At 42.8% G+C, this 68,219-nt stretch overlaps 1 protein-coding gene across 1 annotated transcript; it reads left to right on the plus strand.

Moving 5' to 3' along the window:
* Nucleotides 1-16,920: 16,920 nt before the first annotated feature.
* LOC115478345 (solute carrier family 22 member 4-like) lies at nt 16,921-57,116 on the plus strand. The gene is given in 3 exon segments (XM_030215649.1): nt 16,921-17,199; nt 17,202-17,335; nt 57,060-57,116. Coding segments are annotated over 3 exon segments (447 nt in total). The 5' UTR covers nt 16,921-16,943.
* Nucleotides 57,117-68,219: the final 11,103 nt, after the last annotated feature.

Here is a 68,219-nt window from a genome sequence, read left to right on the forward strand (position 1 = left end):
CGGCTGTGATAACTGTGATCTGTAAACAGTGGTTGCAAGTACATGCTAAATGACATCGTTGACAATGAAGATCCATGTGGAAACCACAACTTTTAAAACTAGCCAGACAAAATTCTTCCTTATGCAATTCTATTTTCTGTCTACAAAGATTCAAAACATTCTGAAATCAACCAAGTACAGACCCACATATACCTAAGGCAGTGGTGCCCAAACCTGTCCTGGGGGAGCCCCAGCCAGTCAGGTTTCCAAGATACCACACTGAATATTCATGAGTCAGATTTGCATGCAATGGAGGCAGTATAAATTACTATTTGTACATGTATATGGCTTTTATAAATGTCCTCATATGGAAATCCATAACCTAATGTGTAATTTTGCATAGTACACATTCACTCTATATATATATAGTTAGAAAATCCATTTAATACAAAGAAATGTCTACTATCAGTAGACAATGGAATAATAAAACATGACAAACTAACTTCATTATATGGTAGGGTTTCTTTAACAGTTGGTCTAGATTCCTTTGCATTAATGGTTCAGTTTGAGAAAAGTTAGTCTGCAAAGAAATTAGATCTAAATTCAAGAAGCAAGGTACATTTGCCATCTGAATGTCATTTTCTTTCACTTTTCAAGCTGTGTAAAGTTGTTAATAATATTTATTTTATGTGGTGTACAGGGGCTTTAAGCTCTGTATACAGTATTGCACTATTTATCATTGCTACACAGTCGTATTTCTCACTAGGACTTAGTAACATGTGTCCAATAGTCTATATTAAGTTCTTATTTAAGTAGGGGTCTGTGATTTATTATTTGCAGTTTGAGATCAGGTCCAGAGTTTAAATGTCGCTGGTTGAAAGTTTATACCATGCAGGATAGAAAATTATTCTCTATGCCTAGGTTGAAGTACATTACTTCTTTATTGAATTAATTATGATAAGGATCATAACTTTAAACTAGAGGTGAGATGCTGGCTTTCTACTAGGATTGCTTGGAGCAATTTTCATCTGAACATTTTGTAGAGTTATTAAATCTGGCAGGTCTGAACTTTCTTGCAGAGAAACTTTCTCCATAACTTAAAATAGATTGGACATTGATCAAGGCAAAGGTTTCCCATATCCCATGACATAAAAAAAAATTTGCACTCTGCACTTGACAAATAACTTTAGATCCAAACGAAACATATCTTACAGGTTTGAAAGATCGGAATGTTTTAAAAGTCCACCTTTATCAAAGTCTGACCTAATGAAAATACAAACCACACGGCAGAGATCAGAAGGAGAGTTTAGCTTTTGATTTTGCTCATACACCGGCCTGGATATACAGCATATTTCAAAATCTACTTCTCTGGCTTACATTGACTTCATCAGTTGAATAACCAGCTTATAATCGAAAGTGATCGCCGGCCATCTTTTGACACAAATCGGGAGATGGCCGGCGATTTTCTAAACGGCGAAATCGGTATAATCGAAAGTGGCATTTTTGACTGCATCACCGCTTTCCCATCGCTTCGCCGGCGAAAGTTCAAGGGGCGTATCGGTAGATAAGTGAAGGCGGGACATGGTGGGGCATGGGCGTGGCTACCAGATGGCCGGCTTTCGCCGATAATGGAAAAAAAAAGCGGCATTAAGCAATATTTCGCCGGCTTTACTTGGTCCTTTTATTTTCACGACCAAGCCTCAAAAAGGTGCCCCAACTGACCAGATGACCACTGGAGGGAATGGGGGATGACCTCCCATACTCCCCCAGTGGTCACCAATCCCCTTCCAACTAAAAAAATAAAACTAAAAACCTTTTTTGCCAGCCTATATGCCAGCCTCAAATGCCGTACCACCTCCATGACAGCAGAATGTGTTGTATCCTCCGACAGGCCTTTCTCCTGGTTGCGATGTGGCTCTTGGGTAAGTGTGACACCTTTTCTGTTAGGTGCCTGCAGAGTCACATTAGCAATGCATTGTGGTGGGTGTAGGGTACTGGGCTCTACTCCCATGGTGCTTACCCCCCCCCCCCCTGCTAACTGGGACAGAGTGTGCCCTGTTTTGTTTCCTGTTGTAGTCCATGCAGTAGTGGCCATTTTTGTAAGCCAGTTTTAGTTCCCTTTCCTGTGTTACCCACATTAGAGAACGTAGTTCTTACCTTGCATGGTGCTGAAAGAGGGCATTGTACACCTTTGTGCCAGCTCTGACCTACTGCTAATCTTAGTACCAGGGGACTCTGCCAGTGGGGCACAACCTCTGATCTGCAGTTAACTGTGAGTAAACATGGTTATTTCAAGAAAGGACTTTTTCAGAGAGATTAGTCTTCAGGTGTGAACTGGTGTGCCAAAGTTATACAGCAGCAATAAGTCCTAGAGGCTGTATGCAGGTCCCTGGAGCAATTGTAATGGGTGCAGTACATTTGTGGGTAGTGGGTTTGGGGGGGGGGTTGGGGGGCTCAGCTCTTAAAGTAAGGGAGCTATGCACTTGGGAGCTTTCTGAAGTCCACCGCAGTGACCCCTAGGGTGGCTGGTTGGTGTCCTGGCATGTCAGGGGGGGCCAGTGCACTAAAAATGCTGGCTCCTCCCACGGCCAAATGCCTTGAATTTGGCCGGGGTTTGGATGGCCGACATAACTTTCCATTTTCGCTGAAAAATAAACCCGGCCATTTCAAACCCGGCGAACTCCATGGCATTGGTCGGGCTAAACTGTATTATCGAAAAAAAGATGGCGGCTATCTTTTTCGATAATACGGTTCCGGTCAGCTGTTGCGGCGCCGCCAAAATAGATCGCCGGCAATCTATTTTGCCGGCGCCGTTCGATTATTCCCCTCTAAGTCTAACAAAATAGCAATGGAGGTAAGAGTTATCCCCCAGATTCTATATATCATGCTGAGATTTCTACAATACACATAACCTAATTGGTTAACAAGCCAATCAGCACTGATAGCTACCAATTAAGAAGCAATTCTTGACACTAATTGATATTAATTAGAATTTACGCACAGAACTGTCTAGGTGTATTCTATAATGTGCCGCGTGTGCATTTTAAGTTACGTGAAGGGGGCATGGCCATGAGGGTGGAATGGGCAAGTCATGGGCATTTCTAAAATAAATGCACTTTGTTGTAAAATATACCCAGTCTGCACCTAAATTAGGTGTCGGCATTTACACCATGTTGATACATACTTTACAGAATGCGCTTAGGTGAATATCATTTTGGCGCCAAATTTTTATATAGAGAATCTAGTCCTATATATCTAAAACTGCATGATTCAGATTTAGGTTTCAGGCAAACACAGGAGAAAACAACTACAAAAAGACCTAAGGGGGTAATGCTACAAATGGTTTACCTTGATTTAGGCACCCCAAGATTGGGTGGTAGGATAGCTTACCTTGATTTTGGCACCCCGAGGTTGAGTGATAGCAGTCTATTCTAGAATGGAATCTAGGCACCTAGGTTCTGTTATAGAATATTAGTATAACCTGGTATTGTCAGTGTAACTAACATTTAGGTGCCTGCAGTTATACCAGCCATAAAACTGCTGTTAAGTGTGGGTGCCTGAATCTAGTAGGGATCCCTGCTTATGTTCATGCCCCCTTGCAAATACAGGTTATCCCTCACTTTGAATGGACTGTAAATTAAAAGGATATTTGCAAACTAGCACTTAGGCACCCTGCTGGCACTTCCGTGCCTAGATTATAGAGTTGCCCTTCACTTTTTTTCAATGTTATATCTTTATCTGTGGCATCTAACTCCTGCAATGTTAGAAAGAAAAATCTATAGAAATAATTGTGCAATAGCATGGGCAAAATGTACTGTGAAGCATCTGAATTATTTCAAAAACTCAACAAAAGCAGAGGAGCAGTGTACTTATTACAAAAGGGGGGCTTAGAACCTGGACTGGGTTTAAGTCTCACTACAGATCCCTGTAACCCAGGGCAGATTACTTAACCCCTCCATTTTTACAGGTACAAAATTTAGATTGGGAGTCCACTAGGGACAGAGAAAGTATCTCTATGTAATATTTAAACTGCTTTGGTTGTATCACAGAAAGGCAGTGTATCAGGAATCTAATATTCCATTCAAAAGTCTTGCTTACACAACTTTCCAGTGAATTTGTTTTACTATAGGAAATCAAATTCTTAGGTTAAAAAAATATGGTACGTTTAAAACTAGCAGACTGACCTTCAAGTTGCACACTTTTGAAAATCATGGGTGGACTGACTCTAAGCAGCTTGGGAACTACAGATGTACTCTCTGGAAGAAAGAGAATTGATAAACCTCTTAAATATCTAGCAGTTTTCAATAATGTAACGGGGAAGAAGCATTTTCTGTGGAATGAAAAGTTCAAGGATAAAGGGTCATCATGTAATGCTGAAAAGAAGGAAGCCCGAAAGGAATGTGAGAAAATAGTTTTTCACTGAGAGGGTGGTGGGAATGTGAAATACATTTCCAGCAGAGTTTAAAGGAGCCAAAACGTGGCCGAATGAATGTAGTATACGTATAAGATAGACATGGAGGAGAATTTTTAAAGCTTTTTCTGTGAGTAAAGCCTGTACACATGTGTAAAATGTAGGAACATACACATATAAAAATAGACTCATGTAGGCATTCCTGTGGGCATAGAATAGGTGGAACTAGGGTAAAGATGAGATTTGTACATGTATATTTAAAAAACATATATGGAAGTACAATCTTTGGAGCAGGTGTAAATGTGTGCAAAAGCATTTGTGAATTATTTAGATCGTTCTGGGTGCCTGTTTTGACTTTATAAAACAGGTTTTAAAAGTAACGTTTTGGACCTTTTCACCTGAATGCCCTGTTATAACATCAAACCCAAAGGAGCTGTGGAGTCACATTTTAGAAAGGATGTCTAAGTCAGAATGTCATAAATGGATGTCCATCTGTCTGTTCTAAAATACTTGTGGGATGGATGTCCTTGTACTGGAAATGCCCAGCATGAACATCCATTTTACAACCTGAAACACCCAAATTAAAAACAGGGAAAACAAGGGAAATGGACATCTGTGTGGCAGCATAGGAATTTCCACCTTATAAAATGGCTACATATATCTCTATGCAGAGCAGAGGGGTAGCTCATAATTAGTTGGCTGAGAATCAGGGGACCCAGGTTCAAGTCCCACTTCAGCTGATTGTATGGTTTTGTTTTTAAATTTCTGAGCCCTCCAGGAACAGAAAAATATCTTCTGGGCTAGATTCTATATATAGCACCTGAGAAATCTGCATGGAAAAGACATATGCTTAGGCGTATTCTCTAAAGTATGCCTAAATTTTATAGAATTGGCTTAAAGTTCCACGTGGTATATAGCATATGCCAAGTGGCTCTCCATGTGACCAAATTTAGTTGCATCCATTTAGGCCATGTTTTACTTGGCGTAAATCCCGATGCCTACATTAGGCACAGAGCAGGTAATCTGTAATAATGCACACAGATCGTAGAAACACTCACACCCTACCCATGGCCAATCCCCTTTTCAGCTATGCAATTTAAATTTAGGCGGACCATGTTACAGAATACACTTAGCGAGTTGTGTGTGTAAATCTCAATTAATGCCAATTAGTGCTGATAACTGCTTGTTAACATCCAATTAGCGCTGATTAGCTTGTTAACTAATTAACTCATGCACATTGTTATAGAATACGCTTTGATTTATGCGTGAAAATCTTGGCATGATATATAGAATCTGGGGGACCATAACTGAATGTATACCATTTCTATAGCCTTCAGGCTTGTAGGTTTCTGATATATCCAGGTATAGTACGTATTTTTCTGTCCTTGGAGGGCTCACAATTTAAAAATAAATAACTAAATAAAACAGCTGAAGTGTGACTTGAATCTGAGTCCCTTGGTTCTCAATCCACTGCTCTGACCATTAGGATATACCTCAGACCTGCATGCCGTCAGCAACCACTGGGGGATTAAGGAGGTGTGATGCCTTAATACTGAAAGTGGACAGCTGCTCAATCTGAACACCTTTCTGTAATCTGGATGTGCCAAGTCATAAATAACAATGTCTATCTTTTTGGTCATGGACATCCCTTCCCCCTTCTATGATTGGCATTGGACATCTATATTTTGGGCTCTATCTAGTCCCGCCCAAAACATGCCTAGATCATTCCCCCTTGCCATATGAACATACTGCAGGGTTAGACGTCCATATTCTGGCTTTGTAAAATTGGGATTTGGACGTTCATGTAATGTGAACATCTAACTTCCAGTTTTCAGAAGTCCACAACAAGAATATGGCAATACCAGGTATACAGCTGGTGTAACTGCGTGCATGTAAATGTAAGGTATGCCAATACTGAGTTACACTAGTATTCCACAATGCAACCTGGGTGCCCAGATGCTGTTATAGAATAGGCACTCAATGTGCAGCAATAGGCCTCCTAATTAGACACACCCACATATAGAATTGGCGCGATATTGAGCTGTTTGAGAAGTTATGGAGTTCATCCCTTCATTCTTTCTTCACAATGCTTCAAGAGTAAGTAACTGTTGATTTATAAGGATCATCAAGGAGTTTGTCACCCACGAAAGGTTTTTGTTGGATTTTTCTTTACTTTATGGCTCTGTTTACTAAGCAGCGCTATAGGTGCGTTAACGTTTTTAATGTGCATTAACCATGCACGTGTGTTAACCATGTATGTGCCTACAATATCACTATAGGCGCCTACATGGTTAGCGTGCGCGCTAAGTGTAGGAACGCTAAAAACACTAACGCACCTTAGTAAACAGGGCCCTTAGTTTTTGTACCCCTTATGGTAGGTGTTTAGCCATAACATGGCCATGTTGGGTTTTTTTTTATTCTCATAGGAGTCCTTTTACTAAGTTGTGGTAAAAAGTGGCCTGCGGTAGTTTGGACGTGTGAATTTGGCACACACAGGCTTAAGGGCTATTGTAGTGGTGTACAGTTGGGTAAAGTACACTTTTTTGCTATTCCTGGAGCACTCACCATACAATATAAAGGATTATGATGTGATGCAGAACCTTATATGTGAAGTTCATTGCCGTGCCCCCTAGGATGCCCCATTGCTCTGCTGGGATGTCTGTGTGGCCAGACTACTAAGAATGCTGTCCCCCCTCATACATCTCAATGGCTTGTTTTTGTACGTTTTTTCCTTTGGATTTTTTTTTTCAAAAATGGTCACAAAAGAAAAGGCACCATATGGGAATTTGCTCCTTTTGTTTTGTGGAATGCAGTGATATATTATAAAAATGCACTTGTCTTTTTTTATAACTATTTCTTGGAGAGGTAATGAGGGAAGTGCTTCCTTCATGCAGAAGTTCAGAGAGTCAGTCTAAAATGTAGCAACATTGTCCAGTTCATAAGTTATGTTCAGTGGAAAATAAATCTGTTGGCTCAGGCTGTATGCTAATTATGTGAATATCCCACCGCTTGCTACCACCAGTATTACATATTGAGGGCATTGGCTTTAAACTTTAATTTGTTTATTCAGTGCGTGTGCATATAGTTTGGCTTTTTAAACCCAAAGATGAATCCTAAGGGTGGTTGAACAGTTAGGTATAAACTGTGTTATTTCTAACTTTACTTGTTTTGGACTGCTTTGGTCCTATCTGCTGTCTAGAATTTTGGAATATGGAAATGTGAGAATAAAAACTAAGTTTTGGATGTACTCTGAGTCTGTAGAAGTTGTTGTTTACTCTTGTAATGTTTATTTTAGTTGCTCGTTGGAATTAGATCATTTCTGTTTGCTGTGGCTGTGCTTGGAAAGACATAACAGCTCAGGCCTTTCTGGCACCTTTGTAAGTGGGGTATGGAGAGAGTATAGAGGGGAGGGGATGTTTGTGAAAGGGGAGGAGGGAGGGAAGCCTCACTGTTTGAGGCTTCTGTGGACGGGGACAGAGTCCACGGGGACGGGGACAGTGTCCACGGGGTCAAGTGGGGATGGGGACACACTTTATCCCCGCATCATTCTCTACTTGCCTTTCCCTCAATTTTGAAAATGTGATAGTGAAACTGCACCCCCCACTGGCAGGATTGTAGGTGGAATACTCCCACTCAGCTTAGAGGGAACAGTGGTGATAACAGCCTGGTGGGGGAGGGGAGAAGTTATTAATGTAGGCTACTGTTTAGTTAACCCCAGTTATTAGTAACTAGGGTTCATTGCATAATACGGGACTTTTGCTAAAATAGCAATCAATTTTGCACTAGCACATCTTAACGGTAGCTCACATTGATAACTTTCCCCTAAGTGTAGTTTGGGCTTGGCAGCAATTAAACTAATAGGTATATTCAGTGCTGCTATTAAGTGTAGTCAATGATACTGAGTATGTGTATGTTGTGAACGCTGCCACTATCCATTTACATAGTTTAGGCTTCATTTTTTAACATTTTTATTTCATTTTCACAAAAAATTGAAATGAAATGTACAATTTTATTAAACTTTCATGTTTTGTTTCAAATGGAAGCATATTCCTACTCTTGAAAGCTAGTCACTAATGTATAGTAAATAGGTATAATATTTAATTTGTCTGTTCACCTTTATTTCTAGGCAATAAAGGAGGCAATTTGCAGGAGCACTTAATAAATTAATTACAGAATAGATTGGTTGGAATTCTACAAAAATACATCAAGTATATTTGCAACATTATAAAATATTATTGCAACTGCTTGTTGCATGTAAATTAATAGAAATATAAGTCAACAAATATGTTATAGGTGTCCTACTTTGATAATAGACTAAACTGAACATCTGGGACTAGTTTTCAACAGCTTGGAATGTGAATTTGCTAGTGTGAATTTGGTTCATTATCCAGCTTATAATCGAACGAGAATAACGCCCAAGTTCCGACCTAAATCGGGAGATGGGCGTTCTTCTCACAAAAACAAATAAAGCGGTATAATCGAAAGCCGAACTTTGGACGCTTTCAACTGCACTCCGTCGCGGATGCGGACAAAGTTGACGGGGGCGTATCGAAGGCGTGTCGAAGGCGGAACTGGGGCGTGGTTATCGGGCGAACAGAGATGGGCGCCCTTCGCCGATAATGGAACAGTTTTGAGCTAGAATTTAGGACACTTTTCCTGGACCCTGTTTTTTGACGAATAAGGCCCCCAAAAGTGCCCTAAATGACCAGATGACCCCCAGAGGGAGTCGGGGATGACCTCCCCTGACTCCCCCAGTGGTCACTAACCCCCTCCCACCACAACAAATGATGTTTCACAACTTTTTACTTTCACCCTCAAATGTCATACCCTCCTCCCAAGCAGCAGTATGCAGGTCCCTGGAGCAGTTGTTAGGGGGTGCAGTGGACGTCAGGCAGGTGGACCCAGGCCCATCCCCCCCCTACCTGTTACAATGTGCTGCTTAATGCTACTAGTCGTCCAACCCCCCCAAACCCACTGTACCCACATGTAGGTGCCCCCCTTCACCTCTTAGGGCTATAGTAATGATGTAGACTTGTGGGCAGTGGGTTTTGAGGGGGATTTGGGGGGCTCAACACCCAAGGGAAGGGTGCTATGCACCTGGGAGCTCTTTTACCTTTTATTTGGTTTTTGTAAAAGTGCCCCCTAGGGTGCCCGGTTGGTGTCCTGGCATGTGAGGGGGACCAGTGCACTATGAATCCTGGCCCCTCCCACGAACAAATGCCTTGGATTTATTCGTTTTTTGAGCTGGGCGATTTCATATTCCATTATCGCTGAAAAGCAAAAAACGCCCAGCTCACACCTTGACGAATAAAACATGGGCGTCTTTTTCTTTTAAAAAATACGATCCGCCCCGCCCCTTCACGGACCCGTTCTCGGAGATAAACGCCCATGGAGATAGGCGTTTCTGTTCCATTATGCCCCTCCACGGCACCTTACAAATTTTAGTGCATGCAAAATCAATGTAATGGACATTAATCTACAAATTAACATGCATATAATTGATATCTGTGCACTGAAAAGTTCTAATGTGGGTTTTAAAAATTTATTAGCATGAATATGTTAAATGAACCCCCCAAATTAACAAATATCGGTGGACAAGGAGCCACATTTTCTGAAAATGAACACAAAATGTTTGCCTGGATATTTAAATTTCAATTTGTATATACTTTCTTAAATGCCACTTCACATCTTATGCCAGTTTCTAAGCTAATTTCTAGCCTCCTACCAAAGATTTTTGGAGATATCTATACCCAAGAGACTAAGAAACCAAGATTACATGTAGTTGATAGAATATTTTGAAGCATATTATTGAAAACAGGCTCTGTCATTTTTAACAATTCTATTCAAGGTAATAATCAGCATATATTCATGTGTGGAGAATTTGAGGGATGTGTATATTTCAGAGTGAGTAAGAGCTAAAATTATCAACAGAATATTTTAAGCAATAGTTTCTAAAGTTCAGTAATTATCTTTTGAACATATCAAAGGAACTTTATTTTTCTGGGGTCTGACAGATGAATGTACACTACTACTGCCAAAAAAATTGTATATCATCTATAGATTTAGCAAGGCAATATTTACCTCGAAATATATATTTAAGAATCTACCATACTGGCAATTGAAACAAGTTGTGTCATCAAGCTGGAATCTGACTTACTAAAAGCAGCAATACTCATTTTAAGGCACTGTATGATTATTACTGAGAACATATGGTAGTGAAGGAGTATTACTCGCATCTCAACAGCGCTTGATGATGGGAAACATCTGCCCTGTACTGAGTCCCTCTGTGAGAGCCACCCAGGATACATTCTCTGACACAGTCACTCAGAGATCCAGGTCACATCTCTCAGCAAACTCCTCACACAAAATCTAAACCTGCTGAGAATTTATTTTATTTAAAAAAAAAAAACCCAAAACCCACTATAATGTGCCCCTTGTGGAAAATATAAAAACCGATCATATAAAATGAGTATTTAAGGAGTATTCTGTGATCTAGGCATAACATATTAGCCACCCTTGTCAATTCCTATTTATACAACTGTTGCTAGATTTAACAGGGATCAGAATGGTTACAATAAACTTCTATTATAGGAATTCAAGCTATGCATTTTCTCTCTCCCTTCCTTGAAACAATATGTTTCTGTGCCATTTGAGAGGCAGGATTTTTTTTTCTTCACCAGACTTGAGTTTTTTTTGTTCATAATTGTTTATTGAAATTTTCATAAAGAAATACAATATAGAAACAATATCAAATGTAATCAGTAACAGTATGAAGTCACATTTGTAACATATGTGAACCTGTATAAAGAGATAGGAAAACCAGAATATTTATCACCCCCCCCCCCCCATTGTATTAGACAGTTAATTTTCAAAAAGGTAGTGCATAGAATTCGTCTAAAATATTTGCACTAAAGGCTCATGAGCAAAATAGTCATATAATAATTTCTATATCTTCAAACATTTACATGCAGTTCCTGTAGCTTCTACTATGTTTAGTTCATATCTATATATACTACCAGAATTGAATATGTAATAAGAAAGTGATCTTCCATGCCTTCAGAATATGTTGTAATGCTATGGCCGTTAATATCTGATGCTGTCTAGACTCATCCTCGCCTAAGGAGGCAAGTTAAGTTCAGTACTGCTATCAAACAGCATACCTACATAGGTCAGAGAGGCCATAATTCTCAGGATCTTTTGAATCAGAGTCCAGACTTGTGTCTGAAATCCTTGTACTGCTCCATATTCAAATACCATATGCTCCAGAGTGCCCAGCTTTAAAAGAAAAGACCAGCCCAAAATGGACTGAGAAGCCTGAACTCTATGTAAAGACTTCATTTTATAGTTTACAGTGGCATTGCCTTGATCCTTTTGGGTTTGCATCATAGATGTAATCAATTTAGATAATTCCTACACTTAATCAAGAGGAATATAAAACAAAATGTTACCAAATTTGAGGGCATATTTACTAAAGCAGAGTAACAGTTACCACATGGCTGTAGCACTTACTGCACACTAATTCAAGCGGTAACTGCTTGCTGCAGAAGAGGGTGTAGAAATGGGGGGGGGGGGCCTTTTACTAAGCCGTGTAGGGCGTCAATTTGGAATTACCGCCTGGCTACCGCCTGGCCTGGGTGGTAATTTCATTTTTTATGCACATCCACTAAGCGCGCCAGAAAATACTTTCCGGCGCGCGGCGCTAACCGGGCAGTAAAAGGCATTCTACATGTGTAGACCAGTTAACGTGTGAGACCTTACCGCTAAGTCAATGGGTGGTGGTAAAGTCTTCATTTTGCCGCACGTCCATTGTCGGCCAAAATAAAAAAAGGCATTTTTTTACAGGTGGGATGAAAAATGGATTTGTGTGCACCCAAACCATGCACCTACACCAGCACAGGCCATTTTTCAGCACACCTTAGTAAGAGGACCCCTGGGTGAGTTATGGTTGTGGATGGTGTTTGTAGTTAGCCCATAAAAAGTTATCATATGCCAACATCACTGCATATAGTACAAATGTACTTACTGCTTCATAAAAGGAGGTTGTACTTGCATCTGCTACACTATCCACAATGTACCTATTGTGACCTGAAATGCTTTCAGTACAACCCAGTCGCCAACAACAGCTCTTACCGAGGGATCCCTAGTGTCTAGTAGGGAGGGGAGGTGTTCGGAGTGGTCCCTGGATGCTCCTGCCTCATCACCAGCCCAGCTTCAAAGTGGCGCCTCTGACTCCTAGCAGAAGTCTCATGGTACTACTACTGGGATCAAGCTGCCAAATTAGGAATGGTTAAGGGGCTAATTGTGCTTAGCTCCCCCCCCCCCCCCCCCGTACTTTTTCTTGTTTTTAAAATGTAAAAATTTATATTTTTATGCATCACTGATTAATTGGCTGCACTTACATATATAAGCATAGCCAGTGCAAGGGGATTTGGTGCCCTAAGCAAATTTTCACCCGTGTGCCCCTTCCATCACAACCCGTCCCAGAATAATCTGGGTAAAAGAGCTATTTCAAATTGTCCTCCCTCCCTGCTGGTAAAAGTACCTTCTGTTATTTCTTTGTGTTTGTGTGGTTGTAAGGACCAACTGTTTCCCTTTGATTACAGCTGCTCATTGTCACCCCCCAGAAACAGCTGCATAAGGAGATCATCTAGTTTTGATTAATGGGTAGGCTAGCCCTCTGTATAAGCCCTAATACATATAATTGCTACCTGATATATGTGAAAGTAGTAAAAACTGTTACTTCCATGGAAAATTATCAGCATATATACATAGAAGATACCACATAATGATACTCTTTCTGGCATGTGTAACTTCACAAAATTGCCGCTCTTACTGTATGTGCTAGCAAATATAATCATTTTTGTCAGTGTTCTTATACATATTTTAGAAAGGCTCCATGTTCAGCAGAGCCTTTTGTAAAATACCAGTGAAATTATGAACATTCCAACCTTGGACATCCCAATTCCTACCACAACATCTTTTGCAAAAGGAGCCTTCACATGTACAACAGACAGATTCTATCATAGTTTTGTACCTAGAAACTTGAGCTTCAGTCCCAGAACTAAAGCACCCCTGGCATTGGAACTGTCAGCTTAATACCATGATTTTTAAATCTACATCCAAAAGTGTAATAACTGGGGGGTCTGCACCAAAATGTAGCACTAATTGACACTTGTGTACATAAAGCCCTAAGATTTAGGTGTGGTTTATAGAATATGCTTAGCCAGTTTACAGAACACGCCTAGCGGCCATGCCTGTGCCTAACTCTAGGCACTTCCATTTATACCAAGTTAAATGGAAGTGCCTAGAAATGCTATTCTATAAAAGTACGTATATGTACTATAACATGTAACAGTTAGGGGGCATACCCATGGGTGGAGCATGGGAAGGGATTGGGCTTGTCTTCATATAGGGCTGGATTTAGTATATGGCACCCAAAAAAAATCAACGCTGAACATAGCACATAGTGCCGGAATCCACACCCAACTTTGGGCGTAAGCATTTACACCAACTGAAACCAGGTATAAATCCTGGCATGCAAGTTGGGCACAGATCGCCCAAATTTTATAACACTGTGTACATTTTAAGGAAACACCCCTGACCTGCCAATGTCCCTTCCATTACTATGCCCCCTTTTCAGATCTGCACAGAAACACTTTGGCACTATTCTATAACTGGGTGTGTAAGTGTAGTTCTGCGCTGATCTTCCATTTTGGTGCCTTTCTTCCATTATAATGTTTTTCCACATCAAAAAATCAGCAGAGAAATAGCATACAGGACCAGAGTCTGTGTATGGAAACTGAAAAATCGACACCAAAAATATTTCCACCTAGGCTTATTCTGTAAACAACGTCTAGTTTAGGTGCAGTTTATAGAATATGTTTAGCCAGTTTATAGAATACGCCTAGCGGCCATGCCTGCACCTTACTCTAGGCGCTTCCATTTATATCAAGTAAAACTTGCTGTAAATACTGGCACCTAAGTTAGGCACGGAGCAGGTATATTCTATAACCGTGCACGAAGATTTTCAGAATGCCCATGGTCAGCCTATTCCACACACATGGCCACACCTCCTTTTTGGCAGCATGCATTAGAATTTATGCACACCACTTTACACAATACGCCAAGCAAATCTGTGTGCATAAATTCTAATTAATGTCAATAATTGCTTGTTAAGTGGCAATTATCAGCACTGATTGGCTTGTTAAGTAATTAAATTGTGCGTGCAAATCCAGAACACAACCGGATTTGCACACGCAATTTCATTTGCGCTATATAGAATCTGGGAGATAACGCTAGGCACCATATATAGAATCTCCTAGATAATGCACACAACATATAGAATACTATATCACTGTGGAAACCCAGGCCAAAGTATCGGCCTGCTTATCCGACATTGCTGCCTGGATGTCCAACCGCCACCTGAAACTGAACATGGCCAAGACCGAGCTCACTGTCTTTCCACCCAAACCCACTTCTCCTCTCCCTCCACTCTCTATTTCAGTCAATAACACCCTCATCCTCCCCGTCTCATCTGCCCGCAACCTCGGAGTCATCTTCAACTCCTCCCGCTCCTTCTCTGCCCATATCCAGCAGACAGCCAAGACCTGTCGCTTCTTTCTCTATAACATCAGCAAAATTTGCCCTTTCCTCTCTGAGCACACCACCTGAGCTCTCATCCACTCTCTCATTACCTCTTGCCTTGACTACTGCAACCTACTCCTCACTGGCCTCCCACTTAACCATCTATCCCCCCTTCAATCTGTTCAGAACTCTGCTGTACGTCTTATCTTCCGCCTAGACCGATATGCTCATATCACCCCTCTCCTCAAGTCACTTCACTGACTTCCGATCAGGTATCGCATACAGTTCAAGCTTCTCCTACTAACCTACAAATGCACTCAATCTGCAGCCCCTCACTACCTCTCTACCCTCATCTCCCCTTACGCTCCTACCCGTAACCTCCACTCACAGGACAAATCCCTCCTCTCAGTACCCTTCTCCACCACCGCCAACTCCAGACTCCACCCTTTCTGCCTCTCCTCACCCTATGCTTGTAATAAACTCCCTGAGCCCATACGCCAAGCCCCCTCTCTATCCATCTTCAAATCCTTGCTCAAAGCCCACCTCTTCAATGTCGCTTTCGGCACCTAACCATTGTACCTCTATCCAGGAAATCTAGACTGCCTCAATCTTGATTGACTTCACTTTTTGTCCTTTAGATTGTACGCTCCTTTGAGCAGGGACTGTCCTTCTTTGTTAATTGTACAGTGCTGCTCAACCCTGGTAGTGCTTTAGAAATGTTAAATAGTAGTAGTAGTGTTATATGATGCACCCATTTACACTTCTCGTTGACCTTGAGTATCGTGCCTAAAATTTGGCATGCCAATACAGATTTATGCTACTATTCTGTTTTGAAATTAGTGCATCCAGATGCCATTATAGAATAGGCAATCCTTGAGCAGCATCGGAGTTCTTCTGTTATAAAGTTGTCCCCAATGCTCATTGTAATCATTATCATGGAAAATTAATACTCCAAAATATCCTGGAATAGGTTGTAACCTTAAACTCAGAATAACAGTGTACTCAAAAGTCTCATATGCAATTTTGTGCTTCTTTCTTAACGTGTCTTCATTGCTGATTTTCTGCTAATAATGTTGTATCCTACTGTAACTGTTTTCTTGTCCCCTGGGTCAGCATGACTTCAAGGTTATAAGCAAAGTTTTGCTGTGTGGTAATGAGCTGAAAGAATGTATTGGGAACTGTGTCCAACAACTAAAGAGATAAAGGCCTGGCCTTCTCAGAGATTTGGCAAAACATTTTTTTAGAGAGAAAAATGCGCAGTTCGGTGAGATAACACTGTTTTATTGCTTGTTCCACAATTTTGCCTGTTACATTTTAAGTGGCAAAATGATTATTTAACTGAAAAAGCCTATGGAAGTCTATACTGTATATGGAAGAATAGCATTCCAAAGAAGGTCCAGTATTGCAAGGCAAAAAGGAAGTTTTTTTTTAAAAACTATTTATCATACATAGGCACATAAGGGGTTATTCTATTAAAAGCTGTGTAGATTTAGGCAGCAATGCATAAATATTTTAGGAGGCCTTTTGCTAAGGCGCAGTAGGCCTAATGTTGTCCTACTGTACGGTAAAGGGCACTATCCCGGGACACGCTGGCGCATCCCGTAGTTTTGCAATCAGCACGTACTACTCACAGGGACGTAGCTACGGGTGGGCCTGGGCCACCCAATTTCGGCCCAGGCCTGCCCACCCAAGTGCACACACACTGCAGCAGCAGCAGCGCATACCAGGAAGACGGCACCCGCTCGCGCTCTGGCTCAGCTCTCTCCAGGTTCTGAGGCTCGCCCACCGGTGTCTCCCATCCCATGGCCTTTTCGCTGCCTCTCAGAACAGAAGCCCGTGGGGGGTGCGGTCATACTGCCTTCGGTAGCGCAGAGTCTGTCGGCTGTTCGCCGCATTTGTCCATTACACACACACCCCTCCCCTTCCGCTAGGACGCTTGACCTCTCCAGAGACACACGCTCCTTGGGTCATGCAGGACTACGATGAGGTGACCGGCTTCCTGGGCCAGTGGGGACCCTTCCAGCAGCTCATTTTCTTCCTGCTCAGCATCAGCATCATCCCCAATGGCTTCAATGGCATGTCCGTGGTGTTCCTGGCTGCATCTCCCGAACACCGTTGCCTGGTGCCGGCCACCGCTAACCTGAGCGAGGCGTGGAGGAAGGTCAGCATTCCTAAAAAGATGGTGGACGGGGTGGCGGTGGACAGCATGTGCTGGCGGTACCGGCTAGACGGGTGCTCAATTTCTCTGCCCAGGGGCTGCTGCCAGGGCTGGACGTGAAAGTGTCCGAGATAGAGATGGAGAAATGCCTGGACGGATGGACGTACAGCACGGACGTGTATCGCTCCACCATTGTAACAGAGGTATGTGCTGGGACAGCAGGTGATTGTGTTTGTGTTGAACGCTGCACGGTGATATAATAGAAACAGCGACAACATGATGCACCAGGAAACACACACGTACATCAGATTGCCCATTACCACATTATAGCTTTGCATGTAGTTGAAATGATTGCAGTGCTGTGGGTAAAGGGCTATGTTTGAGGCTGTATATCAATCTTGGAGCTCTTTTACTAAGCTAGAGTAAGCAGCTAGTGCAGGGTTTATTTCGTGGTAGACAGTGTGGATCCATGCTAATATCTCCTGCGCTAAAAAGGCAGCCATCGTAGTAAAAATATTGCTAGCTGTCATGAGTGCTGATAGTAGTTTGTGCATCTGCCCTACTGGTAGTCTGATGTATTGATTATTTACCACTGGAGCTAGAAACTCAATTACAGAAACTTTCAAACAGTGTTTCTAGAGACTGTCATGTAGCTTTCCTTCAGTGGATACTCAATCACTCAAAACAGTGGAGAATAAAAAAAGACCTCAGCAAGTCAATAACTGCTTCTTAACTAGCAGTGCAGACATACCAGCCATGGGAGGTCAGAAAAAAAACTCCACTAATGATGCAACTGTATGGGAAGAAGAAATGCCAATAACAATTCAGAACAGAACAGTAATGTCAGCTATGCAGATGACTTCAGTTTCTCAATATTTTCAAATTATATTTTTTCAAACACTACTTATCCAGATCCTTCCAATGCGTAGCTGTTACACATCCCAAGGAATCCTCATTTCACATCTGCTGCTATAGGGGATTGATTAATTTCCCTTGACCACAGCGATCTTCAATAGGGCAGTGTATGGGAGGTGGAGATAGTGCTGGGCAGACTTATACGGTCTGTGCCAGAGCTGGTGGTTGGGAGGTGGGGATAGTGCTGGACAGGCTTTTATATAGTACCCACCCATATTAGCTCTGGGCCCACCCAAAATGTCAGGTCACCCACAGTAAAAAAAAAAAAAGTTAGGTGTGGTTTACAGAATACATGTAGTGCCTGTTCCCATGACTAAAATTTAAACCAGATACACACACACCCACATTCATCCAACCCTTACACCAAACCTATCTAATACATTGCATATGCCTACCTACAGTATTAAACCATAGCAGTAAACTCTTGTTTCAATTGAAAGTTTCTTCAAAAACTTTCCTTTTGATAGTTTCACTGGTTGTCCATATTATCAGCCCACGCTGTTATCACTGTTCTCGTTACTACTTCCGGAACGTTCTCCTCAACTCCACATTTGACTGTTCACAATTAACAGACTTCTCTTTAGTTTGGCAGGTATTCAATTGTAACGTGAGGGCCCTTAGAAACTTGCACACATAAATTCTAATTAGTGCCGATAACTGATTGTTAGTAGCCAATTATCAGCACTGATTAACTTGTTAAACAGTATGCGTATTGGCTACGCACCCTGATTTGTATGTGCAACTTTAGTTGCCATTTATAGAATCCAGGGTTAAGTGTCTTGCCCAAAGCCACAAGTTTAATCAGTGGGATTTGAACCCTAGCCTCTCTGGCTCACAGCCTACTGCTTTAACCACTTGCATACTCCTGCCAGTATGCAACTTGTTTGTATGTGCATGTGCTATTCTATAAGTATACGTCTCTGTTCGATAGTGCACACTTTGCAGGTGAGTGTGTACATGGAAAGAGTCTGGGCAGACTGCAAGGGCACACACTTATGCACATAAATTATATAACAATAACATTTACACGTGTTTCTCCCCAATTTAGGAGCAAGCATTTACACCTATGGCTGATGTCTGTGTTCGAACTTACAAATATATGCTTATGTATAACCTATAATGTTAGCATTCAATAAAGAAAAGCAGGTGCATACTTTTATTTATAGAGGTATTAACCTTATCAGCTGATAACATGACATTTTTTTACAAGAGAGGAGATGAATGAGGTTTTGATTAACAACACGTGTGAGCATATTCTCTTCGGTGTATATCTTTACACTGCAACACCAGAGATTGATCAAGACCCCTGAGGCAGGCCTTAGGGCCGAAACACAGCCATGTCGGGTTGGTTTTTAGTATTTCAAATAAAGACTTTTCTGGTATCCTCCTTGGTTTGTCCTCACTTCTTTTTTTATGTCTCACGGTTTCATGAGGTTCTTTCCACCTCCTTTTTTTTGTTTACTTTTATTTATGGAACAGGCTCCTGGCAGTCATCTTCTTGATGCCTGAAAATAAGAGTCCAACTGTCTATTTATTTATGATGCTTTCCTGCCTCCTGTCAAGGCTAAACAACATCCAAGTCGTGTCATATCTCATCAAGCGGCCTGGGAAGCGGGAAAAGAGAACATATAGCCAGATGCTATTTGCGCGGGCCCTAGTCAAAATGCCGTCTCCTTAGCAACCAGACCCCTGAGGCAGGCGTTGTTAACGCCGAAACACGGCCCATGTCGGATCATTTACTAATAAAGGACTCCTGTTGTCTCAGTCTTGAAGGCTCAGTTGTGCTTTTTGTGTTTGTACGCTTTCTTTGTATGCTGCAATACCCTCTCTATTTGCTTGGTAAATTTATAAAGAAATTTTCATGCATAAGCCCTGTTTTAAACATCATGAGGCACAACTAGCAGAGAGATTTAGAGCACATGGCTACCCAAAAAAAGCAGTTATAGAGGTATATTTAAAAGGATGGTTTACACAGAGGGAGCTGCTACTTATGGAAAAGCAACTGAATAAAGATATGGAGAAATTAATATCTGTGTTACCATTCTCTGATCAAGCTCATTTACTTGTCCAAGTTACACACAAGCATTGGCATGTTTTACAATTTTATCTTAATTTGAATGAATTTCCAGTAATTGCCTACCATAGGGGACAGACCACTGGGAACTTCTATCACGTCAGAGATACGAAGACACTTTTGAAGTGTAATGGAAGGGATATCACTCAACATGTGGGTGATGCCAGTAGTGCACGCTGGCATTCATTAGTCTCACTTGGACAGATAATCAAACAGGCAAAGTCATACAAGCTCGACACAATACAAACTGTAATAGTTCTCAAGTCGTTTATTTAATTCAATGCCCATGAAAATGAGTATACATAGGCCGAATCATCAGACCAGTAAAATTTAGGTTAAATGAACATGTCACAAATCACTACAGGTAATTTAGAAGCCCTGTTGGTTTTCCATTTGCTTGAGAAAGGACACTCAGTAAATGACAAGCAATGGTGAATGTTAGATCGGATACATGAAGGATGGGCGGGCGGTCATTATGAAGATATAATAAATTATAAAGAACAACACTGGATTTATCTTTTACAATCAGTGTCCCCTTGGGGGTTGAATGGGGAGGTTTAATGGGTGCCCCTGCTGTAATTGGGTTCTGTGATTGGTGGGACAGATCAGCTGATTACCTTTAAAACCGAGCAGTAGAAGCCGACGCCATCTTTGCTGAAAAATAGCAATTGGCAGGAGGTGTTTGGCTAAATGTAAGGTAAGGACATTCCAGAAAGTTTAGGGGGCTTCAATTATTTTGGGATATTTGGCATATAAAAAGTTTTAATATTCAAGATCTGTTTATTGTTATTTTAGGGGTTGTCCTTGAGGAAGCAGTTGTGAAACATGAGTCATATCAGACAACATGTCCCCATGCCAACAAAAATACGATAAGTGAGAGTAATTTTGAATTTAATAGAGATATAAGTTGAGTAAGATAATTCGATTTGGATAAGAGACCAATGACGACGCCCGTGCATAAGACTTGATGGTATGAATTGAATCCATTGAGTGGCACAACTGAGGTCTTTTTACTTAATTTAATCGACATTATAAAAGTTTGTCCAAAAAAAATCTAACAGTTTTCCAGTGTGATTTTGGTATAGTATACTGTTAGAGTCAAACTAGATAGCCATATTGAGAGAGTAAGCCCTGTTTTATGCACATAACAGGCCTCTTATAAAATTATCCCATTGTTTACCAGGGCCGTATTAAGGCCAACTGATACTCTAAGCACAGCCAAACAATGGTGTCCGTCAGCCCTTCCATTGCTTAACTGACAAAACATTAACACTCAGTTAGTGCTGAGAAATATCATTATTGTGTGAAATAAAACATCATCTATATTAATAATGATTAGAAAAACACTGAAATTCATGTTGGATAATAGAAGTGGCAGTGAAAGAGTTAAGGATATGATAGCTAGGGGGAAAAACTCTGTGGTGTCCCCCTTCCTTTGGTGCCCTAAGCATGTGCTTATTTTGCTTAATGGTTAATCCAGGGCTGGTGGTTACACACACAAATGTATGTGCTTTGACAAGAATGTAGATACTTGTTTGCAACCCAAGTGTAGGCACGTTCAGGGGCATAGTTTGAGCGGAGCACAGGCAGAATTATGATGTACATGAACTTTTAAAAATAAAGTATGCCTTATATACAAATAAACATACGCTTCCAACTTCTACTATGTTTGCACCAAACTCTGGAACACACTACCGAAAGACCAAAAGCTCAAGGACAATTACCTAGTCTTCCGAAAGCATCTGAAGGCCTACTTTTTCAGAAAGTTCTTTCCCACTGAACCAACTTAACCAACCAGAATACCAAATAACAACACAAGAATATAAGTACATACATAAGTACATAAGTAATACCATACTGGGAAAAGATCAAGGGTCCATCGAGCCCAGCATCCTGTCCACAACAGCAGCCAATCCAGGCCAAGGGCACTTGGCAACCTTCCCAAACGTACAAACATTCTATACATGTTATTCCTGGAATTGTGGATTTTCCCAAGTCCATTTAGTAGTGGTTTATGGACTTGTCCTTTAGGAAACCGTCTAACCTCTTTTTAAACATGACAATGGACAGAAACTGAACTAAGCTTTCGTTGCCCAACTCACCCCAAACATTCAATGTACTTACCTGAAACAAATATAAACTCATACAACCTGTCATAATCAAGACGTCTGTTAATCTCATTGGTCTATATAAATTGTAACCAAGTTCTTTACAAATTGCTGCAAATCTACTACAGACCTCATTGTTCTACATAACTTGTAACCTTGTTCTATACAATTGGTAGCCAATTTACTCCAGAAGCATGTAAGCCACATTGAACCTACCAATAGGTGGGAAAATGTGGGATACAAATGCATAAATAAACAAATAACTGTAATCCTCTTTTCTATCGGAAACATGTCGGATCTCTTTAAGTCCTACAGCCCCTACTATTGCTGCTGCTGCTGCTACTACTGCCTCGTTGAGGGTAGCCTGGAGTGTAGCAAACCCCTGCTGCATGTCTCTGTGCTGGGCAGTGACCTGCAGCAGGATCTGGCCCAGCATATCTGCCAGAGGGTGATCACTTTCAACAGGGGGCACAGCTGGTAAGGGCAGCATGGGTGCTGCCTGAGGTGGCATTTCCTCTGCCCTCTCATTCCCCTCCAGCAGGGGCATGTCCTTGCAAATGTCCACCTCCTCTTCCTCCTCCTATGGCCTAGGCCTTTGGGGTGAGGCTTTGGTACCTCCCACAGGCCAAGGTCCTCGACCACCAACTCATGCTGTATCTCCTTCTCTGTGGGGGGCTGGGGGGGGCTGGCTGGTCAGCTGCAGGTTGAGTGGTGGCTGGCTGGTGTGGAGGGGGTCTGGGAAACTGGGGCCAGGACAGCCTCCTCCTCCTTCTCCCTCTATTCCCTCCTCTCGCCCTCCTCCTCCTGTTGCTGGTGGGCTGCTGCTGAGGCACATGAGGACAAGGAGCTGAGACTCCACAGCAGAAAAATATGGCTCTCTTCCACGAGCTGCACCATGTATAGACGTATTACACATGGAGAGGATGTCCTGATATAGGCAGACTATGTATTTTCAGCACAGGACCACTTCCACATGCAGACTTTTTATAAGGGTTATTTTCCATTGGGGGATACGACTATCTGATGACAACTGTGTCAGTCTGCAGTGCATCTTTACTGTGGCCGGTTTGGGGGAGTATTTTTAAACATTGAAAAATGTCTTTCTTGACAATCCATTATACCAGTGCTTTTCTGGTCATTTTGAGATAGGCATTTACTTTTGGACGTAGACATATCGAAAATGCCCCTCTATGTGTCATTATAAAAATATCCTCAAGATTGGTGTCTATTTGGACTTCCAACCTAGGCTACCTGTTTTAAAGTTACCATCCACAAGTGAAACTCGCAATAATACACACACTACAAAGGAACAAGAAGAGAAGCCTGGATTACGAATGGAATAATGGAATCACTGCATTAATCAACTTATGTTCTGATTTGGGACTATGTTCCTCCAGGTTCAATCCATGGTTATCAGTGTTATAAATAAAGATCTATGGTATTCATTTCATAAAAGCATATTTCTCAATACAATGGGGGAAAAGATTTGTCTCATTTCAAAAATTGCTGTAGAAACCTGCCAAAAAGTTGAAATCACAACAGTAATCCACTCTAGTAGATACCACTTTAAAACATGATTCCAATGCCAAGAGCAAAATTTGTTATGAAACTTAAAGAGTAGCAATTATAGAAAGTGTTATTAATTTCAAGTGGTAAATTATAAAAGCTATGGAAAATATCTCTGATTTCCTAAGGATATAAGAATGTCTGCTTTTATTATTCTTTGTAGTCTGTTTACTAAAGTGCGGAAGACTTATGCAGTTATCGTGCATTGATTGTAAAAATTCATGCACTGTATCTGCAAAGCCTGTGTGGTAACTCAGATATTCACTACATAGAAAGGGCCAAATTCAGTAAATGGCAGCACTATTCAATAAAAGGTGATGCTGGTTGAGCGTCTTTTATTGAATAACATATAGCTCCAATTAATTCCCGTGTCCAAATTTGCATGCCAGGACTTACACCTGCTGAAAACGGATATTAATCCTGGTGCACAAGTTGGATGCACTTCCCCTAAATTCTGTAACTCTGCCCGTAACATGTTGGAACATCCCTGTCCTGCCCACGACCATCCCATAGCTGCACCCTCATAAATTGTGATTGAGAGAATTTAGGCGCTGTTATTTACAGAATCATGTCTTGGCAGTTGCATTAGCAACTCCAAACGAATGCCAATTAATGCCAATAATTGCTTGTTAGCAGCCAATTATTGCGGTTAATGACTATAAGCTGCATGCATTGCATGGTGCATTTAGGCATGTCCATTGACTCAGCATAAATGATCATGCCTCAATGTAGGTGTACAAGTTTATGCTGGCATTCTATATTGCCATCTTGGCGCACAGATGCCATTACAGAATTGGCACTCAGCGCACAGCATCAGTGTACCTAACTGGAACCATCAAGTTATAGAATTGCCCATAAGCACCTAAATGGAGTGTAAGAGTGGCTTAGTGAGCAGCCTGAGAGCCTGGGGAACTGGGTTCAATTCCCACTGTAGCTCTTTGTGACTCTGAGCAAGTCACTTAACTCTCCGTTACCCCACATATAAAATAACTACCTGTATATAATATGGAAACCACTTTGATTATAATCATAGAAAGGCAGTATATCAAGTCCCACCCCCTTTCCCTAAACATCAGTCCCACCTGTACTCCTTCCCTATAAATGCAGTTTCTGACCATTATGCTCTAAGCCATTTTAATATGTAATTATAGAATACTAATTAGGCACATTACTTCCAGCTACACAAGTGCACATTTACATGACAATGGCAGTATTCTACAAATTTAAGTGTGCAAATGGTACTTAAATATAGGCAAAGTGCTATAGAATGAGGAGGTAGGAGCATAACCTACCCTAACTTAAATCTCTTAAGGGTCCTTACTGTGGGACACGCTTAGGTGTCCCGCAGTAATTTTTGCATGTGCGTGTGCTACCCATGCCACATGGTTAGCATGTGAACCCTTACTACTTACATAATGGATGGCAGTAGGACTCTCATGCTAATGGGAAAATTAGTGTGTGGCCATTAATGGGGGAAATAGAAAAATCGACCATTTTACCCTGGCAGTAAAAATGGCCTTAGAATGCGGGAATGACCCGTGTAAGGACACGTTAAGGCCACTTTTTACTGCAGTTTGGTAAAAGGGCCCCTTAGGAAGATTTTGATTCTCTAATAAGCGGCACAGGGAAAGCTCTGCAAAATGGAAAGATAATTTCAAGTGCTTTGCAGAGCTAATAGAGTTCAATGCTCAAGGGGAAAAGAAGGTTATCATGACCTTTTTTCATCATAACTTAACTGTAGAAACTCAGCTGTTTATCTTTATTGCTGTCTGTTTAGAATGTACTTAGCAAAAAGTCTGTTACATGAGTAGGTGGACAGAAGAACGGAAGAAAATTTGAATAGGCATTGCTTTGCTACTTCAAAGACTTTCAATTCATTTTTGGATTCACCAACATTATCTTTTTATTTGTTTATTTTATTTATTTATTGCACTTGTATCCCACATTTTCCCACCTATTTGCAGGCTCAATGTGGTTTACAAAGATCTGTTATGGCCATACCAGGTTAAATAATCCAATTGGTGTTATAAAGAAGTTAATGAAGACAGGAGGATTTGTTCAAGCAGTTGTAGAAAAATAACATTCTGAGTAAAGTTGGATAGGTGTTGTGTTATAGTTAGTTAAGGGTTTTCGTGGTAGGCTTTGTTAAAGAGGTAAGTCTTCAGGGATTTGCGGAAGTTGGTTAATTCGTTGATCGTTCTCAGGTGAGTTGGAAGTGAATTCCATAGCTGCGTACTCATATAAGAAAAGCTAGTCGCGCATGTTAGTTTGTATTTTAGTCCTTTACAGCTGGGGAAGTGAAGGTTAAGAAAGGTGCGGGCCCTTTTACCAAATTACATAGGTCATTCTCACGTGCTAAGACCATTTTTGCTGCTGGGGTAAAATGGCTGATTTTTCTATTTTTCATATTATGGCCATAAGTTAATTTTGCCATTAGCGTGTGTCCATTAACTCATGAGCCCTTACATCTAGTAAACACAACCTGGATGGAACCTTAGAGCATATAGCATAATACTGAGTTAAGTGGAGGACAAAAGAGGGGAGTAAAAAGAAAAGCTAGTCTTTATGGAATGCCAATCATTTCCATTTAAACCACCATTTATCAAAGCCACTGAAAGCTCTGGTAGCAACTTGGGATGTGACAAAAACATTTTCTGCACAGAACTGACTTTTTTTTTTTTTAACTCCAAATGTGCAGTTTATTTATAAGATTTGAACATAGATGGTGCCCTTATCCAAACTATCCCCCAGATTCTACATATACTGCTACTACTAATTGCTTCTATAGTGCAACTAGATGTAGGTAGTGCTGTACACATTATGGGGCCCTTTTACTAAGCTGTGTAAAAGGGGCCTTGCACTAGTGGCAGCGGCCATTTTTATTGAGCACTGAGGCCCTTTTTACCACAGCGGGTAAAAAAGCTGAAAAAAAGAAATGGCCATGCAGTAAGATTGCACTTACCATGTGGCCATGTGGGAGAACAACCAATAATGGATTTTAATTGGCACCAATTAGGATTGCGCATATCTGTCTGTATGCTATTCTGTAATGATAAGTGCCTAAATCCCATAGTGTGCAACCCACTCAAAGTGGCTTCATTAAAACTTTGCACTATGAATCAAACATTTACCCAGCTAATGACACCTTAATGTTTTAAGAAAAATCATGGAAATGATTCTAAAAAAGTGAATCTCCAACTAAAATATATATATATATATAAAAAAAATTGTAAAACATACCTGAAAGAACATTGCCAACAACACAAAAGTACTTCAAGCTTGTCAAATACTGCAGAGGGGGGAAAAATAGCATTTATAAATCAGCTCTGCAAACAGCTTCCCCCAGATTCTATATATAGTGTCACATTTGGATGCTGAAATTTGCATGCAGATTGAAGATGCTTGGGCAAATTAATTAGTTAACTAGCAATAAATGGATGTTAATCAATTATTGGTTAATTGGCATTAATTAGATTTTGCATACATATTTCCTGCTTGCTATTCTATAATCTCACACGCCTAAATCCCCTAGAGCACAACTAAAATGGGGCGTGGCCAGGGGTGTGGTTCCAAAAATTTGCATGTAGAGTTATAGAATAGCAAGAAACACACAGCAAGGTGGAGGTAGGACTGTACCAAGTAACCAAGGCAGACCACGGGTAAAAAGTGTCCAAAGGCTTATTTGCCAATGGTAAATCTGACCCAACACCTCACTGGTACTCCCTTATCTTGTCTGCTGAGCCCTCCAAAACCCACTACCCCAACTATACACCACTACAATAGCCCTTATGGGTAAAGGGGGCACCTATATGTGGATACAATGTGTGTCTGATGAGTTTTGTAGGGGTCACAGTTTCCACTACAAGTGTGACAGGTAGAGGGAGATAGGGACCTGGGTCCCCTACTCCATAGTGTACTGCACCCACCACTAGACTACTCCAGGGACCTGCATGTTGCTTTAATGGACCTGGCTATAACATCTGAGGCTGTCATATAGGCTGGTAAGTCATATTTTTATTCACATTTTGGGGGGTGGGGGGGGGGGGGTAGGAGGGTTCAGTGACCAGTGGGGGATTATTGGGAGGTCACCCCTTATTTCCTCCAGTGGTCATCTGGTCATTTAGGGCATCTTTTTGTGCCTTATTCATTCTGAAAACAGGTCTAGACCAAAACATCTTAGTTTTAGTCCTGGACATTTTTGTTTTCTTCTATTATGGCTGTAAAACATCCAAGTGTTAGGCATGCCCTAATACCGCCTTCAAAACTCCCCTGACATGCCCCTTGTGATTTGCATGCACTGCAGACGACTTGCATAGATAAACGTCTGCATAATAGGTTTTGAAAATACTGATTTGGATGTTTTGAGAAGAAAAATGTCCAAATGGTGCTTTATGACACTTGCAAGGCATTTTTCTCTTTCAAAAATGAGCCCCAAAGTATACCACATAAGACAGTATTTAAGGATGTTTCTTGTTTGTTTAGATGTATGTTGTTTACTATAGATATTTGTAAAATTTGTATGGATTTTATTGTGATTGACCTAGTTTTTAGGTGGAATATAAATTAATACAATTAATCAACTAATTAATTATCTTCTTTTGATGGTCCCTATTATTTATATGAACAAACAGTGCTCTTTCCACCACTGATTTATTACAGAGCGGTTTTATCATATGTTTGTTCAGAACTGTGTTCTGGATATCTAGGAGATTTTCTTCCTTCATGTTCATTCATACCATTTGTAAAATAGGCTTAAAATAAATATATATTTTTAAAAAGTACCTCTTTTGTTTAGCTGTGCATACAAATTATGGTTTATGGTTTATTGAATTTGATACACCACCTTTCCTAACTAATTTAGAGGCTCTTTTAGTAAGCTGCAGTATAAATTGGCATTAGCGCCCTTGCACATGTTTTTCTCGCATGTTAAACCCATTTTTATCATAGCTAGAAATATGGTGTTTTTCCATTTTTTGTTTTAATGGCCATGCACTAATGTTGCCATTAGCGCTCGGCTATTAAAAAAAATTAACATGTGAGTACTTATTGCCACCCATTTTGTAGACGTTAAGGGCTCATGCGCTATTCCTGTGCCTATCAGTTAGGAAGCAGTAATGCAGCTGAGCTAAGTGATCAATGCAGGAATGTACACTCTCTGCCCTAGACACACTGCCTCCAAGAAAAATAAAAATAATTTTTAGCACATAGCGTGTGCAGATTTGGCTATTACTGCAGGATGCTTGAGTGCATCCTGCAGGATTCCATTTTAAGTGGTGCTAAGCATTTAGTAGCACTTAATGCAGTTTAGTAAAAGGACCCCATAGCGAGGCAATTTATGGAACAACTAGTAAAAAAGGCCCGTTTCTGAAAGAAATGAAACGGGCACTAGCAAGGTTGTCCTCTAATGGCAATTATGTTTTTAAGGGAACTGTTAGGAGAGAGTATGTGTGTGAGAGAGTGAATGAGTATGTGTCGGAGAATGAGTATGTATAAGAGAGAAAGAGTTTGTGTTAGAGAGAGAGAGTGTGTGTGATGGAAAGAGAGACAGAATGTGTGTGTCTGTCTGTGTGAGTGAAAGAGTGTGTGTCCCGTGTGCACCAATTATGCTCTCTCCCCTGCATTCATCCATTTGCAGCAAACGTCCTCTGTGCCCTGCCCCTTCATCCATCCATGTGCAGCATCTCTCCCCTGCCTCCTCCATCCATCGTGGTGCAGCAACTCTCCTCTGTCCCTTGCCCTCCCCCCCTCCTACATGTGCATCAACTCTGTATTCTCCCCTGGCCTCTCCTCCATCCACCCATATCCAGGGCTCCCCTCCCTCCATCTCTCTCCCCTCTGAGTTCCAGGCCCCCTTCCCCCTCCCCTTTGAGTTTCAGGACCCCCTCACCCCCTCCCCTTTGAGTTCCAGGACCCCCCCTCCCCTCCCCTTCGAGTTCCAGTATCCCCTCCCTCCCCTCAGAGTTCCAGGCCCCCCCCTTCGACTTGCAAGACCTCCCCTCCCTCCGAGGTCCACACCCCCCTCTCCTCTGACTTCCTCGCCCCCCTCCCTCTCTCTCTCTGCCCTCCAAGCATGACCTGTCCTCCGGTAGCCCCTCACCTTCCTAAGTGCTGGCTGTATTTTAAAAATTCTTACCTTGGGGTGCAGCGTCCACAGTGAAGGCGAGCGGTGCTTCAGACTGCCTTTGCATGTGTCTCAGCTCTGCCTGTGGTCCCGCCCTCATTTCCTGTTTCCAGAAGGGCGGGACCAGAGGCAGAGCTGAGACACATGTGAAGTCAGTTTGAAGCGCCGCTGGCCTTCACTGTGGACGCCACACCCCAAGGTAAGCATTTTTAAAATACAGCCAGCACTTAGGAAGGTGAGGGGCTTGCGGAGGACAAGTTGTGCTTGGAGGGCAGAGAGCGAGAGGGAGGGAGGCGCGGGGGCTGGCAACTATACAGAGTTCCCTCAAGGGTGGGGAAATTACGAACCCTACGAACACTACACTGCTTCACTGCCACGCTGCCACGGAGTCAGCTTCAGAATGTTGGAGATGCAAATTACTATATTAGATAATTAGGTAGAAAGGAGCATCATCTCTGTAGTAGGACAGGAGGGAAAAGAAAACAAGAAAGCTAGGTCAATAGAACAATACTTTATACGCAGAAACACTTTATTTCCAGTGGGCCACTCAAGACCATAGTGAAAAGGTGAGTTTTCAATGCTGTTTCCAAAAGGGACAACGTGGGAAGCGTATTCCAAAGCAAGGATGCAGTGCAGTAATAAGCACTGTTTTCAGTGGAGCCAAGCCTCACACAAGGGACAGGGGGAACACATAACCAACCGTCCTGCAAGTGAACACAAGGTCCTATTGGGCATAACTAAGGAAGAAAGATAAAATGGAGTGCTACTGTATAAGTCCTTATGGGCTAATTTAAGAATCTTGTACAAAACCCTGTATTTAATAGGAAGCCAATAGTGATAAACTAGGAGCAGTGTGACATGGAACCCAACACCCACTTTTCCTTCTTTCATATTCCTTTCCCTAACACTACATTACGTCTTATATTCTGCATCTACCCATGGTGCAGATCACAAGAAGCGAACAGGCAGACCCTGTGAATTTAACATCCATTGGACTAATATTAAATAATATAGAAGAACATTTAACTACACTTTCTATTATGATAAAAACAAATTTTAAAAAGAAAAGTTTTAATGCTTTCTTAAAATCAGGGAAGTTCTGAATTGTAACGGAAGTGAATTCCATAACAACTGGTAACCAGTGGAAATCCTGTAACAAAGAAGATACACTATCATATTTATGTGCAGAAAAAATGTAACGTGCAGCCGTATTCTGAATATTCTGAATCTTCCTCAAAATACCTTTTTGACAGCCTGCATAGATGACATCACTATAATCTAAGACTGATAGAAGTAGGCTTTGAACAACCAGTCTGAAGGCGTGGCTGTCAATGAAGTTACGTATTCTCCTAAGCTTTCTCATCAGCAAAAAAGATTTCTTAAGTGAATTCACCTGTGATTCCAACATCAGGGTATCTGATAATGTAACTCCAAGGATCTTAGTGTTCTCTTCAAAAGTAAAGTGTTGGCCACTTAATTTCAACACATTATCGTTGCATAGGCACTTTGGGACCCTTTTACTAAGCTGCAGCAAAAGAGGCCAGTGCTGGTGTCAGTGCATGTTTTTGACGTGCGCCGAGGCCCCCTTTTACCGCATTTGGTAAAAGGTAGGTCTTTCTTTTTTTTTAAAGAAATGGCCGTGTGGCAAGTGAAGCACTTGCTGTGTGGCCATTTTTTTTGGGGGGGGGGGGGGAGCTCTTACCACCACCTTCAGTGCTAACCTGGTGGTAACTGGGCAGCAATTACTGCTGGGTACACACCAGCGCTACAAAATAAATATATTTTTTGCATCGTTGGATATGATGGCGCACTGTTGATGTGAAGTACCACTGAGCTACTGTGGTAGCCTGGCGGAACTTCCATTTTAACAAGCGGTAAGCCCGCATTGGACTTACCGCCGCTCTGTAAAAGGGGCCCCCAAGTTTTTTCTTTGTTAAGTTTTAGGCCATGAGTTTTAATCCAAGTTTCAAGAAGATAGACACAATGTCTTATTCTGATTGCAGTATCCTCTATTGTCTGAGAGACAGGGAGTAATATGGTTATGTTATCTGCATAACTGAAAATCTTGAAACTGGCATAACTTAAAACCAGGCCTAAGGCGGACATTAATACATTAAACAATGATGATATTAAAGGAGATCCCTATGGGACACCACAGATGGCTTTTCATTACTCAGAACGGTCCCTTTGAATCTCACACTATATGCCCTGGAGAAAAGAAAACCATCTAATCAGGATAGAACATTGCCTCCAACACCAAAGCTATCTAACATACCTAATAGCAAATGGTGCTCCATCAGATCGAATGCGTATGGTAGGTAGAATTGTAATGTAATAGCCCTTAGACCTTTACCCAAGAGCAGCCAGCCCTCTGCCAGTGAAGCACAGAGTATTGTTTCTGTGCTGAAGCATTTCCAAAAACCGGACTGATCGTCATAAAGTAGATCATAAGTCTGTAAAAGATCATTTAACTGATTTATCACCAAACCCTCCATAATCTTGACAAACAAAGGAATAGATGCAACAGGTCAGTAATTAGTTACATCTATAATACCTATATTATTATTCTTAGCAATTGGAGTGAACACTATCAGACTTATTTTCGAAAGAGAAGGACGCCCAACTTTCGACACAAATGGGCGTCCTTCTCACAGGGTCGCCCAAATTGGCATAATCGAATGCCGATTTGGGCATCCATAACTGTTTTCCGTCGTGGGGATGACCAAAGTTCACGGGGGCGTGTCGGAGGCGTAGCGAAGGAGGGACTGGGGCGTGCCTAACACATGGGCGTCCTCGACCGATAATGGAAAAAAGAAGGGTGTCCCTGATGAACACTTGGACGACTTTACCTGGTCCATTTTTTCTTACAACCAAGCCACAAAAATGTGCCCTAAATGACCAGATGACCACCGGAGGGAATCGGGGATGACCTCCCCTTACTCCCCCAGTGGTCACCAACCTCCTCCCACTCTAAAAAATTTTTTTGCCAGCCACAAATGTCATACCCAGCTCCATGACAGCAGTATGCAGGTCCCTGGAGCAGTTTTAGTGGGTGCAGTGCACTTCAGGCAGGTGGACCCAGGCCCATCCCCCCTCCACCTGTTACACTTGTTGTGGTAAATGTGAGCCCTTCAGAACCCACCACAAACACACTATACCCACATATAGGTGCCCCCTTCACCCATAACGGCTATGGTAGTGGTGTACTGTTGTGGGGAGTGGGTTTGGGGGTGGGGCTTGGGGGCTCAGCACACAAGGTAAGGGAGCTATGCACCTGGGAGCAATTTGTGAAGTCCACTGCAGTGCCCCCTAGGGTGCCCGGTTGGTGTCTTGGCATGTCAGAGGGACCAGTGCACTACGAATGCTGGCTCCTCCCACGACCAAATGGCTTGGATTTGGTCATTTTTGAGATGGGCGTCCTTGATTTCCATTATCACCGAAAATTGGGGAGGACTATCTCTAAGGTTGACCTAAATGTTGAGATTTGGGCATCCCCGACCGTATTATCAAAACGAAAGATGGACTCCCATCTTGTTTCCATAATACAGGTTTCCACGCCCCTTCGCCTGGACGTCCTGCAAGGACGTCCTCAGGAAAACTCTGGCGCCCCTTTTGATTATGCCCCTCCACGTTTCCTTCACTTGTTGGAAATTTACCTGTAACCAAGTGAGCCTTAATCTAGTATAGTAAATAAGTTAGAAATGATTTTGGAGCTGTTCTTATCAATTAGGGAGGACAGGTATCCAGTGAACAATAGGAGGAGCTATCGTGGTTGAATAGAGGGAGCAGATCATCTAAACAAACAGCTTTAAAGTCTAACCAGTATCTATCAGCAGGGATGAAAGTAGTAGAAACTTGGTTAGTAGTCAAAGACAGTGCCAGTAACCTTTCAAACTAGTACCATTGTCTTTTAAGACTGTAATTGTCTTTCTGTGTAGGTTACTTCTCAATGCTATCTCAGTGTTTTGGGCTGTAACTGCCTCTTTGTACAGTTCATCCAAGTGCTTCATTGCCATCTACTTGCCTATATGGATCCTCTGTGTTTATCCTATACTTTAAAAAATTATATTACCATTTTTGTTTCCAGCATGACCACATTCTTTGAGAGGGTATTCCAGACATCCACAAGCTTTTCAGTTAAAAGATTATTTTTCAACATTGTTCCTGAATGTGGCATGCATCACGATTCATGATGTATTGTAAGCCACATTGAACCTGCAAAGAGGTGGGAAAATGTGGGATACAAATACAATAAATAAATGATCACTGACTGCCTAAAGCCATAATGGCCAATACCAGCATCAACCTACTCCTAATCAATGTAGGGCACCTTTCCTCCTGGATAATGGAGGGAGTCAGCTTTTCCTTACTTTCCAACAACCCCGATGAATAGTATAGACTGGCTCAGCCTCATCTATAAGGCAAGTAGGAGTGGAGGAGTGGCCTAATGGTTAGTGCAGCAAATTGTGGACCTGGGGAACTGGGTTTATTTCCCACTCCTGCCTGATGGTCAGCAGTAGGTTGAGATCAAGGGGAACCAGGCCCTCTGTAGCTCCATTTGACCATGGACAAGTCACTTAACTCTCCATTGCCCCTGGTACAACAGCAGTACAATATACCACTTAGATTGTGAGCCCACTAGGAACAGACCCAGTACCTGCAAAATGACATTGTAAACTGCTTAGGTCTAAGCAGTATATCAAACATATAAACGGCAAGTGACCGACTCACCTCCTGCAAATGCGCAGTAGAGACTTCCCTCTCTGTCCCGCCCCTGCGTCAAGACATGATGACGGAACAGAGAGGGAAACTGTGCTAAGGAGTGCACCACACGGAAGGGGAGGGAGGGAACCGCCGAGGTCGCTACCGCTCCCCCAGAGGTCGCCACCGCTGCCCCCCCTCCCGAGGTCGCCGCCGGCCCCCCTCCACCAGGGCCGAGCTCTCTCTTCTCCATTTAACTTACAGCGCTGAAACCGCAGCAGGCAGATCAGCTCCCATCGGCCTTCCTTCCCTGCCTGTGTCCTGCCCTCGCCGACGTTACGTCACACAGGCAGGGAAGGAAGGCCGATGGGAGGCGATCTGCCTGCTGTAGTTTCGGAGGTGAGGCGCTGTACGTTTAATGGAGAGGAGAGGGCCTGGCCCGGGTGGTGGAGGGGGGGCGGCGGCCCCGGGGGGGGGAGCCGTAGCAGCGACCTTGGGGGGAGGGAGGGGAGGGCAGGAGAAAAGCTGGACATGGGAGGTCTCAGAAGGAGGGGGGGGGCCTTGGAGCTGGGAGGGATGGACAGAGGGGGGCCTTGGAGCTGGCTGGGAGGGAGGGAGGGACGGAGGAGGGCCTTGGAGCTAGGAGGGAGGGAGGGAATGGGGCCTTGGAACTGGGAGGGAGGAGGGAGGGAGGGAATGAGGCCTTGGAACTGGGAGGGGAGGGGGGAGGGAATGGGGCCTTGGAGCTGGGAGGAGGGGGGGCCTTACAGCTGGGAGGGAGGGACAGAGGGCTTTGGAGCTGGCAGGGAGGATGCTGGACATGGGAGGTCAGAAGAAGGGGGCCTTGGAGCTGGCAGGGAGGGACAGAGGGCCTTGGAGCTGGCAGGGAAGGAGGAAGGGTGGGGGGCCTTGCAGCTGGGAGGGGAGGGGGGAGGAAATGGGGCCTTGGAGCTGGGAGGGAGGGAGGGAGTTAGACATCAAAATAGAACATACCAATACTCGCCCGTTTTAACGGGCTTAACGGCTAGTAAATCATGAAATGAATGAAATACGTTTTTTGATACCATTCCAGATATATTTATTAAAATTATGACTGTGAAAAATTCTGCCTTTCAAGCATTATCCACCTTCTCAAGACCAACACTGCCAAGGGTGAATGAACTCCTATGATAGAACCCCATTCCCAACCACTTTTTCCTTTATTTTTATTTTCACATCATCCACATATGAAAAAGATACTGGAAAAGATACTTTTAAATAAACACTAGCTTGTTCAAGTTAGTTTCTTCCAAGATTCTAGTGAGTTAGAATTCCGTGGTTGCTAACATTTACTACCATAAACCACCCCAGCTCATTATAACTTCTGCTTAGTACAGTGCTAAAAACAGCACTCCTGGATTTAGGTAGGATTATAACAAAAGCTCTTTTTGATTCAAGGCCATTACTGTATTAAATATTTATTCAACATTTTGCATAAAAACATTTGGATATATCGCAGTAAGTACTCTGCCATAAGAACCCCAGGAAGCAAGTGTGAAGATCAATTTAAATTATTCACATTTGTGTTTAAGATCATTCATGGTACTGTACCATTGTATTTATACGATCTTGTGCAGTTCTTGCATAGCAATTTAACTATTAACAGGAAAACTTGTGATCGCATGTTACTATATTTTCCAGCAGTCCGTTTAATAAGATTTAAGAAGTTGTTTAATTCATTTCTTCATTATCTTGTTGCTTCTTTATGAAATTCTTTATCTTTAGAAATGTGTATGTTTAGGAATTACCAGGTCTTTCGTAAAGTTCTGAAAACGACCTTGTTTCACGAATATCTGGGTTGATTAAATGCATTTATGATCATGTTGTTTCATTTATGATGGTACTAGTAAAAAAGGCCCGTTTCTGTAGGCAAGGAAATGGGCCTTAGGCAGGCAATTCCCCCCCCCCCCCCGTGCTACAGCCCCCTCGAACCCCCCCTTCCGCAAACCTGTCGTTCCCCCCCGTGCCAGCGAAAACTGCCGCCACCGCCGCCGCCGCTGTTGTGCTACCTTCCCTTCCCGTAGGTTCCTCAATCATCTTCTTAGAAAGTTTAACTCCGTGCATCTGACGTCAGATGCACGGAGTTAAACTTTCTAAGAAGATGATTGAGGAACCCACCCGAAGGTAGTGCACAACAGCGGCGGGAGGGGGGGTGCGGTTTTCGGCGTTCCGGGGGGGGGATCGACAGGTTCGCGGGAAGGGGTGGGTTTCGAGGGGGCCATAGCGCGGGGGGATGACAGCTGATTCCGAGGCAGTAGGAGAAGTAGGGAAACACGTTGCGCGTGTTTCCCTACTCCTCCCCTTGCCTTGGAATCAGCTGTGTTGACGTCAGTGACGTCCGTGCGTGTCTGCCTCGCAGACCACTTGCAGCCAGGGAGCCACGGTCCCAAGCATAGAACGTTGGAGGTGAGAATTATTATATAGGATGTAATTTTGAGGTTATATCTCATCACTTGATTTGTGATCCTCAATGAACTATGCATTGGTATTTGCGGATAATAAACCCTGTATAACATAACATATAATATAACAATTTAACATAGAATTAGAAATGAGATGTCCAGGTCAGAACATACTTGATTCCATCAGTATTTTATAAAAGGCTCTGCCAAATGTGGGGCCTTTTGTAAAATAAGTATAAAGATGTGCATGTGGATTTGCCAGCATGCACAGTAGAAGCAGGCATTTTGCAAATGGTGATTTCACAACTTCCAGGTGTAAGTGGCATCACTCCCACCGCTAGCCGCCCCATTTTATAAACCTATATGTATAAGAGCTGCCAATTAAGTAGGAAGGCCACAATTTTTATTTTTACTGTTCTTTTGTGGAGGCAGAAATAAATAACAGGGGATTAAGGAGAACGATTCCCTGAATCCCTTGTGTAAAGCCCTGGCCGAAAAAAGCACTTTTTAAAAATCTGTGTGTGTCTGTGAGCTGGTACAAACTCCACTGGGGAAACGTTTTCTCACAGATGTATTCCTATTGCAAAATGGGGAATATACATCTAGATATTTGATCTGCCTAAGCCACATCCAAACCATATCCCCACAACACCCCCTTGAAATGTCTGCATGCTGTGGATCTCAACAAGTAAAAAGCAGCTTTCTGAAACTGCCATTTGCACATGTATGTGATATACACCAGGGGCATGTTTGGGGGGGGCAGAGAGTAGGCATGCCCAGCACTAATCGTTAGCGCAGCTATATTGACACATGCCAACTGATTAGTGCCTATTATATAGAGGCCAGTAAGGGCTCACGCACTAATGGCCACATGCTAATTTGGAAATTAGTGCCTGGCCATTAATGGAAAAAAATGTAAATGCAGCCATTTTACAGGCTCAGTACACGATTTTCCCCATGCATTAATCATACAGCAAGGCCCCTTTTAGTGCAGCTTAGTAAAAGGGCCTCTTAGATTGTGATCTCTGGCAGGACGGAGAAGTATCTTATGTACCTGGAGCTACTACTACTGAAAATACATGAACTGAATTCATATCATCTATATGTACTCAGCACCACTATGTCCCTGATATTCAAAGGGATGTATCTGGATAATGGCTGCCATTCCCCAGATATTTCCCTTAGCTGCAGCTGTCATTGGATATTCAGTGGCACAGTTCAGACAGTATTGCTAAATATCCTTCTAGACTGAAGAAGGACTTTTGAGCACCACTGGATGCTGCCATTTGGGAGCATATACCCAAAAGGCAGCATCTAAAATTGTGCTTTGTACCTGTAGAAGTAGTTAACTGACCCTTTGTCTCTCTTCCTCCCTCCAGCCCCAGTGACCTCTGTTGCATTGCAGTGGTGTTGATTCTCTCCCTCTTCAGCACCATCACAGGCAACGCCCACCAATTCATGGTGCAGCGCAGTTCTCCCTTCTGCTCACTGGACCACACTGTTGCTGCCCATTGCTGCCAAAGCTCCAAAGGTCTACACTGCCCTCATCATTGTGCCTCTGCTGGCCCAGATGGCCCCACGCTTCACAGGCCCTGCAGAGGCATGTTGCAGACTTGGCTTCACTGGCTGCATGGTGCAGTGCATCTGACTGAATAAGAAGCAGCACTACTGCCCTGCATGAAACTAAGCATACCCGAAGGCCCACATGCTAGTGCACCCAAATGGCAGCACCCGAAAGTCACACATCCTTCCAGACTTCTGTGGCACTATCCAGATAGAGTCGCTGACTATACATGGATAGCTGTGAGTGAGGGAAATATAAAGAGCAATGTTATACAATTAGTAAAGCTATTCTGTCCATTATACAGATAAAGTTAGGACAGCAAAAAGACAATCCAGATAGCTACCTGGATAGTGGAATTGCTTGCGTTATGTCACCCATCATCCTCTGGATCAAATAACTTTCAGGTCCCTAACCTCAGGCTATTTGAAAATTGCCCGCCTTTCCTTAGAAAAAATATGTACTGATGGTTCTTTGAGTTTGTGTCGCTGTCGAGATCTATTGCTCTGCTTTGATTGCAGTTGCTCCTCTCTTCTTCCCAGAAGTTGCTACCCTTGACAGCTGCTTAGTCTTGCCTAATGGATGGGCCGGCCCCATCCAGCTTCCTTCCCAGTCTAAAAGAGAGGAAACTAACCTTCTTTTTCTCTCAACTCCAAACCCTCTTCTCTCTGAAGCATGTGGAAGCAGGATAGCAGTTTGTGATTTCTCCCTTCTACCAGCTACAAACCTTCTGACTAGAATATTATCACATTAGATTGTACCCTTTTGGCCACACCTAGAGGGAGTGACATCGTGCAGCATTTCCCAAACTGTGAGCTGCATCACCCCAGTGTGCCGCAGCAAATTCGTAGGGGTGCTGCGGGGGGAGATGGGAGTTGATTCTTATTAAAGGCACTCACCACACGCATACCACAGTTAATCCTAGGTCCCGCCACCGCCGGAGGTTGTAGCATGCAAAGGTAATGTACTGCATAGGCACGGGTAGGCCTGGGTAGGCAAGGGAAGTTCAAGATTTTCTTTTGGTGAGTGCCTGCTCAGTCTACTGCTGCTCCTGTTTCAATGGGTCCACGGCAGCAATTCACATACGCTGTCAAAGTCCAAATAACATGCAGACCCATCAAACTCTGGGGGTTGTCAGGTAACTGCAGCACAACAGTGGCAGTGATTCCCACATGCTGCCTGCCGCTTCCTGCCCCGGGGTAGGCAGACAGTGTGTGTGAATTACTGCCGTGGACCCATTGAAACAGAAAGCTTTCCTCTAGTGTGGAATTAACATTTGAAAATACATTAACATTTGAAATACTTTTCTCTGAATATAAACCAGGCTATGCGGGTGGGAAGGAGATACTCTGCATGGGTGGAGGGGAGGGCAGAATTGTTGGACATAAGGGTAGAGGGGGAGGGAGGAGGAGGGACAGGTGTTGCATGGAGAAGGGAGAGATGCTGCATGAGATTTATGGTGACAAGGAAATGTGTGGCTGGGGGGATGAGCTGAGAGAAAAAGTCTGGCAGGGGGAAGAGAGACCTGAGAGCCTGAGAGGAAAAGTGTGGCCGGGGGAGGGCTCATTGAAAAATTGCATGGACATTAAAGGCGCCATGAACCAAATAAATTTGGGAAGCACTGCCACAGTGAATGGTTTATTTTACCCATTACCCAGAAAACTACAATATTTCCTCTGTTAGCTTTAGTAAACACATTGGCCTGTAATGTGTGCAATTCACAGCCCCCCCCCCCCCCCCCCCCCAGTAAAAGGACACATACAATAAATACAATTGGAACATCAAGGCTACAGCTTTACTAATTAATTTTAACAAATTAATTTATTCATTCATTCACTTGACAAACATATTTAATGCCCTTCCAGCCCATTTATCTCATTATAAATTGTTCAACAAGATAACTAGATGGTAACATCCTAGACATATGACAACATACAATATATCACTTTTGGCCAAAATCTTTGTGATGACAATCCCAAATGCAGTCCCATGGGTGACTTCTCCAGACACTTCTGTGCCCAAAATAAACATAAGAATGATAGCAAATCCAAACCACAATTTTTCCCTCCGAAGCACTGTAATTGAAACTAACTACAAAGAAATAATTAAATAAATAAATATATTGTTTCACAACAACTCTAGTGTACATAATGCTTATAAATGGATGAGCGCCATCTTCCAATCTTTTAAATATCATCAACTGACATGCCTTGAGCAGCAGCAAATGAGGCTGCTCCTATCCTGAAAGAATGCGTTCCAAACTTTTTTGCATCAAAACTACCCATTCTCAATGCAGACTTCAAAACAGCCACAAGTGATAACAAGTTAATGGGCAGAAATCAATATGAACTAACTAGTACACACCACCCACCATCCTCAACTTTTGAAACACTTTTGCAGCATGCGCTGGACAAGTAATCAAATCTTTCACCCATTTCAAAATAGCCATGAATCCTTTTACCTGGTCTGTCTTAGACCTCCTTATTAACATAATAACTTTTCCAGAACATCTCTAACTAAAATGGTCCTCTCACTCAAATTAGTTTTGAAATTGCAACCAACTCACTAACTCTGAAAGCACCAAAAAATGCAAAAGAAAATGCCACTCAAAACAAAGCAACTTCATATTGTGAAAAACAAATATCATGGAGTAATGCAAACAATAATTGCAAAATATCATGACTAATGGGTTCAGGTCACCTAGTACAATCAGCTCTAAATATAGTAGAGCAAGCACCTCGCAACAATTTCTTCAGTAAAACAGAACTTGAAGGATACTAAAGGACAAGTCCATAGACCGCTATTAAATGGACTTGGAAAAATTCCGCATTTTTAGGTATAACTTGTCTGGAATGTTTTTACGTTTGGGGAGCGTGCCAGGTGCCCTTGACCTGGATTGGCCACTGTCGGTGACAGGATGCTGGGCTAGATGGACCTTTGGTCTTTCCCAGTATGGCACTACTTATGTACTTATGTACTTATACTTAAATCCACTACATTTACAATAAAATGAAACATTTGCCAAAGCAGCCATAACCGCTGATCTGGACCAAGGACTCTCCATTACCTTGTAAATGTGGAGGGGCATTTTCAATATGACGTCTAAGTCAGACTTTGGACAATTTGCGCTAAATGTCCAAAATCTGAATAGGAAATATGGCCATTTTTGACAAAAAAAAAAGTCTTTTTTTAAAAAATACCATTTGTAACAAGGTATTGTGCTCATTAGCATAACAGTAAAGTGGCCAAGTTCATTTTTTAATGGATATGTACTAATGTCCCCATTAGCGTCTGGCTATTACTGCCAGGAACCCTTACAGCCATCTATTTAGGAGGCGGTATGAGCACCCTGACTTCTTAATCCTTGAAGACATTAAAGAGGAAGATTCAGATGAATCCAAAGAGTCAGAAGACTCCCACATATCAACTGAATTCATATCCACAGCTCTGCACTTCCACTTTTCAGTATCTAAGCGCTTAACCACATGAAGCAGATTGCACATATATTTTTTATCCTTCAGACGCTTGCACAAACCCTTATGCCTATCCTTCTTACCAGACCTCCCTTCCACCCTCTTCGATTTCCCCCAAAAGAGACATTATCCTCACCATCAGAATAGTGAGACACAGATAATTCCTCATCTTCAGCATGAGATTCCTTGGACTGCTGCCTTGGCTGACCCTCCATCTTCCGCAGCAATATTAGATTCTTTTATCTTCTCTGAAACCTTTTTTATCTATCTCCCTTTCCCATCCACTTTCACACCTTTGCCAACATTCCTTTTTATCTTTATCTTTTCCAATAATCTGAATTCTTGGAGACTTTCTCCTCAACCTGCATAGCATTCAAATTATCCACTTACCCAGCCCTCCTTTTTTGAACCCCAGAATCCCCTTTCACTTTCCCTTCACAACTTCTCTTCTTAGGACCCATAAATGCTTCCAAATTAAACTCAAGAATTAGTCACAATCAGGACAAAATTTAACCAGCACAACAAATTACCACTGAGAAATTATTCTCCTTTCTCACCCTTTTTTTTCTCACCCTCCCTTTTTTTAATAAACACCACTAAAATCACAAGAAAACCCCCCCATAAACCACTCACCATCCAAACCTATTTCCCCCAATAGACTTCACAACACTTATATAGCACAAACCCTGAATAGAAATATGCAGCATGATTATCGCATATACCTCACAAACCCTCAACACCTCAGTCACTGCCATTCAGTCAGCCACCTCCGATGGCACCATTAAAAACTGCATTCATACACCGCTAAAACCAAGCAATTTACAGCCACCATACAATGCACAAGGCAGACCTCACCTCGTTCAAGTAGCACCCAACCAAAAAATCCCTAGCTGCTTCTTCAGTCAGTGATGCTAGAACTGTAATACCTCACAAACCACAATGCCGTATATTACCACCAATGTTATATAGCAGCCGTAAGTCACAGCTCCCTCTCTAACGCCAACAGAACTGCTTAGTCCAACTTTGGACATTTTGCTCAAAACGCCCAGAATTCGAATAGCAAATATATGCATTTTCGAAACAGTGAGACATCTATTTTTTTTTCTGAAAATGATCACTTGCTAGATGTTTTGTGCTCTGTGCATTTATCTTTCTGGTCCATTAAAAAAAAAAAGCCCTTATGAGATGTAGGAGGAGCCAGCATTCTTAGTAGCTTTGGCCACACAGACATCCCAGCAGAGCAGTGGTGCACCCTAGGGGGCACTGCAGTGGACTACACATAAAAGCTCCTAGGTGCACATCTCACCATTGCTCCATTATATTCTATAGTGAGCCCTCCAATACCCACCAAAAACCTACTGTGCCTGACTGTACACTACTACAATAGCTCTTATGGATGCAGTAGGTTTTTGGTGGGTTTTGGAGGGCTCACACTTTCTACCACAAGTGTAACAGTTAGAGTGGATTATGGGCCTGTGTCCCCTTCTCCATAGTACATTACACTGATTATACGTTACTCGAGGGACCTGCTTCCTGCTCTAATAGGACTGGCTATAACATCTGAGGCTGTCATAGAGGCTCATATGTACTATTTGGTTTACATCTTTGGGGGGGTGGGAGAGGGTCAGTGACCAGTGGGGGAGTAAGGATGGTCATCATTCCTTTATTTCTCCAGTGGTCATCTGGTTATTTAGAGCACTTTTTGTGGCTTAGTCATTATTTAAATAGGTTTAGCTCAAAATATCTATGTCCTAAACATTTTTGTTTTGTTCCATTGTGGCTGAAAAAAAAATCCAGATCTTAGGAGCACCCAAATCACACCCTTATTACCCCCCGGCATGCCTCTTTGAGATTTGGATGCACCACAGATGAACTGCACAGAAAAACGTCTGGAAAATGGGTTTTAAAAATACCGATTTGGACGTTTTGGACAGAAAAATCTCCAAATGCTGTTTTATACCACTTTTTAGAATTTTTCTCTTTTGAAAATGAGCAACAGAGTGGACTAGAGATTGCTAGACCAAGTGATCATTTACACACAAAAAGAAAGTCTATGGCACTAGAACAATTCTTAACTTATAAAAGATAAAAAAAGATACATACTTTTTTTTAATACATCAAATTTTACTGCCAGTATATTTGAAATACTTAAAGTGCTTCCCTGCAATGTCCCAGAATTCCTGATAGCAGCCAAGGTCAGAACAGTGTCACACTGACCTTACAGACAGTGGAATGTGATTGGTTCATGAAGCACTCATGTGCTTTGGGTTGGAATATGTAACATGATAGCCACAATGAACCAATAGGATCTCATGAGCACAAGGAAATGTGTGATTATTTCATCAACATGATTGTACCCAGAAATTCAGAGAAAATGCAAGTATCTTTTTTGATGTCATTTCAAGTATCTACAAACATTGCAACCCACAGTAAATTGTGGATAAATAAAACTGACTGAAGATATTTGGAAAATTCTGCTTTTTTTAGCTATTATTTTGTTAATTAATGTATGTGGTTTGTATTCTGCCTAAAAAACCTAAGCAGAGTACAATAAAAAGACATAAAAATATACAAATAAAAAGCAAACATCAAAGCAGCACATATCAAACAATTAAAAGAGCACACTAAACATATCTTGTGATACTGTGGCCATACTCTGCTTCAACCCCCCAGGATATGCCAGCAAGAACAAATGGGTATTTAAAATTTTCTTAGACCAACATGCCAAAGGTGAATAAATTCCTAGGTTATAAACCTATCCCTAATCATTTTAAATTGTATTTTCATTTTCAAATCATCCAAAGAGATACTGAAAAGATACATTTAAATAAGCAATGGCTTGTTCAAGTTACTTTCGTCCAAGTTTCCAGTGTATGAAAATACCGAGGTTTCTAGCATTTTCTACCATAAACCACCCCAGCTCACTATGAGCCCTTTTTACCAAGCCAGGCTAAGGGCGTGCTAGCCTTTTTAGCATGTGCTAATGATTAGCACACACTAAAAACACTAACACATCTTGGTAAACAGAGCCATATAACTTCTTACATAAGTACATAAGTATTGCCATACTGGGAAAGACCAATAGTCCATCAAGCCAGCATCCTGTTTCCAACAGTGGCCAATCCAGATCACAAATACCTGGCAAGATCCCAAAAAAGTACAAAACATTTTATACTGCTTATCCCAGAAATAATGGATTTTCCCCAAGTCCAGTTAATAATGGTCTATGGACTTTTCCTTTAGGAAGCCATCCAAACCTTTTTTAAACTCCGCTAAGTTAATCACATTTACCTCATTCTCTGGCAACGAATTACACGATGAGTGAAGAAACCTTTTCTCCGATTCGTTTTAAATTTACTACATTGTAGCTTCATCGCATGCCCCCTAGTACTAATATTTTTGGAAAGCGTAAACAGACGCTTCATATCTACCCGTTCCACTCCACTCATTATTTTATAGACCTCTGTCATATCTCCCCTCAGCAGCCTTTTCTCCAAGCTGAAGAGCCCTAGCCACTTTAGCCTTTCCTCATAGGGAAGTCGTCCCATCCCCTTTATCATTTTCGTCGCCCTTCTCTCCACAATATCTTTTTTGAGATGTGGCAACCAGAATTGAACACAATATTCGAGGTGCAGTCGCACCATGGAGCGATACAAAGGCATTATAACATCCTCATTTTTGTTTTCCATTCCTTTCCTAATAATACCTAACATTCTATCTGCTTTCTTAGCCGCAGCACCACACTGCGCAGAAGGTTTCAACGTATCATCAACGACGACCCCTAGATCCCTTTCTTGGTCTGTGACTCTTAACGTGGAACCTTGCAAGACGTAGCTATAATTCGGGTTCCACTTTCTCACATGCATCACTTTGCATTTGCTCACATTAAACGTCACCTGCCATTTAGATGCCCAGTCTCCCAGTCTCGTAAGGTCCTCGTAATATTTCACAATCCACTCGCGATTTAACGACTTTGAATAACTTTGTGTCATCAGCAAATTTAATTACCTCACTAGATAATCCCAACTCTAGGTCATTTATAAATATGTTAAAAAGCAGTGGTCCCAGCACAGACCCCTGGGGAACCCCACTAACTACCCCTCTCCATTGAGAATACTGACTATTTAACCCTACTCTCTGTTTTATATCTTTTAACCAGTTTTTAATCCACAATAGAACACTACCTCCTATCCCATGACTCTCCATTTTCCTCTGGAGTCTTTCATGAGGTACTTTGTCAAATGCCTTCTGGAAATCGAGATACACAATCAGGCTTATTTTCGAAAGAGAAGGGTGCCCATCTTCCGACACAAATCGGGAGATGGGCGTCCTTCGCTCAGGGTTGCCAAAATCGGCATAATCGAAAGCCGATTTTGGGTGCTCTCAACTGCTTTCCGTCACAGGGACAACCAAAGTTCCGGGGGGCGTGTCAGAGGCGTAGCAAAGGCGGGACTGGGGCGTGCCTAACAGATAGGCGTCCTCGGCCGATAATGGAAAAAAGAAGGGCGTCCCTAACGAGCACTTGGTCAACTTTACTTGGTCCATTTTTTTTCACGACCAAGCCTCAAAAAGGTGCCCGAACTGACCAGATGACCACTGGAGGGAATCGGGAATGACCTCCCCTTACTCCTCCAGTGGTCACCAACCCCCTCCCACCCGTAAAAAAAAAATTTGCCAGCCTCTATGCCAGCCTCAAATGTCATACCCAGCTCCATGACAGCAGTATGCAGGTCCTTGGAGCAGTTTCAGTGTGTGCAGTGCACTTCAGCCAGGTGGACCCAGGCCCATCCCCCCCCTACCTGTTACACTTGTGGTGGTAAATGGGAGCCCTTCAAAAACCACCTGAAACCCACTGTACCCACATGTAGGTGCCCCACTTCAACCTTTAGGGCTATGGTAGTGTTGTACAGTTGTGGGGAGTGGGCTTTTTGGGGGGGGGGGGTTGGGGGGCTCAGCACCCAAGGTAAGGGAGCTATGCACCTGGGAGCAATTTGTGAAGTCCACTGCAGTGCCCCCTAGGGTACCCGGTTGGTGTCCTGGCATGTGAGGGGGACCAGTGCACTACAAAGGCTGACTCCTCCCACGACCAAATGGCTTGGATTTGGTCGTTTCTGAGATGGGTGTCCTTGGTTTCCATTATCGCCGAAAACCGGGGACGACCATCTCTAAGGACGACCATCTCTAAGGTCGACCTAAATGTTGTGATTTGGGCGTCCCCGACTGTATTATCGAAATGAAAGATGGACGCCCATCTTTTTTCGATAATATGGGTTTCCCTGTCCCTTCGCCGGGACGTCCTTAAAGATGGGCGCCCTTAGAGATGGTCGTCCCCGTTCGATTATGCCCTTCAGTATAAACTGGCTCACCTTTATCCACATGTTTGTTCACCCCTTCAAAGAAATGTAGTAGATTGGTGAGGCAAGATTTCCCTTCACTAAATCCATGTTGACTTTGTCTCATTAATCCATGCTTTTGAATATGCTCTGTAATTTTGTTCTTAATAATAGTCTCTACCATTTTGCCTGGCACCGATGTCAGACTCACCAGTATATAATTTCCCGGATCTCCTCTGGAACCTTTTAAAAAATCAGTGTTACATTGGCCACCCTCCAATCTTCCGGTACCACACTTGATTTTAAGGATAAATTACATATTACTAACAATAGCTCCACAAGCTCATTTTTCAGTTCTATCAGTACTCTGGGATGAATACCATCTGGTCCAGGAGATTTGCTACTCTTCAGTTTGTAGAACTGCCCCATTACATCCTCCAGGTTTACAGAAAATTCATTGTTTCTCCGACTCATCAGCTTCAAATACCATTTCTGGCACCGGTATCCCACCCAAATCTTCCTCGGTGAAGAGCAAAGCAAAGAATTCACTTAATCTCTCTGCTACGGCTTTGTCTTCCCTGATTGCCCCTTTTACTCCTCGGTCATCTAGTGGTCCAACCGATTTTTTTGCCGGCTTCCTGCTTTTAATATACCTAAAAAAGATTTACTATGTGTTTTTGCCTCCAATGCAATCTTTATTTCGAAGTCCCTCTTAGCCTTCCTTATCAGCACTTTGCATTTGACTTGACATTCCTTATGCTGTTTCTTATTATTTTCAGTAGGTTCCTTGTTCCATTTTCTGAAGGATTTTCTTTTAGCTCTAATAGCTTCCTTCACCTCACTTTTTAACCACGCCGACTGTCATTTGGTCTTCTGTCCTCCTTTTTTAATATGCGGAATATATTTGGCCTGGGCTTCCAGGATGGTGTTTTTGAACAGCATCCACGCCTGATATAAATTTTTGACCCTCGCAGTCGCTCCTCTAAATTTTTTTTTCACCGTTCTTCTCATTTTATCATAGTCTCCTTTTTTAAAGTTAAATGCTAACGTATTTTTAATTTCCTATGTATACTTACTTCAAAGCTAATATCAAATCCAATCATATTATGATCACTGTTATCAAGCGGCCCCAGCACCATTACCTCCCGCACCAGATCATGCGCTCCACTAAGGACTAGGTCTTCTTCTTTATATTGTTAAAAACAATATTCCTTGATTTAAATTGGCACATGTAAAAATTATTTTGTGTTTGACTTTTTGATGCAATCTAAAAAAATTGAAAATATGATGAATAAATGGTACAATTTGGGGCAGATACAAGGCAAACATTATTGCCTATCGCACATACTTTTGAAACACTGAATAGCACTAAGGGGGTCTTTTACTAAGGTGTGTTAACATTTTTAGCTGGCGCTAAATGCTGAGACACCCATTATATTCCTATGGGTGTCTCAATATTTAGCACCAGTTGATTTTTAGCATGAGCTAAAAATGCTAGTGCACCTTAGTAAAAGGCCCCATTAGAGACAACAGAATGGTTTTCTTTCAACCTTTGCATGTGGATTTGTCAGTTAGAGTGAGCTCGCCTGCTCATCATAAACCACATATCAGGTAACTATACATCTCAACAGTCTCATATTTGATATAAATCCTGCTGACTTGCACATATGGCTTAGAATATTCAGTTGAAAAATCTTGTCATTACTGAAGCTATTGAGCAGGCTTCACAGCTGAGTAAGCAGAGCAAGTATCAACATGAGATGGAGCTGGCAATAGCAGCTGTAATTATGGCATTTTACCCAATGGACAATAAATATGCAGCTTGGTCCTGGAGTATCCCCTAGCCGGTCTGGTTTTTAGGATATCCTCAATTAATATAAATGAAATAGAATTGTACAGAAGGAAGGCACTGTACACAGATCATGTCATATATAGTCACTGTGGCTATCCAGAAAACCAGGGAAATGGAGGAGTAGCCTAATGGGTAGAGCAGTGGGCTGAGAGTCAGGGAAGCCAAGGTTCAAATCCCATTGAGGTTATGGGCAAGTCATTTAACCCTCCGTTGCCTTACTGTGAGCACATCAAAAACAGGGAAATGCCTACGGTTCCTAAATATAACTTGCCTTAAAGTATTGATGAAAAGGTGTGAGCTCAATTGAAATCTCTCCTGATTAGAGGGATTTCAAAGAAAATTGATTCCATTCATAGTTCAGTAAGAGTTCTATGCATTAAAACCTAGAGAGCCCTATTTACTAATCCGTGCTAGCATTTTAGCGTACGCATATGTTCCTATGGGCGACTTAACGTTTAGCACATGCTAATCATTAACCCTTAGCGCTGCTTAGTAAACAGGGCCCAGAGTCATTCATTGCCAATGCTAATATGCGGCATAGTAAATAATGAGGTGCATAAAAGCTGCACACTAGAAATCTGCATTCATATCTTACAGCAACCATATTAATGGTTTATCGTCTGTGCCTTAATGAATGTTCATTAACACAATTCTATAACTGGCCACCTGATTGGCTCATATTCTAGGTAGGAGACACAGATGATGGAAGAAACAAGATGTTATTAGTGGTTAAATTTAAAATGTGCCCGATACAGCTGTGTTTTGCCTTGCATGGGCTGGTTCAGGGGCAAAACAATAATGTAAGAACAAATAAAATAGCACAAATAAATTTACAGTCATAATAAAAATACATGAAAATATATTAAAACATAACATATATTTTTATTGTGACTGTAAATGTATTTATAGTATCTTATTTGTTCTACGAAATTACAGAAGAACAAACCTCTGCAGTCCAAAGACAGATATAAAAACAGCGAAGGAGAGTAAAACAATAACCAGACAATGCTCTAAAATTTTAAATATTTATTAACATTGAAGACTCGACACAGACCATGTTTCGGCTACTAAGCCTGCATCAGGAGTCTGGAAAGGATGTTTGTAAATTAATGCATTCTGTATTGCTGTGCACCATGAACATCTCCGGCAAACGAAGGATCCCGCCAAATAGTTGAAAACTACGGACCCAATGAAATGAATAGTACACAAATCTGCAACAAAAGATTCTCACTTTAGTGCAATTCAGTGATAAGCTGCATTGGAAGTGTGGAGTGAGATTTTTTGCTGGAGATTTGTGCAGTATTCATTTCATTGGGTCCATATATTTCGTGGGATCCAGTGTTTGCCACAGTTCTTCATGGTGTACAGCGCTATAGAACATACTAATTTTCAAACATCCTTTCCAGACTCCTGATGCAGGCCTAGTGACTGAAACACAGCCTGTGTCAAGTCTTGGACGTTATGAATTTTTAGAGCATCATATGGTTATTCTTATTTGTTCTTACAGTATCATTTGCTCCCAATGCAGCCCATGCAGGGTGAAACACGGCTGTGTCAGGCACATTTTTAATTTAACCACTAATATAGTCTTGTTTCTTCTATTGACTATTGGACTCATTTTCAAAACAGAAAAATGTCTAAAAAGTGGCATAAAGCAGCATGTGGACGTTTTTCTCACAAAAATGTTCAAATCAGTATTTTCAAAACCTATTTTTAGACATTTTCCTATGAAGTCCATCAGACGTGCGTCCAAATCTCAAGGGGGCGGGTCAGGGCGTGTTCAGGCCGGGACTTGGGCATTCCTAAGACTGAGATGTTTTTCAGCCATAATGGAACAAAACAAAATCGTCCAGAACTTAAAAGTTAGATGTTTTGAGCTAGACCTGTTTTTATAACAAATAAGGCACAAAAGGGTGCCCTAAATACCCAGATGACCACTGGAGGGAATCAGGGGTGACCTCCCCTTATTCTCCCAGTGGTCACTAACCCCCTCCCACCCCCCAAAAATGTGATGAAAAGCATTACTTGCCAGTCTCTATGCCAGCCTCAGATGCTATACTCAGGTCCATTAGAACAGCATGCAGGTCCCTGGAGTAGTCTAGTGGTGGATGCAGTGCACTGCAGATAGGTGGACCCAGGCTCCTACCTCCCCCTACCTGTTACACTTGTGGAGGAAACTGTAAGCCCTCCAAAACTCACCAGAAACCCACTGTACCCACATATAGGTGCCCCCTTTACCCATAAGGGCTATGGTAGCGGTGTACAGGTGGGGGTGTTGGGTTTTGGGGGGGCTCAGCAGACAAGGTAAGGGAGCAATGGTGAGATGTGTACCTGGGAGCATTTTATTAAGTCCACTGCAGTGCCCCCTAGGGTGCTCTATTGCTTTCCTGGGATGTCAGGGGGACCAGTCTACTAAAAATGCTGGCTCCTCCTACATCCCAATGGCTTGATTTTCTGCATTTTGCACTTGGATATTTTTTGTCAAAAATGGACCAAAAAACAAAACATCCAAATCACAATACCTTGTTCAAAATGGTATTTTCGAAAAAAAATAGAGAGAGACATTTTTCTTTTTTTGAAAACGGTCTTCTTTCCTATTCAGATTTTGGATGTTTTTTGCAAAACGTCCGAAGTCCGACTTAGACGTCATATCGAAAATGCCCCTCTATGTCTTCTTCAGTGATATCTGTCCTTCTGGATTTAGCAAATTGCTGTCAGTTTGTTTTCTGGCACATATTCTATACAGGAAAGTGAGAGCCTACTATCTTTCATAGAATACTAGCGTAACGGGTTATTACTAAAGCTTAGCTCGGGTGATCTGCAGCACAGCCCATAGGAATAAAATGTGCCCTGCTGCAGATAGCTCGAGCTAAGTATTAGTAAAAGGCACCCCATAGGTGCCTACATGTAGCACAGAGCTGGTGATTGAATTAGCTACAAAGTTATACGTGTAACTTTGAGACCTGTCTAAACTCTGTCCAAATGCCACCCATGTGTATGTTCACCTGCAAACTATTCACTATCAGAGGTATGTGTGTAGTTATAAAATATATTCCAGTATTTTAATGATTTGCATACTGATGTGGTGCCAAATGTAGGTACTGCCCATGCTATGGAATGAGTTTTTAATGACACCAGTGCTCATTTTTTCTTTACAGAATAGACTCCTCTTAGATGCCCAGATATAGAACTAATGTGGACTTTACTAATATCTTCTGTGTTTATAAAAAGCAGCCACTGCAGTAAAAACCCACATTAGCAAGAGAGGGCAGTAAGTACAACTGACTATTAGCATTCCATTAGCACAACTGATGGCAGGTGAAGTGCTGTGGTATTGCAGCCTTCAGCATTTCTGATCCCTCCCTGAAGTTAGATCCCCTCCAAATCCCTTTCCCAAATTCAAATTCTCCTCTCAATACCCACTGACAGCATTACCTCTCCCCCAAGAGCAAAACCCTGCCCCCTAGAGCTCTACTTCCACCATCCCATGACCCCCTAGAACCTACACAAGGGCTCCCACTGTTGCTCAAGTGGTCCCTGGCAGCAGCTATCCCCCTCCACTTCCACCCAAGTTGGCACCAGCATCAAAATGAGTGCCAGAATCTAAAATGGCACAAATAACCCCTAGGAGTAGTTTCGTGGTACTACCTCTAGGGGACATCAGCATCATTTTGGATGCTGACGCTGACCCAGGTAGCAGCAGACGGGATTGCTGTTGCCGGGGACAACTCAACTGCCAATAGAGAACTCTGGGTAGGTCCTGGGGCTTGAGGGTAGAGGAGGGTAGGACTCTGGGAAGCAGGGTTTTGCTGTCAAGGGGATCGAGAGGGGATGTGAATTCAGGGAGGGGCCCAGGAAGGAGATGTGCCTTCAGGGGGATTAGAAGTACCGAGTGAGGATTGTATTGGAGTGCCTTGAAGCGCGTGATTGGAGGATCGAGGGGTTAATGCGGGAAGGACCAGGAATGGGAGGCAATGCCCCAAGCTGCAGTCATTATGACAGTACTGGAGATGTGTGTTACATACATGAGCTGATAGCATGAAGGGTTTGTGCTTTCAGGAATGGCATATAACACGACTCCCTGTGTGGTAAATGCAAGGCAGGTACAGGGCATACTCCCTTTATTTACCTCACAGGCTTTGCACTTACCACACATTAATTTTTGCTGTTAACTTGTGGTAATGCAAATCCTACCACACTTTAGTAAAAGAACCTCAGAGCATGTAACTGAGCTGTGAAACCTGCCCCTTATAAGCAGTCTGAGAACTGCAGTCCTTTAACCAGATAAATGTACACGCAGGGATTAACAACACACAAACTTTTCCATATGGGAAAAATAGGTAGGCTCAGAGGAAAGATTAGTTTGGGGAAGGCAACACCACAGATAGTATTGTATTTTCAAAACTATGAGCACTGTTTTTATTCAGGAAATTATCCTCAGACAAGGCAGATGAAGTCTCTGTGGCTACTTTTCCCCTACGCAGTTTTCAAAGGGACTTCTCCTTGAGAACTACTACTACTACTACTATTTAGCATTTCTATAGCGCTACAAGGCGTACGCAGCACTGCACAAACATAGAAGAAAGACAGTCCCTGCTCAAAGAGCTTACAATCTCATACACAAAAAATAAAGTAAGCAAATCAAATCAATTAATGTGTACAGGAAGGAGGAGAGGAGGGTAGGTGGAGGCGAGGGGTTACAAGTGGTTACGAGTCAAAAGCAATGTTAAAGAGGGTGGCTTTCAGTCTAGATTTAAAGGTGGCCAAGGATGGGGCAAGACGTAGGGGCTCAGGAAGTTTATTCCAGGCGTAGGGTGCAGCGAGACAGAAGGCGCGAAGTCTGGAGTTGGCAGTAGTGGAGAAGGGAACAGATAAGAAGGATTTATCCATGGAGCGGAGTGCACGGGAAGGGGTGTAGGGAAGGACGAGTGTGGAGAGATACTGGGGAGCAGCAGAGTGAGTACATTTATAGGTTAGTAGAAGTTCGAACAGGATGCGAAAACAGATAGGGAGCCAGTGCAAAGTCCATAGGTAAAAATAGCCTTGGACTTTGCAACTACCCACATGTTTTGGAAAATTCTCCTTTAAATGGGGGCTTTGTTTCAGTAACTGTACAAGTTCTTATTCTTCAGTTTCTCTTCACTTTCTTCTTACTCTTTCCTGCCTTCTCTTTGAATGTGTCCTGCACGAGAGCTCTCCTAATCCATACTGCAGGGGCCTCCTTCAGAGAGAAGCCCCATATCCCGGAGCTGCCCTGCTTTTACCCTATTGCACATCTGGACTTGTAACATAACTCTTATCACACAAATTGTCCACAGATCATAACCTATCAATAACAGATATCAAATGATCAGAAGCACCTTGGACCAATCACTACAAACTGAACCTATCCCTAAATTGGCAAAAGAAGGGCTCAAATCGTTCACCAGAACAAACAACTTACACTACGAGAGGGCAAATAGATCCACAAATATTCTGGCAACAGACATATGACAACGAATGGACAACACGAACTGACTCCATAAACTATCTCAACCACTGAGAGGCTAGATGCAGAAGCGTACTAAACGAAATAGCACCCTTATAGACAAGACTATCAAAAAGACAAAACTCAATACCATGGTTTAATGATGAATTAAAAAAACTGAAAACACAATCCAGAAAACTTGAACGAGCATGGAATAAAACAAAAAACGAACATATACTCAATGCATGGAAACAAATACACAGAAAATACAAAAGGTCCTACTACAAGACTAAACTAGGACCGGCAACAAAGTTCTTATGAAACTATTTCAACTCGTAAATAAGTTACTAGACACCACCCCTGTCACTACATCCAACACAGACATCCCATCCGCAGACAAACTGGCTACCTACTTCAAGGACAAAATAACAAATTTACACTGCACTCTTCCTCATCACAACACTGACATTGAAAACTTCTTCGACGACCTAAACTTAATTCTGGGCGGATACCCAGCTGACCGTATCTGGTCTACATTCAATCTACTCACCACTGAATCAGTTACACAAGCGACTCATAGATTCACCAACACCCACTGCAAACTGGACATATGTCCCAGTCATCTACTTAAATCCGCCCCCAGCCGATTCATAGAAGACCTCACATCCCACCTAAACTTCACGCTACAACAAGGTTTCTTCCCCGAGGAATATGGTAACATCCTACTTACCCCAATACCAAAAGACACTAAGAAAAAAAACAAATGACCTCACCAACTACTGCCCAGTTGCGTCCATCCCTCTAGTAGTAAAATTGATGGAGAGCTTGGTGACCAAACAGCTTACAGAATACCTGGACAAGTACTCAATACAACACGACTCACAATCAGGATTCCGCTCCCACCATAGTACCGAAACTGTCCTAGTCACTCTCCTGGCCAAATTCAATCAGGAAATAGCCATAGGTAAAAGCATACTTCTCCTTCAATTCAACATGTCGAGCGCATTCGACATGGTAAACCATAATATACTACTAAGACTCCTTGGCCACTTCAGGATTGTTGGAAACATACTCAATTGGATCAAGGGATTTCCAACCACCAGAACATACCAAGTAAAATCAAATTCAAACATATCACCACCGTGGAAAGCAGCCTCTGGAGTACCTCAAGGATCACCATTATCACCAATACTCTTCAACATGATGATGATCCCACTGACAAAGTCCTTATCCAATTGAGGCCTTAACCCATTCATCTATGCAGATGATGTTACAATCTACATTCCCTTCAGACATGCCTTGACTGAAATAACCAATGAAATCAATGATGACCTGAACATCATGGACTCTTGGGCAAACTCATTCCAACTGAAACTGAACACTGAAAAAACATACTGCCTTATCCTCTCATCTCAATATAACAACTACAAACCCACAACCATAAACACCCCAGGACACATACTCCCTATTTCAGACAGCCTAAAAATACTTGGAGTCACAGTAGACCGCAACCTCACTCTCGAGAGCCAAGTAAAAACCATAATAAAGAAAATGTTCTACTCAATGTGGAAACTCAAACGAATAAAACCTTTCTTCCCGAGGGATACCTTTCGTAAACTAATACAATCAATGGTCCTAAGCCATGCAGATTACTGCAACGGAATCTATGCGGGATGTAAAGAACAACTCACAAAAAAACTCCTGACCACCCAAAACACAGCTGCCAGACTGATATATGGTAAAACACAATTTGAAAGCGCTAAACCCCTTCGAGAAAAGCTGCACTGGCTCCCAGTCAAAGAACGGATCATCTTCAAAATCTGAACATGGGTCCACAAAGAGGGCCATAATCGAACGGGGCTGGCCATCTATAAGGGCAGCCATCTCTAATGACAGCCCTGTAAAGCGGCATACCTGACCGTATAATCGAAACAAGATGGCCGGCCATTTTTCGTTTCAATAATATGGTCGGGGCTGGCCAAATCTCAACATTGTTGTGCGGCTAATTCAGTACATCCTTTGCCAGTTGCTCCACGCCCCTTTTGGAGAGCCTGTCTGTTGATTGGTCAGCTACTTTCAAACAGCTGTTTTTGGACCAGATGGAATTACGCATTGACGTACGAGGGGGCATGCAGTATATAAAAAACGCCGGCTTTTTGCAGCACTTTATGCAATAGCCGTGTTATTGTGTTATTGTGCCGACAGTCAGACTAACAATGTGAGACAGTGGGGATTTTTCTTTCAGTTCAGACTTTGTCGTGTGACAGGGTAATATGGTTTGTCATCTGTGATTCATGTTTTATTTTTCCTTGTAGGACTTAACGACAATCCACTGGAGCAGTGATCCTCAGTTTGGCGTCCTTATTCAATGAAGAAGCCCCTCGGCGAAACAGGTCCGTTGGGTGGGGATGCCCATTTAAGATGCTGCTATTAGCTAACATAAATAAATAAATAAATAACATGTATTAGCCAGGTAGGCTTGGGAGAACTTAGGCTTATCCCTAGAAAGATCTATGAGAGAGATTTAGGACTCCTTTTACCAAGCTGTGGTAAAAGTGCCCTCAATAGCGTTGGCGTGTGGATTTGCCGCATGCCAAGGCCCGGTTCTAGGTTAGTTCCCACTGGACAGTTCCCACTCACCAATTCCCATTTGGACAATTCCTACCTAGGACAATTCCCACTGAACCAATTCCCACCACACCAGGGAGGAGAATTCCCACCCATAACCCCCAAAATACAAAACACACAAGGCAAGTAATCTCCCTCTTTTCTCTTCCAGATCATTTGGGGAGCCAGTACCCCCTCACCCCCCCCCCCCCCACAACATTACCTTTTACACATCCCTTTCCCCTTCCAAACATGCAGTTCATGTGGGGGGGGGGGCATTGCTCCCCACATCCCCCAAACTAGGTTTCAATCTAATTCATGTTTAATCCGGGATCTAAATGTCATAAATAAATGCATACATAAATAGATAAATACAAACTGTAGTTCATGTGGGGAGCAATGCCCCCCCCCCCACACACATCCCCAAACTAGGTTTCAACCTAATTAGCCCCTCAAAATGACACACTGATTACGATTTATAGCAAATTACTACTCTACCTATGAGAAGTTATTCTATTATTATTATATGTCCTCTGTGTATATCCGTATGCTGCTCTAACCTCCTTGCTGTAGACCAGGGGCGTAGCCACGGGTGGGCCTGGACGGGCCCAGGCCCACCCACTTTCCCTCCAGGCCCGCCCATACAAATCCTTTATCGCTGTCGCTGCCTTTTCTCCCGCGGCTTCGGGGAACGGCCGCCCGGGAGGCAGCGATCAACGTTACCTGTCAGTGCCTGCCCTAAAATTGTGCTTTTCTTCTCCCCGCTCTTTTCTTTGCTTGTCGCACAGCGCTGCGCTGCTATTCAAACAGGCAGCTCCGCTCCTCTCTGCCGCGTCTATCCGGCCCTCTGATGCACTTCCTGTTAGTAGGGCCGGATGGACGCGGCAGAGAAGAGCGGAGCTGCCTGTTTGAATAGCAGCGCAGCGCTGCGCGACGAGCGAAGAAAAGAGCGGGGAGAAGAGAAGCACAATTTTAGGGCAGGCACTGACAGCTAAGGCTGATCGCTGCCTCCCGGGCGGCCGTTCCCCGAAGCCGCGGGAGAAAAGGCAGCGACAGCGATGAAGGATTTGTATGGGCGGGCCTGGAAAGTAAGTGCTGGATTTGTGGGTGGTTGGTTGGTTGGTTGGTTGGTTGGGGGGGGGAGAGGGAAGGGATACTTTTGCCAGAGACAGAGAGGCATATTTTCAAAGCACTTAGCCTTCAAAAGTTCCATAGGTTTCTATGGAACTTTGGAAGGCTAAGTGCTTTGAAAATGAGCCCCAGAGTCAGACTTGTAGGAGGAAGGGGATTCGAGGGAACTGGGAAGGAAGAGAGCTGCTGGAGATGGGAGGAAAAGGAGGAGGGGATCAGGATAGAAGGGAGAGAGCTGCTGGACATGGGAGGAAAGGGCTGGAGAGCTTCTGGACAAGGGAGGAAGAGGGAGGGAAGGGAGAGAGCTGCTGGACATGGGAGGGAGAGGAGGAAGGGGCTGGAGAGCTGCTGGACAAGCTAGGAAGAGGAAGAAGGGACTGGAGGAAAGGGGGAGAGCTCCTGGACATGGGAGGAAGAGGAGGAGGGGACTGGATGGAAGGGAGAGAGCTGCTGGACATGGGAGGGAGAGGAGGAAGGGGTTGGAGAGCTGCTGGACAAGGGAGGAAGAGGAGGAAGGGATTGGAGGGAAGGGAAAGAGCTGCTGGACATGGGAGGAAGAGAAGGAGGGGACGATGGAAGGGAGAGAGCTGCTGAAGGAAGAGGAGGAGGGGATCTGGGTGGAAGGGAGAGAGATGTGGGAGGAAGAGGAGGAGGGGATCTGGATGGAAGGGAGAGAGCTGCTGGACATGGGAGGAGAACTGGAGGGAAGGGAGAGAACTGCTGGTACAGCACAAGGAGGGAGGGAAGGGAAACAGAGATACAAGAACAAGGAGATGAAGGAAAAGGGAATATTAAACCTACAGCTTGAGGGAGGGAGGCAGGAAATCAAGCAACCAAACCAGATGCTGGAAAGAGGAGGGAGAGAAGCTGGATGGGGTAGGGTCAGAGAGGGTAGAGATATATTGGCACTGGGGACAAAGAGAGGGGAGAAGATGGACAGAGTAATATAGGGACACAGAGAAAAGGAGATACTAAACATGGAGGAAGATAGAGGTATAGAGATGGAAGGATGGCAGAGAAAGAGGGAAAACGGATGGAAGAATGGCAGAGAGAGGGAAAACAGATGGATGGGGAGAAAGACACTGGATGGAAGGATGGGGAGATGGATGAAAGGATGCAGAGAAAAAGGGGAGAGACTGGAAGGATGTGGAGAGAGAAGGGACACTGAACAGAAAAGGGTAGAGAGATAGACACTGGTTAGAAGGAGGGAGAGAGACAATAGATGGAAGGATCAGGAGAGAAGGTAGATGGGTAGAAGGATGGGGAGAGAAAGAGGGAAGACGCTGGATGGAAGGGTAGGGAGAAAGAGGTGACACGATGGAAGGATACAGAAAGAAAGAGGGGAGACTATTGGAAGGATGGGGAGAGAGAGGGGAGACACTGGAAGGATGGGGAGAGAAAGAGGAGAGCTGCTGCATGGAAAGGGGGAGTAGTGAAAAATTGGAGAATAAGAGGAAGGGGCATGGGGAGAACAAGGGTGAGAAAAAGATGAAAAGCCATAAGTAGATGAAGGAAATTAAAGAATGGATAGTAAGAATGAATTAAATCTGGACACAGAGAAAGGCAGAAAAATATTGAAGAAAGCAAAGAAAAAGGAGAGAAAAATGACAAATGGCCAGGAAACCTTGGCAGAAGAGTTAAGCGAAAACGAAGGAAAGCAGAATCTAGAGACTGGGAGCAACACAATGAGAAAAAGTAAATGGCCATACAACAAAGGTAAAGAAAATAATTGTATTTTTAATTTAGGATAAAGTAATATGGTGTTAATAAAGTTTCAGAGACCAATACTTCCTTCCTTAGGTCAGGCGAGGATACCGTAACAGCATTATACTGACCTGAGGCAGGAGGTTTTGGCCTCTGAAAGCTCACTGAAAAGGATTAGGCTATTAAATAAATTGTCTGAAATCGGATGCACTGAAAAGCAGCACTTTACCCTGTGTGACAAATGCATCTGAGTGTGACTAAATTTTGCTGGGGGGGGGGGGGGGGGTAGAGAGAAAAGTTTGTGCCCTCCCACTTTGGGTTCAGGCCCACCCAAATTTGGCAGTCTGGCTACTCCACTGCTCTAGACGCCGTTAAAAAGAAAAAAGCACCTCTAGGACTTATGGGACTCGATACAAGAAAGAAACTATGGTCGATAAAAAAAATAAAGCCTAGGGAGGGTGGGAAATAAGCGAGGGGAGGGGAAGTCCTTGTTGGGAATTGTCCCCCTTCAGTGGGAATTGTCCTAGGTGGGAAATGTCTCAGGGTGAGTTGGTGGGTGGGAACTCGCCTGGTACTCCAAGGCCACTTTTATCACAGCCAAAAAAAAGGAAATGGCTGTGTGGTAAGTAAACACTAGCCATGCGGCCATTTCCAGGGGGAGCCCTTACTGCCACCTAGTTAGGTGATGGCAAGGGCTCCTGCTCTAACCAGCGGCAGAAAAAGAAAATATTTCCAGTCATACCGGAAATGACGCATGCTGGTGGAGCACTACTGCCGGCTCCTGCGTAAATTCGGTGGTAGTGCCAGATTGGCACATGACAAAGCAGCAGTAGTTCTATCACCGCTTTGTAAAAGGGCCCCTTACTTTTTGGGATCTGTTGGAGACAGATGCTGGGTAATTCTCTAACAAGATACCCACATTAATGCACTACTGGAGCATTTAAATGTATAGAATATTATCACTTACACATGCAAGTGTGCACTTACCTGTGAAAGAGACAGCAGAGCAACTAACTGCTTTTCTGTCATGACGCATGTAAGTGGCATAGTATGTAAATGCAAGGGAGCATATACATAGGCAAAGCATGGGTGGGACATGGGTGAGACTGCCACTTACAGGCATAAATTATAGAATCGTGTCAGTTACATGCATTTCTGTGGCATTTATACAATCGTAGTTATGCCAGGTCTATGCCTGGGGTATCTACGGGTACATAAGTGTAAGGCACGCCGATACCAGGTTACACTAGTATTCTATAATGAAATCTGGACACCCAGATGCCATTATAGAATAGACTCTGGCTGTACAGCATCAGGGAGATAAATGGAAGAGTCCAGTTATAGAATTATCTCCTATTTGGATGGTGGCAGTTAGGGCAGAGTGAGGTGGAATGCCCAACCACATGTATAACAATGATAGCTGAATAGTTATGCAGTTTAATTGAGGCCTGCAGAAAAGCAGTGCTATATTTAACCACTTAGCTAAAAACAGAGAAAATGTAGGCAGATAAAGATCATATAGCCTATCCAGTCTGCCCATCCATGCCATTTACTCTACCATTCCCTTAGAGATCCTATGTACTAGTCCCAAGCTCTCTTGAATTCAGATACTGTTTTTGCCTCCACCACTTCAACCAGGAGACCGTTCCACGAATTTACCACCCTTTCCATGTAGAAGTATTTCCTCAGGTAACGTCTGTGTCTATCCCTTTCACCTTCATCTTATGCCCCTTCATTCCAGAACTTCCTTTCAGTTGAAAGAGACTCACCTCCTATGCATTTATGCTACGTAAGTATTTCAACGTCTCTATCATATCTCCTGTTTCCTGCCTTTCTTCCAAAATATACATATTGAGATCTTTAAGTCTGTCCCCATACGCTTTATGATGAAGACTGCTGACCATTTTAATAGCCGCCCTCTGGATTGACTCCGTCTTGTTTGTGTCTTTTTGAAGGTGCGGTCTCCAGAATTGTACTACTACTACTTAACATTTCTAAAGCGCAACTAGGGTTACGCAGCGCTGTACAATTTAACATGGAAGGACAGTCCCTGCTCGAAGAGCTTACAATCTAATCTGTACACAATATTCTAAATGAGGTCTTACAGAGTCTTACACAGGGGCATCGTCACCTTCTTTTTCGTACTGGCCATTCCTCTCCCTATGCACCCACGTATCCTAGCTTTTGCTGTTGCCTTTTCTATCTGTTTGGCCACCCCTTAAGATCATCACATATGATCACACCCAAATCCTGCTCCTCTTTTGTGGACAGTTGCTGAATATTACTGCCATACGTATAGCCAGTGGCAGTGACTGTTTTATTGTCCATTCAGCACTGTGTCTATCTATGTAGTGGTGCTAAATATGGATTTTTTTAAACATCAAGGCTGGCTTTTAAAAAATAGGCTCCCTACCACTGTGAAAATTGCCCTGTTAGCAACTAGGCCCTTATGCTACTTAAAATCCGTTCAATAATTTTTTAATTGATACTTAAATATTAACTTTCTGCCCGATATTCAGACCATGGGAGATAGCCAGGCTTTCTCCCGCGGTCCCCGCTAACCTACAGGCAATCCATAATATAAGGAATATAATACTAATAAAAGAAATCCTTAAAGAATCACCTTAAATTCTGTAGTCACAAGAAAAGATCTCACCTGACCAAGCCACCTAAGCTAAAACATATTGAGATATCTTGAATTCAGATTACCATTGTAGTTACTGGAATTTGAAGATGACAAGAAAATAGCAATCCTCCATTGCCTCAAGACATCACAGAGTTGCTTAAAAATATTGAACAATGTAGATAATAGTGCAAGAACACCAGTTCTTATGCCCAACAGAGGATGATGGGTCTTCAGAACAGATTCCAACTGTTACAGCTCAAAAACCAGTTAAGAATGTTGCTGAAAAATTTACACCTGCTAGTCCAAATAAAATAAAGCACCCTTTCAGACGAGGAGTTGTTCTTAAGAAATATAGATGAAAATTGATTTTCAGTGGAATTACACACTTAGGACATCTTTTACAAAGCTGTGCTAGTGACTCCCATGTAGCAAATGAGAGGAAGCCCATTCAGTTCTTGTTCCGGGAATCGCGTGGTTTAGTAAAAGAGGCCCTTAGTTTGACGTTGGTGTCACAAGATTGGACTCTAATCATAAGCTTATACTCCTTGCTGTAATAGAGCAATGACATTACAGTATGTTGAAAGGATTAAGTTTCTGCATCTTCAAATTATTTGTGAATTAACATGTTTAGGCGGAAACCCCTGAAACTATTTCCTTGGAAGCCATTGGGTGAAGATACTTTGGATCCTAACATAAAGTCCCCTGCAAACAGAACTTCTTTTTGGACATTTTCCTATTGATTGGTATATCAAGATCATCATTTTTGTATGTTTTATTTTTCATGATGCACAGTTTTCATTGTATGCTCTGAAGCAAACATTTGTTGATAAAACATGGCCATATCCTCAAACTGTTTCCTATCATTCTCTGTTTTTATATTCATTAATGTGATTTCTGTGTCTTTGGATTTATTTATGGCATTGGTCTTGATTGTTCATGAATTATCACTATGTGGTTGTCTTATAATTTATTCTATGGTGTATGTTAGAAGGTCTCTAGCATCCTACCTTGATTTTTGCTTGATTTCTACCACATTTCTCTTTGTAGTTTATCTTCTGTGGTGGTAATGCCTCTCCTTTTGTCTGTTTGATATCATGAGGGATTCCACAAGAGAAATGGTAGAAATTCTTATGGGAATGTTTATGAGGAGAAGAAATGTGCTGCTTCTTATCAGTTTGTGGTGGCATTGGTAGGTCATTACTGTACTTCCTGTGTAAAAACTTGTAATAGGCTAAAATAAAACATCAGGAATATTGTGATAGAACAGAACCTTGTCTGATAAAGACAGTGTGGGAGCTAGATGCCATTACTTTTGCTATGCCCCATTTCTCATATAGTCTAACGGTTTCTGCAAGGAGAGTAAAATGCACAAGATGACATGGAATTTATCAGTTCCTGTGAGAATAAACTTTTCAGCTTTGTTTCAGAAGAAAGGCAACCTATTAATGTATACAGATTGATGGATACAAAATTCTTCTTTTTTGTGAACACAAAACAAACAGAAACAACAGGAAGCTACAGCCCACATGTCTGCATCAATTTATAAATGACCCCAGTTATACAAGTTTGCTTAGATAAATAAATTATAAATACAAAGTTAATCTTGGAATAAAGAGCAATTTATATTTCCATATAAATTTTAAAACCTGGGATCACAAATTGTCCAAAATCTCAATACAAATCCTGTTTAGTAGTCCATTGATTAGGTTTGGATTTGTGTTACTGTTCTCCCAGACCCTTCAAGAATGGGGTCACAATTCAGATGCTACAACAATTGGGTGTGAGGGCAGCATGAGTGCACATGCGTAGGTGGATTCCAGTACAGTATTTTTATCAGGCTTCCTGCAACTTATTAGGAAGCACTGGTGGCTGCTTTGAGTGGCATGTTGTATATGGTGTCAAAATCACTTCTGGAAATCTCTACCATTGCCATTCTTCCACCTTTTGCTTTTCTTTCACCCTATGCCTTCTTGTATTTCCAAAGCAGTGGGGATGTCCCAAGCCTTGGTGCTATCTACAAGTGGTGATGGTAGCAGCCTTAGCATTATCACTTCATTCTAGGCAGAATGTCTGTGTAGGAGTAGAGGGAACCATCATGGGGACCTTCGTAGAAATGTGGTGCAGCTGTGCTTTTGATGTTACAGTTGTAACCACAGCAGTTACATTCAGGCCACCCAAGGCATTTTTGGAAGGCTAGAAGAGCCATGCTGTTTAATAGCTTGTATTCTCCTCTTTTTGGCTCTATTGCGTTCCATAAGATGAAGCAAACATTCAGCCGCCTCCCTTATTTATTCAACCTGATAACTTCCCCATCCCTACCTGTCTTGACTACTGCACTCTGTGTTTGTCCCAAGCATGCAGGAGCAGACTGACAGTGCTCATGGCCCCCGGGCAGTAAAGGACATTGGGCCCCACCCACCAGCTACCGGCCGCCACCCCACCGCTGCACTGCTGCCCTCCTCCCACACTGTCACAGTTGCTGCCACCCTCCCCAGTCCTACCTTAAAGGGCCTGGTGGTATAGTGGCTTCTTCGGGTGCAGGAAAGAACCCCACTCTTTCCTGTCTGCTATTATTACTGTGCCAGGTGGCGGCACTGCTTTGTTTTCAAAATGGCTGCTGAGACTTACCGTGGTAGTCTTGTGGGTCTCGGCAGTCTCAGCAGCCATTTTTAAAACACATGTGGTTTGATATATGTATGGCAATGTGTTAATAATCAGTGTACTGAGATCGTCTGATATAATTCAGTGTAAACTCAATAAAAACTATTTGAACATAAAACACGGCAGCGCCGGCACCACCAGGCAGAGCAGCTGTAGTGGGCAGGAAAGAGTGTGATTCTTGCAGAGGCCACTAGAACACCAGGGCCCTTCAAGGTAGGACCTGAGAGGGCTGTAATGTGCAGGTGCAGCAGGCATCAGAGCAGAGCCTTTGGGCCCCCTAGAGCTTCTGGGCCCCTGGGCACTGCCTGGTTGCCTGAATGGTCAGTCTGCCCCTTGCAAGCATGTTTCACAAGTTTAAGAATTCTTGCAGTACCCTCACTAGTTCTGTATGTTCCAACATCCAGGATCATATAAAGTCAGAGTACAGAAAGTATATGCCTTCTGATTAAAGCAGTCCCCTTCCAAGGATGGTTGCAATAGTACTGCCTGTCCCTATAAGAGATCTCTAGGGTATATGTGAGTGTGGTTAGGAGCTATGTGGAGTCAGTTTCCTCAGTGGATCTTGACTGCATGTTTGGGGCCCAACCCTTACCTTCTTTAGGTTTTGTCTAATGTGAAGATTCCCTTGACATTTTTAGTTTATATCCAGTGTGAACTGAGTGTAACAGGACAGAGGTTTTGCTCACCCCTCTGCCTGCTAGAAGAGCAAAGCAACAGATTGATCCTCAATCTGACAGGACCTAGGGAAAAAAGAGAACCCCATTCAGAAGCTCTACTGCAAGATAATTCCTCTTAGGAAGTGGATTCTAGAGAGGAAAGACTGTGTGTTGGAGTTGTAAGGTGACAGGTTGCTCAGACCCTGAGAGACCTGTTACCTGAAAGTCTGATTACTAAAAAAAAAGGGGGATCACAGACACTGTCAGAAAAAGAGTGTGGAGCTTTATGGTGTGTGTTCACTCTGGTGGATCCTTTTCCACTTCTATCCCTCTACCAATCGATGTACCTCAGGGTTCTGTTCTCGGTCCTCTCCTGTTCTCCATCTATATTTATACTGTGTTGCTGAGTACTGAAAGACTAACACTAGGGGATCAGAAGCACCTAGGCATCGTCTGGGCAAGAGTATCTAGGGATCAATCCTACCCCCAGTAGATACTGTATCTCTTTCAAAAGTAGAAAATTATAGTGCTGGCTATAAAATGCACTATTTCAGACTTGTGTAGGCAAACTAACTTGCAGTCTTTTTGCATTATTTTTTTGGCAAATGCATAGGTCTAGTCAGGGGTGTGCTGGTAAATTTTTAACAACGGGCTCTCTCTCCGGGCATAGCCGGCCTTGAAATTTTTTGGGGGGAGGGGGAATACATGCCTTTCTCTCCCCTCCCTTGTGCGGGCACGCTAGGCTTACCTTTGCCGAGCCCCACCAGCCAATAAATGGACTGCCACCATTCTCTGCTGCTTGTTTCTGGTTCTGAGCAGCATGATGGAACCTTCTTGCGCTTGCATGAAAAGTCCCAGCCTGATGCTCAGAGTCAGAAACAAGGAGCAGGGAGCAGCAGCAGCCTATTTACTTGGCTAGTGGGGCCAGCATCACTGCCAGCAAAGTAAAAGAGAATTCAGGAGGGGGCCCAAGCCCACATTTTGGGAGTCAGTTGTTAAAGTAGCCATGGGGAGGCCTACTTTAACAACCGGCTCCCAAAATTCTTAAAAACTTAACAAACGGCTCTCGCGAGCCTGTGAGAGCCCACTCCAGCATACCACTGGGTCTAGTTCTAGTAGAATAATTTAAGCCACTAGCCGTGCAAGTCAGACTCAACCTACTGAGAGAGGCCTAAGCCTTATTGTTGTTACTTAATTACAAGGCAAGTAATTCTGGGGCCCTTTTATTAAGTTTTCCCATGTGTAAGCCCATTTCTAGTGCAGCTGTAATTTCAGACTTGTTTTATTTCCAGAACACTAATATTAGCATTTGCGTGCAGCTATTTAATTAAATTACCATGGGATCACGTACTGCCTCCTATTTAGAAAGCACTAAGGGCTCCCGCACTATGGATACAAGTTAGCGTGGCAGTAATGTCAGCATGCTAGCTGATTAGCACATCCACAATCATTGTCTACCCCTGACATCTCCCCTCCAAAAAAATAAATAAATAAACAGTGTGTGCAGATGGCAAAGATTAAAGTGCATCCTGCATTAGGCCATTTTTCCTGTGTTAGGTGTGCATTAGCATCTAATGCAACTTAGAAAAAGGACCTCTCTCCCTCCATTATGGAGCATCTCTCTTCAAAGGCTCAACGACACCAGCATTGATTCCTACACACTGCCTGTGGCTGACCAGGAAGCCTTCTCTCTACGGCATCCCACTCCCCTTTTATGCAAATTTCTATTTCCACCTGGGTAGAACGTGTCAGAAGGAAGGCTTCAGGGCCAGCCTCAGGCAGTGTGTAGGAATCGCTGCTGGTGACCCTTTGAAGAGAGACAGTTATTAAGGGATCTGCTAGACAATGGGTACAGGAAAGGAAGAGAGGGAGAATTGCTGGTCATGTGGAGGGAGACTTAGACATAGGAATCAAGTGGGAGGGAGACACTGATTCTGCATGGGGAGAGGGCAAGAGAGGGAGAAATGCTGTATGGGGTGAGAGGGGCAAGAGAGGGAAAAATGTTGGACATGGCAGGGGAGGGGGATGGAAGGAGAGATGCTGCATAGTGGGGGGAGAGGGGCAAAAGAGGGAGAAATGTTAGACATGGC

Source organism: Microcaecilia unicolor, chromosome 10 (assembly GCF_901765095.1).
Source record: "Microcaecilia unicolor chromosome 10, aMicUni1.1, whole genome shotgun sequence".
NCBI lineage: Eukaryota > Metazoa > Chordata > Amphibia > Gymnophiona > Siphonopidae > Microcaecilia > Microcaecilia unicolor.